A 72,089-nucleotide genomic window follows, 5' to 3' on the forward strand; every position below is an offset into this window, starting at 1 on the left:
CAATAAGAGAGGCATCATGAAGTACTGATCTGGAAGGTAAGAAGCTCTGGACTGTATTCAGTCCAGCCTCTGAGTGGCCTTGGATAGGCCACTTACCTGCTTGGTGCCCCAGCTTACCCTCCAGAACAGTAAGTTGCAGAGAAGATGCTTATTTGCATTGGTAAAGATCCCAAAGGTATTGTGATAGCACTCCAACATCTATTCCTATTGATAAATGGAATATAATCCAAGGGGAGAGGATTTAGGTGCTGAGGGATTCGAAATTATGTCTTAAGGGAAAGGTCGAAGGAATCAAGGATGTTAAGCTTGAAGAAGAGAAAACTAGGCAGTGTTGAAAAGATGGCATTCTGCTTAGACCTGGAGTCCAGGACTAACAACAGATGGTAGAACATGCCAGGATTGACAAGTTAAAAAAAAAAACCAAGACAGGACTTTCTAAGTGGAACTGACTTTCTCCAGGGGATGGGGACCCCTTCACTGGAATGTTCAGGCATATGTCGAGCTTGGGACATCTTGTAGATGATCTTGTGATTCCCTTCCAAACGGAGACTGGGAGCTTTTTAGACTCTTCTCTTCACTTGGGTTTCTTAGCAATCCTTCCCCCAACATGGCTGATCAGAGGACCTTGGATCCAAATCTCACTCTGACGACTTAGGTGACTGTTTACAGCACCCTCAGTCTCAGTTTCTTTGCCCATAAATTGATGACCTTTGAAGTCCCTTCTAGCTTTAGAGCTAGAATCCTATAATTCTGGGGCCACTGCCAACAGGTGTGACTAGCTCCACTACCGCCAAACCACAAGAATTTTTCTGGTTTGGGGACATTCAGATGTCTCCTCTTATTTTGTCCCATAAAGTATTGGATAGTAGAATACCTTTAATACCACATGTGTAGGGAAGGAGAATGAAATGGGCTTGAATTTTGTTCAGGGTGTCAGGTGTCTGTGGCCCTAAGATCCAAGAAAGTCCCAAAGAGTGTGCAAAGGTAGTTAGCTCCCCTATCCCATCATTCTGGGGCCCGAATCTGTCAACAATCATTTATTAAGCATCTACTGTGTGGGGATAGGAAGAAAGATGAACACAATCTTTGCCCTTGGTCAAATGAGGGAGACAACATGCAAGAAACTCATACAAACAGGATCATGACAGGATTAATGGGCAGAAATCTCAGAGGGAAGGTCCTCCCATTAAGGTAGATCAGAAGAAATAGTGGCTCATTTCTTCTTGTTTCCAACCTGCCTGTCAGTGAAATCAGACTCAGTTGAACTCAGATCCCCTGTCCAAACACAGCTCATGTATCTCTGACTCCAAGTGCTCACCAGGTAGAATCCAAAAAACAGGAACAAGAGGGGGAAAAAGAGAAAAGCAGGGGGCCAAGAGTAAGCACTGGGCTTAATACTCAGACAGTTACATGGATTTTTTTAAGTTTTATTGATATTTTTGATTATACTAGTTATTTCCTCCCCACCCCCACATTTAACCCTCCCTTGTAACAACAATTACACAATACAATTGTGTAATATAATAACAATTACACAATTACAATAACACAGTTAGGCAAAACCAACTGACAAAAAAACTGAGCACATGCAACACTGAATGAAATATTCTGCTCCTTTGCTGGCCCAATGTGGGGCTTGAACCCATAACCCTGGGATTGAGTCCCATGCTAGGTGGATAGAGCATTGACCTTGGAGTTAGAAGGACAAGCATTAAAATTCAGCTGCAGACACTTGCCACTTACTAGCTACGTGACCTTGGATAAGACTCTTAACCCTGATTGCCTTGCATCCAGGGCCATCTCTGGTTGTCCAAATCCATATCTGGCCACTGGACCCGGATGACTCCAGAGGAGAAAGGGAGGCTGGTGACTTAGCACAGCTTCCCCTCACTCAATTCCAGTTCATGTGTTTGCCATGGCATCACCTCTGCTGATGTCATGGTCTTCTTTGAGAATGAACAACAAACATCATTCTACTGCTATGGTTCCCTAGCTCTCATGGACAAAGAGGCAGAAATGAGTTCTATTCTCTATTTTCCCAAACTAAGATTGATTGTTACAATCAGTTGGACCTTGGGTGTCTTGTTTTTACATCTCCTCCATCCAAGAGGAGCCATCATGGCTCAGTGACTAATGAGCATGACCTGGTCATGAAACCCTATAAAAGGATCACTGTAGGCTGCATATTGACTTTGATAACTTCTTATGAATATTTTCTAAGTTCTATTGTATTTTTTTCAGATTGCCCAATTATCTTTGAATTTGGTTCTAGCTTCACTCAGGAGTTTTACAGGCTGCCAACCACGTGTATGACGCCTCTACTCCAGGCCAATCCAAGGCTGTAAATCACAGAGAAAATGGCAACCTGTTTTGCTACAGGAGATTTCCTCACTTGGGAGTTCTCTATGGCAATGAAATCCCAATCCTCCCTCCAACCACATCCCACCCACAACAAAACAATGGTGAGTGATTTCATTCCACCCTTGGGGACTTTTTTCATCAAACATGCATTAGAACCAGAGAGCACTCAGATTAACTTAAAGAAATTATAATGGAAACCAACCACAGACACACAGAATTTATGCATATGTATTACACATAAAAACATGAGGTTAACCCTGTCATCTGTGAGATCTGTTTAGTCATGGAGGGGGAAATAGAGGAAAAACAAGACTGTAATATTTCAAATAATTTTGATGTGACTCAAACACCCCAAACTAAACCCATATGTTTTTATGGCTAGGTGATCACCATTTTTTAAAATAGCTTAATTTCAAACAACAAATATGCAAAACTATAGCAAACCATCAATGAGTGAGTAGTATCATAAAGAAACTGTACTTGCGAGCAATTGATCAAACTATATCCCCATTTTTCTGTCACCTTGGAAATATGTTAGGGTGAATATTGCTTGGGAGAGAAGCTTAAGAATCTTATTCTAGAGAGGAACTACCAGCCTTACCCTGAATGGTAGAGGCTGCAGAATCACAAGATACTTGGCAATGTCTAAGGTGTTTTGATTTTGATTTTCATGGTTTACATGTGTGAGTATGCAGTAGGTTTCATGGATTAGGTGTTTTCCAGAGAAAGTGGACACAAGACCAAAAGTACAAAGTGATGAATGGCCTCTGGGCAGGGTGCAGAATTATACTCATAATTGAAGATCCAGGCTGGGGAGCAGGGTCCCTGTCTGTGAAAATAAACATCAAATCTCAGCTGAGACACATAATAATTACCTAGCTGTGTGACTTTGGGCAAGTCACTTAACCTCATTGCCTACAATTGTAATTAATAAATAAAGTTTGTTATTAAAAAACAAAGAAAATAAACAGCAAAGATTCATTGAGAAGGAAGAACCACAAGAGGAACCACCCCTTGCCCTTTTTAAAGGGAAGGACTTGGGGATTTCAGAAGCAGATGCATAAGGATTCTGGACCCTCTATGGGTGAAGGGTAAGGTTAGAAAGTAGTCTCTTTTCTTCACCTTTGAGGTCAAGTCAGCCTTAGTTACGTGACATTGGGCATATCAAGTAACCTCTCTCAGTCTCGTTTTCCTTATCTGAAAAAAAGGGAATAATAATGCATGCGATGCCCACCTTGCAAGGTTATTATTAGCCTCCGGTAAGATAATGTTTGTAAGGAATTCGCAAATCTTGAAAGCGACACTTATTATTTAAAAGATAAAGTCATTAATTTACATTGACTGCCAAAAAGCTGATGGAACCTTGGATTACATCAACAAAAATATAGTGTCTACTATTTCCAAGGATTCTTAACCTGGGCTCTATGAACTTGGTTTTAAAAAATAATTATCTTAATGACTACATTTCAGTCTGATTGGCTTCCTTTGTAATCCCACATAGCTTATTTTGTGCATTCGAAAACAACATTTCGAAAGGTTCTATAGGGCTTATCTCATTGCCATTGGAGTCCATAACCCAGAGAGGGCTCAGAGTTCCTGGGAAAAGGAGACAGTGGTTCCTCTCTCCTCTTCCTTCATCAGACCCCATCTGAGGTCCTGTGTACAGTTCTGAGCACCACATTTTTGGAGTGTATCCCAAAGAGGGTGGCCAGGATTCTAAAGGTACAAGAAACAAAGCCAAAAGAGTATCAGTTGAAAAAGCTGTGCCTCTTTAGTCTGGAGAAAAGAAGGTCTCTAGGGAGCAGGATGGTTGCCTTCAAATATAAGAAGGGCCGTCATGGAAAAGAGGATTAGCCTTGTTTTGCTTGGCTTCAGAGACTAGAACAAGGACCACTAGGGATAAATTACAGAGAGACTGATTTTGGCTCAATGGAAGGGAAACCTTGCTAAGCACTGGTGCTGTCAGAGGGAGGATGAATGGCCTTGTAAGGCTGTCCTTGAGGGCCTTCTTACTGGAAGACTCTAAGCAGAGTCTGGAGGTGAACTTGTTCAAGATGGTGGGGAAGAAGAGGGGGTAGGAACTGGGAAATCACATGTTCTAAGTAGGGACAAGACCACCAGAGACATGTAGTTTAGATGAATGATTCTTCAACACTATTCTGAATGACCTATACCTCTCTAACTCTTTAGTCAGATTCACAGAGGTAAAAGCGATTGATAGGGAGAAAGATCAGCCTATTTTCCTGAAAGGGATTATAGAACCACACACTTTGAACAGGAAAAGTTTGCTAGAGGAGCTCTATTCCAACATCCTTATTTTACAAACAAAGAAACCAAGGGCCAGGGTGGTTAAGAGACTTTCTTGGCCAACTAAGTGTCCCAAAGGATAGAGTGAGCACCAGACCCAGAATCAGGAAAGCAGGAGTCTGCGTCTGTCCTCCGACACTGATCAACCAATTGTGCAATGACAGGCAAATCACCTATTTCCTTTAGTTTCCTTATCTCTAAAATGGGTATTATAATAACGGCAGTTGTAAGCATCAAATGAGCTATGAAGTGCTCGGCAAACCATCATGTTAGCAAGTAGCTATTGTTAATCTTGCCCAAACTCACATGGACAGTAAGTAACAGAGGCAGGATTCAAGCCCACATCCTCTGGATCGTTTCTCAAGGGCTGACTGAGGAAATCCTTTCAGTTCACTGAGCCTAGGCACAGGGGCCATCAGAAGGGCTTGGTGGAGGCAGACAGGGCGCCTAATGTCAGAAGATCTGTATATGAGACATTTCAAGTGGCCCAGAATACATTCTTCTCTCGCCCTGATCCTTGTTCCATTCTCTCACTGGGCAGATGAAGGTTGACAGCTGTGCTTCTTTTTATAGGGGCCAAGTATTTTTTGGGACATGCCAAACACTAGGAGAGTGAGATTCACACATGGAGGTGCCCAGCCACTCTACTATCTTACACAGTAAGGACATTGGCAAAGACCTCCCCAGTCTAACGCACACTCTCAGCTACGGTCACCTCGTGCTTGCCCTACCTGGACTCAGACACACAGCATGTTAAAGTATACAGCTGATATTTAGCTTTCCCTGTGTGCCCTTCTTGGAGGTGAACTTGTCCAAGATGGTGGAGGCAGTGGTGGGGAAGCGGGCGGGGTGGGAGCCGGAAAATCATTCATGTTCTTCTTGCTCTTTATATAATTAGAGATATGAGTTTTTCTGACCCTCATAAAGATCTGACAAGGCAGGGAATTTAGGTATTATTATTATTAACTCCATTTTATAGCTGAGGAAACTGAGGTTCAGTGGGGTTAAGCTACCTGCTCACAAGCGTTAGTCTTAACTTGTGCTTTGGAACCAGATGGCCCCTCCACCACCTGCACTTTTTTCTTTTTGTTTTGTCTTCCTAACACAATGAGATAATGCACAACCTAACACTAATTTTAAAACCACTTATATTTATGTACAGATAGACCCCTATAAAGACACACAAACATAAGCTGAGCACTCTATCTCTACCAGGTGGGGAATTGGTTCAAATGGAGACCCAAAGCCCACCCAAGCAGCTGGTTTCCCCTAAGGCACACAAAGTAAAACAACTGGAGAATTGGAAGAGCGAGCAGGGCTGCCCCTTCCCACTTGGCTAAGCTGACCTCTGTGGTGAGATAGGGTGAACTGAGAAGGTCTCCCTGCTCAGAATGTCGCCCCTGCTTCCCTGCCTGCCTGCCACCTGTTGCAGAGCTGGAAATCCCACCCTTTGAGTCTTTCCTCAGAGTCCCCTATCTTCCTCCTTCCTACTCTTAGTCCAATTAAAATGTAAATAGGTTGTGGGGAGAAAATTATTCCATTTTACTGAAGTTACTCCTATTTCCTTTCTTTGTTTTTTGTTTTTAAACACAGAGAAGTATGGTAGGGAAAGGTGTTAGGAAAAGGAGGGAGTCCTTCATGTACAGGGAATAATTAAAACTGAGCAGCAGGTGAATGAGAGCAGGTAGAAACCAGACATTAGGAAGAGATATTGTTCCCCTATAGAGGATAGTCCAAAAATGGAAGGAGCAAAAACCCTCTTGGATGACTTGTATGGAAAGGGATACTTGTATGTAATTTGGAGTGACTTGTAGAGGACAAAATGATTCTGTCTATGAAGTGACCTGGAAAGTTGTATGCAATTGTTCCTTCCCTTTTTAGGGCAGAGGAAGGAGAGATATCTACTTAACTAAGCTATTAGTTACTGCCCAATACGGCAGAACACTCATCACTCACCAATAAATCATAGGCTTCCTGATTACTGAATAGTGAACCTAAGAGAGTAACTGGTCCCATGGGCTCCATCCAGAGAATACAGATGGGTGAATCTCCAAACTGGGAAGGAGAAGGGGAAGCACTGCTCATATGACATCAGGAGGGCACCAGGTATTCTGGTTTGGGGTTCCTGGTCTGATAAGGATTGTAAACCCAACTGCACTTTGATAGCTATAGGTAAGGATTAAGTTAGCAAGTGTAGGTGCCACCCCGTCTGGAACTGGGTAGTTCCTTTTCATATGCCTTGCTGGTGATTTTAGCCTGGTATTATATTTCTGAATTTGTATATTCTCTTTTTCCTTGTAAATAAACCCAAGAGAATGTATTCCTGTGGTCTAGAGGGACTGAAGGCAGGTGAATGAAAGGGGAAAAAGGGAGAGTGAGTGTTCATAGCAAAACATAGCTGGGGTGGAGAAAAAAGAGTGGGTAATTGGGGAGTGGGTTATTAGGGAATGGGTACAATGGATCTCTGAGCCCCTAAAACTGAGATGGCTCAGAGACTTTGAGTTCAGATTTAATGATTAGGGGAATTCACAAAGTAGCAAAATGGTAAAAGTCTTGAGTCAAAAAGTAAAAGTATCTTAGACCATTTCCTTGAAGAAAAGTAAGGACTGTTTTTAGCAAGACACAGTATCAAGTATACTGGCTCTGGACTCTGAAGGTCCTGGGTTCCAATCCTGCCTCTGAGGCTTATCATCTGTGTTGTCTTGGGTAATCACTTAACCTCTCTGGGCCTCAGTTTCCTTACCCTTAAAAATGAGGGGAAAGGGAGTGGATGGCCTCTAGAGGTTCCTTCCAACTGGAGAGCAGAATCTTGTAACCTTCATGGCAGACTGGTGAAGTCTCCGCACCTCTTTCCATGATTGAATTTTGAAAGAAACCAATTCTAATGAGATATTGCTTCAAAATATTTTTTGAAAGCTTGGACCCTAGATTACAAACCCTTCCTTTAAATCTATGATCCAAGCAGAAGGCCCAAGGTTACACCCTTTAAACAGTTTCCCCTTGTACTCTGGGCTGGTGGGGGTGAGGGGAAAAGCTTAGGCTTTAAATATTTCCTCCAGACTCCCCAGAGTACCAGACCCTCCAGAGAGTTTCTCAATGTAAACCTTTAAGGGCCTCAAAGTTTTCAACAGCACTGTTGGGAGCAGGCCAGCTGGGCAGCTGGGACCTTCTCCATAATCCCAGCCCTTTCCTGGGGCCATGGAGCTGCTGTTACTATTTACTGAAGGTTCCCCCACCTCGGTCTTTACCCCTATTGAGTTTTTGACTAGCAGCATGAAGCCTAAAGCCTATCAGGCATTCCTTACCAAAGTCAGGACTGGATGTTCCAGTTCCTCTGCTTTGTGTTACAAGAACATTTTTCTGATTGCTCTATGCAAATTAACATTTATATTTGGCTGAATAGTCTCATGAGTCAGAAGTGAGTATAGAAAGTTCACTGGCCTGTCCCTACATTGGATATGTCAGATGGGACTTGAAGAAGCAGATAAATCTGCTGTCAGATAAATTGTCATTTCATCCACATCCCCAGTAGTCCCCCAAGTGAACCTTGGCTTGAAATCTCTTTTAGCCCTGGGTTTCAATCTCATCTTTGGTGCCTATTCTTGAGAAGAGTTTATGGCCTCAGTCACTTAACAATTTCCTAGTTGTGAGACCTTGGGCAAGTCAATTAACCTCATTGCCTTGCAAAAATCAGAAGAAAAAAAAAAGAATCAGAGAAGAGCCTGGCTTCTGACTTTACTTGCTTCTAGTTAGCATTTTTTCTTGAATCTCAATATTGACTTCCCCTTTCCCCCCAAAGAGAAGAGGAGTCCTCAGGCTCCATGATTCCTGGGGTCATTTATATGAAATAAAGTCAAGGGAACCCCCTCAATAATAGGAGAGTTGAGAGTGGTAAATTCTCCTCGCACAACTACAGGGAAGATACACAGTTAGGTAATGAAGGGTCTACTACTAGTTCAGGCCAGTCAGGAGATCTTGAGGTTTCCAGGTTGGGGTATCGTATCCTCAAGAAATGGGGGTGAGCTACTACTTTGCAGTTTGACCCAGAACAAACCAAGAAGGGGAAATTACATACAAATGACTAAGCCTAGCATTTTCTGTCTCTGGATTATAGGAACAACCTGGGCAGATGGGGCAACCTTGCAGTTTCAGGGTTTGGGGCCCCCACACTCACCTCCAGAAGGGCTAAGTCATCAATTTCTTCCAATGTCTAAAGGGGAAAAAAGCAAAAGTCAAAAGCCCTAGTGACTGAAAAGATGACCAAGAGCCACAGAGACAGGGTGGTACAGTGAATTCAGGGCCCATTGCTTGGAAATTTCCAATTCAACATCATGAAATCTAATCTCTGAGCCTACCCTGACACATAGTAGGCATTTAATAAATGCTTATTGGTTGAAGACCTGAGCATAAGTCCCAGTTCTACCAGTTTTATTTATCTATGTAAATTTGAGCCAGTTGTGTAACTTCTCTTAAGACTCAATTTCCTCATCTATATAATTAGAAATATAATAATAAAAATGTGTTCTCTATCAATTTCAGGGAATTATAAAGCTCAAGTGAGATATTATATGAGAATTACTTATAAAACTTAGAAATTTGGGATAAATATCAGCTATTTATGGTTATTATTATTATTATTATTAATTATGGATTTAGTTGGGAATTAACTGCTGCACCTGGGTATCCACTTTTCTTAGCCCTCCCCTAGTTTGGGTCTGGCCTTAGAGTTAGCATGTTGTCCCAGTCACCTTCGCTAGAGTCTCCCAGCTTTCACCCTTGGCCTTTGCCGTGGCCATCAGTTCTCCAGTTTCCATGCTCTCTTGGTCCATCCTGCAGGACTCCTCTTGGTTCCTCAAGGTCAGGCTTGCGACACCCACCTTAGTGTTGCTCCAGCCCTGGAAGGGACCCAAGAGGAAAAAAAGTCATCCCTCTGGACTTTCCTCTTGGGCTCTAAGCTACCTTATTTCTTTGAAGAAGAAGGGAAACTTGAAAACAGAAAGAAAACTTTTCCTTCTCTCCTGGCTCAGCCCTTCTTTTGCTTGGTTATAAGATATTCTGGTGAATCCTCTAAAAATCCCAAGACCTACTCTCTTCTCTCCACTCTGCTCCTTCAAATATTCACCAGGTTTTCCTGGAAAGATTTGAGAATTCAAATCCCAGGCCTCATGACTTCAGATTCTATTAATAGGCATGTGTATGTGTGTGTGAGTGAATGAATGAATAATAAATCTACATGTCTCTGTAAATTTATTATGTGTACATATGTCTGAATTTATTGAGTTTGCAGAAGGGTAAGTCTGTGTGTATAGTTGCGGCTATAAATTTGTAGGGTGAATGAGCTGGCTCATCCTGGAAGACCTGGGACAGGAGGTAGTATAGGGAGTTTGCCATCTCAGAAGGACCTAAAATCTACAAATCCAATAATATGGCCATTGATCAGGAATATTTCCTTTCCTTGCTCACAGTTCCCAGTCCACAACCTGGCCCAGTGAACAAACTGGAGCTAGTATTGTTCCTGAGACCATCAATTTGCTGCCTAATGACATTTGGCCCCCACTCGGCATGAGGTCTTTCATTCAGGACACCTGGGGGTAATACACATCATGAAGGAGGCACAATCCCTACCTTCAAGAAGCTTACACTCTACAGGGGAGAAGGAAAAGCTCAATCTGTATGAAAGAAATTTTCAGAGCAATTTGTCAACAACTGAAAAACAAAAAGAGACTGAATTGAGGAAGGAAGGAAGACTGAAGGATGCTGGTGGTTAAAGGAGCCTCCTGGCTCTATCTTGTTCCCTCCTTTTAAAAGGCAATGGCGGGTGGGTATCTCTTCTCTGCATATCACCTATTTCTGAACCCGGAAACTCCAAGCTCACCTGTTTATTAATCCTGTGCAAGCTTAGTAAGTGTTCTGCTAACAACTATCTGTGAGACCATGGCCAAGTCACTGTCCTTTGGGACTCAGTTTCCTTTTCTGCAAAACTATGGGGCTGGACTAGATGACTCTCACATTCTATGATTCAATGAGCTAGCAGAGAGGTCAGGTAGTACAGTGGAAAAAGTGGAGTGCTGGACTGGGGTCAGAGGACTTGAGCACTGAATCTGATCTTCCTGTGCAGCTTTGGAAGGACAATTTATTCCTCTGAGCTTCCTCCCTTCATCTGTCAAATGGAGAAGATAAAATCTGAAAAAAAAAGGAATTTGGTGGCAATCTTTATGTAATTTGAATTAAGTTAATGTGCGTAATGATACCTTGGAGAGGATAAGCAGCTAATACAAATGCAAAGGCACATTTTTCCTATTGTAGTCATTCAGCTTTGAACTGCAAATCAATAATGGGCCCTAAAATGGCCCTAGTAGGTCTGAAGCCCTCTGGGGAAGAGTTTTTTTGGTATAACATCAATAAGTGATCATACCACCATTGCATGAGCCTTTTTAGTGGTGGGGAACTCACTACCTACTTTTTGGATAGCTTTTCTTAAGAATTTTTCCTCAAATATACTCTTCAAAGAGCTTCTCTGTTAGTTATACCAGTTATTCCTAGTTCCTTGGACTCAGAAGACAGATGTCCAAGCCTTCTTCCCTTGGATAGTTTTTTTAAAAACCTAAAGACAGTGGTCACATCCACTCTGTCTTTTTTCTCTAATTTAGACATTCCTTCTTCCTGAACCTGATTCTCAGATGGCAGGGTCTCAAGGCATCTCACCCTCCTCTGGATGTTGTCCATCTTATGAATGTCCTTAATTAAATGGGACACCAAGAACCAGACACAAGATGTCAAGTCTTTTCTGATTAGAGTAGAATATAATAGATCATTTTGTACATCATATTGCCTCAAAACAACTTATTTAAATGTCAAATATAAAGTTAATCCCAAATCTGACATTGGGAAATGTCTCAGAAAACTTATCTAGGTCCCTGTTCTCCCACTCCTGAGGCTGATTGGATTTTAACCTATTTCTAGGTGGACCTGGAATGGACTTCTCACCCTGAGACTTCCTCCAAGGGACTTAGCCCAATATGCACCCCTAACTCTTCAGTCTGGGAGAACAACTTAGCTCAAGTCACATAAATTTCCCTATTCCAAAATTTATGCTCATTCTATTTATTCGTAATTCAATATTCAAAATTTATTCATTCTAACCTGCCCTACCTCTTCTACCTTAACTTTGGCTTCTTGCATGCATGCATTCTAGGTAACAAAGTCATCTCATCAGTCTTGAATACCCCCACATTCGTTTGCATCCCATCTTTTCTGATGCTGCTTCCTACTCCTCTCTGTCTATTCAGATTCTACATACACTTCCCAGTCTATCTGAGGCCTAGTCTTCTTGATGGAATCTATATGCTAAATATGATCTCCTCTTCCTAAGAATAAATCAGAGTACTTAATACAAGAACTATACAATCAAATCATTGAGAATCTGGCTTGGACTATTGCTGTCTTATCGCCTTTGATGAGACTCACCTCTTCTACCATAGATGAGTTTTTTCAGGTCTATAGACTGCTTCTCTTTATCTGATCTGTTCTACTTGTGGCTCAGGGTTTGATGCCCAGAAGGGTTGGACACATTGAATGGTTCAGCTCATCTCTTGGGCAGATTTTGGGATCCTGAGTCAACTTGGGCTGCCAGAGGTAGGAAGTGAAGATTTCTGGATGAAGCTCCCTTCTCTATGGGGATCTTGGAAAGAGCCAGACCCCAGAGTGCTTGTATAGGAAGCTAGCCCAAGGAGCAGCAGGAATACTTACAACTTCGCTCTCAGAACCCAAGGATAGCTGACGCCTCCCTTGAGACTGCCAACTGATGTCAGACGCCTGGCTGGTCACAGTTGAGCGATGGGTGAAGCGGTAACTACTGAAGGATCGAGTACGAGGGTGCTTTATACAAAGCAAGGCCCTAAGGCATGGAAAGTTCTGGGCAATGGCCATTCTGGTGATGAAGAAAAATAATTACTTATACTCTGTGTCTTCATGGATCTTCCTGACTTGAAAAATACTAAAATAGTGAGAAAAAAGATCCCTCTCCCTCCTTTCCCCAACCTTCTATAGGACCAATAAGGCATCTTGGTGTACATGGGGCTCTAGGTTCCAATCCTATCTCTCATACGTGCTAGCCATGTGACTATGGGAAAGTCACTCAAACTATCTGGGCCTTATCTATGAAATAAGGGACTTGGATTAGGTAATCTCTAAGGTCTTTTTTATTTTTTGCTTTAAATCCTATGATATCTATGACCTTGAGATGCCACCTTAGCAGACCTTCCTTTATAATATCACATCTCTTTCCAGGGTAAGAGCAGGGACCTCAGAAACTATCACAGAATATTTGAACTGAAAGAGACCTCAGAAATCCCTTGGACCAATTCCCTCATTTTACAGAAAAAGAATTTAAGGCCAGGCAATTTAACCACATAAACACATAGGTAGTAAGTGACTGGTCTCAAACCCTGATTTGGTGCTCTTTCCACAGTACTGTAGAAGCATCCCTAGAAGAAAGGAATGGATCAATGTCAGGATAAAAAAGAAACAAACCAAAAAATCTCTATGCCACCTGTACAGGACCATCGTTTTGTAGATCCTGCATGACTGAAGATTCCAAGGTGACCTTGGAATGGCAAGAAATAGCCATGATTGGGAGAGCATTTTATTGAGAATGTGTCTAAAATGAAATAAAATGGATAGAAGATTTTTTTATGCCTTCAAAGGGAAAAATAGCATAATAAATAGATGGATTTTCCCAACTCACTATCTCCTACTTTAGTTGATTCAGCAAGCCTTGGCCTTGACATGACAAATAGGTCCACATCCCAAGGAGATAGTTACCAATACCATTAAAACAATTAGTGTAGATGGAGGCAGATAGGTGGCACAGTGGATAGGGTACTGAAGTCAGAAGGAGCTGAGTTCAAATTCAGCCTAGTGGCATAATTACCTAAGCTGTAGGACCTTGGGCAAATCACTTAACTCCATTGTCTTGTTAAAAACAACAACAAAACAAAACACAATAGTGTGAAGGAAGAAAAGTTGGGTCATCCTTGTCAACATGTCCAGGCTGCCCCTCCATCGCCATGTAGAGCACTCATCTGTTCAGAGAATTCCCTCTGCAGATGCTTATCCAGAGGGTTAGGGTCCTATCTCTCTTGGCAGCAAGGATTTCGTACCCACTTCTATAAGCATCCGCGAGAGAATTGGAAAGGGCCTAGGAGACGCTAGCAGGGATGTTGCCGACCCAGTGATAAAGACTGTCTAGTCCATTGGTGCATCCTGGCTCAGGATTTGTAGTACACTATGGCTCAATGCCTAAGACTTTCCTGAAGGATATACCAAACAGAGCAAGATAGATTTATACAAAGAAAGATGTTCAGATCAACCAAATTTCCTAGTGGTTCAAATAGGAAGAAATCTGGATTAGAGCGTCTATGGAACTCTGGAAGGAAGAATTAAGAATAGATTAAGAACAGGGAAGACTTATAAGTGAGTTTTGGAAAGGAGGAGAGGGTGGGGAACTGTTGGGTTTACCTGTACTTGGGGTGGCTGATGGCATAGATGATGGGATTGTGGATGGCGGAGGCCTTGGCAATGATGGCGGGCACTGAGTTCATATAGGGAGTCAGGATGTGAGAATACCTAGGAGGAAGGAGGAGCCAGAGCTATATAGACCCATTTATTCAGATGTAGCTGTCTAGTCCAATATATCCCCTCAAAATTCATCTCTCTGATTTGTCTTACTGGAAGTGCAGGAGAGCAGGAAGCCAAAGCAAGTGGAAGTGTGTCAGGGTTGGAGAGTCAGAGGGGAAGGTAGGTCATCAGCAAGGGAGGCTGGAGGAATGCCAACCCCTTTCCTCTGGTGATTTCCTCTTTCCATTAATGGTTTCTAATGCATACTCATCTGAAACCTGGGATTATTCTAGGTTGTACAATTCATACTCCTTGTAAAACATCCTGGTTGGAAAAATCCATTCTTGTCTTTGGTTATCCATTTCACTGATTAATAACTCTTCCTATGTGAATAGTGGGCAGCTGGGTAGTGCAGGAGATAGAGCACCAGGCTTGGAATTGTTAGCTGTGTGACCCTGGGCAAGTCATTTCACCTTCTTTGCCTCAGTTTCCTCATCTGTAAAATGAGCTGGAGAAGGAAATGGCAAACCATTCCAGGATCTCTGCCAAGAAAACCTCAAATGGGATCACAGAGTCAGATATGCCTAGAAAATGTTTTAACAACAAAAATGTAAATAGTATCTACACTTGGGGCGGCTAGGTGGCTCAGTGGATAGAGCACTGGCCCTGGAGTCAGGAATAGCTGAGTTCAAATCCGGCCTCAGACACTTAATAATGACCAAGCTGTGTGGCCTTGGGCAAGTCACTTAACCTCATTGCCTTGCAAAAACCTAAAAAAATAGTATCTACACAGTGCAATTGTCTTTTTGCTTTGTTTTCTTATTTTCCTTTGCTAACCTCAGAAAAAAACAGACAGTAGAAAGGACTTAAGTGTTAACAGCGCTAACGCTTTTCAGCTCTTGCACAAGTCCCAAGGTTGCTGGGGCAGGCACTCCTACAATTGCCCAAGATCAAGGGCTTCATGAATTGCTGGGGCCAGAAAAATTCATCATCTGGTGGTAATGAGTCTCAGTGCTGAGGTAGACAAGACAGATAATCTGTGATTAGATCTATATGCGCAACTGTACTGCATTGTTAGGAACATAACCTGGGCTCTACGGGCATAACCTTTGGGAGTTCCATAGCAGGCAAGGCATTGGAGGAGAACTTTTGTGGAGAAATAATGATTCCTGGGGAATGTGTTAGCTTCCAGCTGGGCTGTTAATTGCTAATGGCTACATTATTATAAAATATTTATATGTTTATTTTTGTATTATATCATATTTATATAGTACATTAAAGTTTGCATGCTATTTTACAAATATTATCTCATTTTATCTCTAGAGTAAGTCTGGAGACAGATGCTATTATTGTCTTTATTTTCTAGTTGAGAAAACTGAGGCAAACAGAGGTGAAATGACTTGTCCAGGATCCTACAGCTACTAAGTATCAAAGACTTGATTTGAATTCAGGCCTTCCTAACTCCACAGTGTGTTATCCCCTGGCTGTTGCCTTTAATCCAAAGGTGCTCATTCCATTGAGTTCTCTGCTTACTTCAATGACCCAAGTGTCTGCTGTCTACAGGTGCTTGAAAAGAGGTAAGGACCAGGGAAGGAGATACAGTCGCACATTAACCTCAGAATTCCTCCATAATACATCAAAACCTTTTTTTATGTCAGAGGATCGGAGATATAACAGAATTGGACTTTGGAGGCTGTCAAATCCAACTCCTTCACTTTATGGATGAGAAAAGAGCTTAATACTTGCTTAAGGTCACACAACTTACGTATCCAAGCAGAGTTTTGAATCCAGGTCTTGCTAATGCCAGACTAGTCTATTCATTGCATCATGATTAGCATACTACAAGTACTCCCTGCTCATTAATTTTATTTTCTAGAGGAAATAACACTGTGCACTAGCATAGTGATAGAAATACAGAATCCAATTATTTATCTGATCGATACCCTGGTGAACCCAGTATTAGTGGAACAGGGAGGCACTCATATTGAATTAGCAGACTGCCCAATCCTTCCTATTGAGACAACCTAAGCTCTCAGAAAAGGTGGCAAGGTTGACTCTAGGGGACTTTTCTGGCTAGATAATTACCCAGCAAAGGCCACGAGAGCTACTATTGAATAGGGGGCCCAGGACAGGACATAGAGTAGAATGACCACCAGGGCAATCTTTGCCATCTTCCATTCGTTCTTCAACTTTTGACAGTGCCTTGGGGATGCAGTGCTCTCACTATCTCCAATGTTCTGAACAGCCCTAGGAAACAAACATGGGAAAATCATAGTTAACCCAGAACCCCTTGGGATTAGTGCATCAGCCCCAAGGCTGTTATGGGTTTACTGGAGAGGTAGGTAATGATGATAACTGGTCAGCTCTTTGTATGAATGTTAGAATGGAATGGCTCTGAGCATCTGAAAGAAGGCAACCATCCCCAAAAGCTACAAAATGGTTGGACTACTGCTCTTCTGGTTTAATTAGTAAAAGGGTACCTTCATCTGAGAAGCTTAAAACTCAATAGATTTTCATTTTTAGAGAACACCTGTGTCTCCAGTTTTATTTGTCTTCACAACATCCCTATGAAATAGGGCTTGGACTGTTTATTTTTTCAATTTTATAACATGGAAAAATGGTATCAGAAAGGAGCAAAAAATGAATGAATCAATGAACGAAAGCCTTGATCTGTGGTCTTACTGATTACCAATAAGGTCATAATATTTAAAGTTGAAAGGGTGACAGATAGAGACCAGAGAGGCTAAATATAATTTGTTCAAAGTCACATAGATAGGAAAGAACAGGAAGGGGCTTCAAAGACATACCCTTTGACTTCAAATCTATTACCTTTGCTACCCATCCTCCCTCCCACTTTCCCCAGAACATAGGAGGGAGGGGTTGCCCCAGAAAGCTCACTTGTTGGTATCCTGAATGGCCCTGAAGATGAAGATGTAGCAATAGATGATTATAATCAGGGGAATGAAGAAGACAAAACAGAAGAGCAGCATGGTGTAAGCCCGGACAGATGGCGTGAAGGTTGTGTAATCCCAGGAACAAGAAGTGAGCAGCCCCTCAGGAACATAGGCACCTTGGAAGGGGATCCAAAGAAGAGATTGTTTTAAAAACTCCATCTACCTTGAGAACAGGACATCCTATAATTAAGTCTTCCTCAAATAGCTCTGCCTCTGATTCCCCTTTTATCCTTATACTTCATCCACCAGACCCAGTCTCAGCTGCCTTCTTCATGATTCAACCTCTACCAAAAGCCTATCCAATTTCTGACAAAGCCACAAAGGTCATTCCCTTTACTAAGGGCCCATTCAATGTTTTCATCTTACCCACTGGCTATACAGCTTTAAGGTTCATCAGTAGGAAACAAAGGCAATCATGCTGACATCTTTCCCTTTCTCTTAGCTGACCCACCCTGCATATATTTTCTTGTTGCTCTTCTACCAATCCTTCTTTTCATGTCTCATCAGCTTCTAACATTGAGGAAGAAAAAGATTAGGCAAACACACTCAACTCCATCCAAAGAAAGGTGGGAGGCTCCAGGTCAGAGAGTACAGCCAGACTCCAAGGAGGATGAGTGCAGTCTTCTTTTTTGATATCATACCAATAGAGGCCAGAGGTCGGGTGATCACAAAGTACCGGTCCAGAGCGATCACCATCAGCGTTATCATGGAAGTGATACCAAAAAGAGCCCCACAGAAAGCATAAAATTCACATCCTACATGTAAATGCATAGAGAAAATCCATTCCCAAACAATTAATCAATAGCATTGATCAAACATCTATTATTACATAACCTTTGCTTGACAGTAGGGGAATCAGGGGAAGAGCATAACCTCAAAGGATCATATATTTAGAGCTGGAAGAGATCTTTGGAGTTCACCCTTTTGATTTTAGCAATGGGGAAACTGAGGTTCAGAGAGGTTCAAGACCTGCCCAAGATAACAGAAGTGGCAGGGGAAGAATTGAAATCTGGATTCTTTGACTCCAAAGCCAATTCTCTTTCTATGGTACTACTCTAATGACCCCCGAATGCAAGAAATATAGTATAGTCTAAAAAAAATAAATCATGCTTAAGTAAAATAGTAAAGTTTGTTTTCCCCATCTTTGGCTCCTTTGTTTCTCCTCCATCACCCTCTCAGCCACTTTTCTTAGTGATAAAAATACTTCATGTTTGCTTCCACTTCCTGTCCCATTTGATCCTCACATACTCTGTGAAGTAGGAGGTGTGAGAGTAGGAAAAATAATTTCCATTTTACAGATAATGAAACTTAGACTCAGAGAACTTCAGTCACTTATTCCAGGTCATGTGGCTAGGAAGGTGTGGAGGAAAGGATTGATCTCAAGGTTTTGATTCTTATTCAGATGTTCTTTCCACTCAACCTGCCTCTTTATTGAACACTTATTCTGGGTCCTGCCGGCTAAAAGATACTGTAAGGATGCTGGGCCTCGAGGAATTTACAATCTACAGCAGTCAACAACCTGAGGCACAATATAATTAGGGGTGTCTGTGATATGTGTGTGTGTGTGTGTGTGTGTGTGTGTGTGTGTGTGTGTGTGTTAGTGTTAAAGATTCCAAGTGCTTCAGAGATGTAGAGATGAGTTTGGAGCAACTACAAAAGCCTTCCTAGAGGAGGTGGTACTTGATCTGGGTCTGAGAGATAGGTAGGATTTGAACAGATGGGTACAAAAGGGGGAAAGGATTCTAGGAAGTTCTAGGAGTGGGAAATAACCATGATAGTGTATTTGTGGAGCAGTGGGGAGAATGGTTAGGTAGGAGAGTGAAGATTGTTGAGATGATCAAATGGCATCAATATATGTGTGTAGACATATATGTATATATATGAGTTCTACTCATAGAAGAATTCAACTCATAGCCACCTAATTGTCCTAGGCTACAGTTTCTCATATGTAAAATGAGAGCACCATCCCCTTCCATCTCCAGTTCTGTGTCCTCTCTGGTACTGGGTTTCCTCCTTTGGAAAACGAGAGGGTTGAACTAGGGTGATTCTGATGACCCTTCTGGTCTCCATGATCAATGACGCCATGGTGCTGTGAGGGCCGGAGAAATGAGGTAGAGGAGTCTGGAAAGTGATGTCAGAAGCAGTAGAGCTGTACATTTCAGATTGGAGGACAAGACACTCAAAGGATCCTCAGGTTGTTCTGTATCTCTTTCCTAACATGTACATGACAATACCACCCACTCCACAGACACTTAATGGTGGCTAATCAGAACTTGTACCTAACTCATTGAGACAAAAGAAGCTTGAAAAGCCCACCATCTTCTAGTTACTGATCTCTCCTACCTTTCTCTCCAAAGATCCAGCGTTTGTAAAGGCTGTTGGCGAAAAACACCGGGGCTTGGGTAAACGACATGAAGAAGTCACTGATGGCGAGATTGATAATGAACATGTTGGCCGGTGTGCGAAGGCTGCGGCTCCTGCAGAGGCCAAGTTATTGAGAGGCAGATTATTGGAGCCTGTGTAGAAAATTGGTCTTTTACCCTAACTTGGGCAAAGATTATTCCCTTTTTTTTTTTTTGAGATGGGGGATAGGCCAGTTTTAGACACCCTCTAAATGGCCAGGCCTGTGAACCTCATCTCAGAATGACATTTTTAAATGCATAGCATAAAACACATACAATTTACAAAGGAAACTGTTGATGATGTTAGAATATACTTTTTTAAACTCAAAATATTTCTAAAAACCCAAATTAATAGACCTTGAGTTAATGAATCCTCAGAGGGAGGAAGTGAAGAAACTCACCATTCAATGTATATTTATCATTATATTAAAGTTACCTAGGGAAGTAGAGGCAACTAAATGGTGAAATGGATAGAGTACTGGATCTGGAGTCAGAAAGACCTGAGTTCATCCAACTGCAAACACCTATTTTTAGCTTTGTGACCCTAAGCATATCACTTAACCTTGATCTGCCTCAATTTTCTCATCTGTAAATGAGGGTAAAAAATAATAGCTTTCTCACAAGATTGTTGAGATGATTAAATGACATCAATATATGTGTGTGGACATGTATGTATATATACACATATGTATGTATGTGCATACATAAAATTTATGAAGTAAGCTTTTAAGTACTATGCAAATGCTAACAATTACTGTTTCACTTATTCTTACTAAGTGTGGAAATCATTCTTTCTCCCCAGGGATGACTAGTGACCTATCAACCTCCTGAGAAGAAGAAACACAATAACTGGTAAAGTCAATGTCCTAGCATTGAATTGTGGGGATTTTTGATCAGTCCCTAAAAATTATCAGTTGAGTCAATCTGTGATTAGATTCTACTTCCTTTAGTGATAGAATATAAAAGCTTGAGAGACCAGGGACTGTTTCATTTACATCCCCAGCACCTGATCCATGGACAATTAGTAAATACTGCTGATTGATTAAGAGAAGAAATCTGTATTCCTGGAAACAAAGTAGCTGCTCATAAATTGGGGAATGGCTAAACAAACTGTGATATGTGAACCTAAAGGGATTTTATTACATTGGGAGAAACAATGTCTCTGCTGAATACAGAGAAGCCTAGAAAGATCTATATAAACAGATGCAAAGGCACATATGCAGAACTAGGAAAATAATATGCACAATAACTAATAAGAGGAAAGTAGAAAAACGACAGCAAAATAGCTAACCTAAATGTTGTGAAATCCTAATGGCCCAACTTGGTCCCAAAGATGAGACACGAGATAACTCCTCCTCCACTTCTTTACAGATAGCTGAGAGACCATGGGTATGGAATACTGTATACATCAGACTTTTTTGATCTGCTGATTGGTTTACTGAACTTTTTTCCTTTCTTATTATATAAGATAGCTCTCTGGACTCATAGTCTGAGATAGTAGAATAAATGTTTATTGATTGATCGGGTAGGGGTAGAGTAAAAAAGAGATATCTAGTATGGAACTATGTTAAACATGATTGCACCTGTACAGTTTATATCTGATGTTTGAGGGAAGGAGATAGAAAAATGTGGCACTCAAAAAAAAAAAAAAAAGAAGCAAAATGTGGAATTCAAAAGCTTACAAAAAGGATGAATGTTAAAAACTACTTTTGCATGTAATTGGAAAACTTAATTTTAATTAAAAACAAACAACAGCAATAAAAGCATTTTCAAAAAGAGACTTGTTTTCTATAAAATTGTCTGTTTCCATGTTTTCAGGTTTTATTTTTTCCTTCCTTAGATTTCTTTTTAAAAAATTTCAACTGGGGGGGCGGCTAGGTGGCGTAGTGGATAAAGCATTGGCCTTGGAATCAGGAGTACCTGGGTTCAAATCCGGTCTCAGACACTTAATAATTACCTAGCTGTGTGGCCTTGGGCAAGCCACTTAAAAAAAAAAACCTAAAAAAAAATTTCAGCTGGGAGCAGCTGGGTGGCACAGTGGATGGGGCACTGGCTCTGGAGTCAGGAGTACCTGAGTTCAAATCCAACCTCAGACACTTAATAATAATTACCTAGCTGTGTGGCCTTGGGCAAGCCACTTAACTGCATTGCCTTAGAAAAAAAATTTCAACCTTAAGTTGGTAAGATGGGCAACAGGAGGTACTGCTTCGGGATGTGGGAAAGGATTCCCTCTGCTGTTCTTCCTGGTATGGGGTCATCAGATTTGGGGAGCAGCTCATTATATTGCCCCTTCTTCTTGGGTACTGGATAATCCCAGATATTCAAAAAAAAAGGTGCTATCAATTATACCAGTGATTTAATGGCAGTGAGTTTATATTTTTAATATACTCATATATGTTCATATCTCTCCCAGTAGAATATGCCAGGCCTATGAAGGGACCAACTACTCTGCTACTGGGAATTTAAAGAAAAAAATTAAAGTTCCTCTTCAATGAACTTTTGTTCTATAGGAAGAAACACTGTATATAACACAGATTCATGTAAGTCTATACAAAATCAACACATGACATTTCTAACTCAAAACATTTATTAAAGGGCAGATCATAAAGTCAGCTTCTCTTTCACACTAGAAGACTTGGTCACAGTGGTGCCAAACTTTGGAGAATGATTTCAGAAGCCATAGGAGGAGATCAAGAGGGTTGGGGCTTAGCCCTATGTCTATTAAGTTAACTGGCTATCCCCTGCTGCCTGCTCGGCAGGAGCTTATGGTGATTTCCTTCACTACTTCTGAGGGACAGCAGGAGATGTGAGACGTCCTTAGGAAGTGCCAAGTCAATGGTTTCTCAGACCATTAGGCATGATTGGGCCTGCTTTTGGGGAGGTTGGAAGGAGTTGTCCTTGATTGGGCAGTGCCTTTGATGGAGGAGGGAATAATAGTAATGATAATGATAATAATCAGCATTTTCATAGTGTTTTAAGATTTATAAATCATTTTTATATATTTTCCTATTTGGTATTTACAATAGTCCCAAAAAGAAGGAGCTATTGAGATTGCTATTTTATAGATGATAGAAAAGGTGTAAAGGAGCATCTGGGTAGCACAATGAGCAGAGTGTTGGACTTGAGTTTGGGAAGACTTGAGTTCAACTGAAGCCACATATACTTACTACTGTATAACTCTGGGCAAGTCACTACCTTTTTCAACCTAAATTTCCTCTGTAAATCTGTAACATGGGGGTGACACAGTAGTGCCTACTTCCCAGGATTATTGTGAGGGTCAAATGAAATAACATATGCAAAGTTCCTTGCAAACCTTAAATTCCTATTTGAATGTTATTACAGATGAAGAAACTGAGGCACACAGTGTGTGGGGTCACATAGCTTGTTTCAAGACACAGTAGTTAAACCTAAAGTCCCCCAGACTCCAAATCAGTTCTCCATCCACTTATGATACTTAGTTTCCTGTCTCCAGAAAATCTCAAGGTTTAGAGGTAGAGGAGACAGTGATGCTCCAGTTAACCACAGACATGTTATCAGTTCTACAATGTCAGTGTTAGGCATGAACAGGTTAAGAGATTAGTGGTGGTAAACCGGAAAGAATCCTGCCAGCTAACAGGAAGAGATGGTAATGGAAATGTTTCAGCAAGGTTTGACTAAAGAGCTTCAAGAGCCCACTCCAGATAAGCTGACAGGTTTGATGGGCATCCTCACCAACCTTACTGATAAAACTGGCACATGAAAGAGGGGCTGAGGGGCATCTAGGTGGCACAGTGGATAGAGCACCGGCCCTGGAGTCAGGAGTACCTGAGTTCAAATCCAGCCTCAGACACTTAATAATTACCTAGCTGTGTGGCCTTGGGCAAGCCACTTAACCCCATTGCCTTGCAAAAAAAAAAAAAAAAGGAGGGGCTGGGCATGACACCAAGTGGAGTATCAATGGATAGATAAGATAAGAGAGACCTTGTTGGGTCTGGGAGCCAGCTGGCCATGGTAGGCATCAGTGACATCCCATTCAAGTGTGTTTTCAATCAATAAGTATTTCTTAGCCAAATACAGGGGACACAAAGACAAACACAAAACAATCCCTGCCCTTCAGGAGCTTCCATTCCATCGGGGGAGATAACATGCATACACATGTTGGTATCGTTCAGCTGTTTTTCAGTCATGTCCAATATAATGGTTTCCAGTTGGCATTTTCTTGGTAAAGATACCAGAGTGGTTTGTCTTTTCCTTCTCCAGCTCATTTTACAGCTGAGAAAACTGAGGCAAATAAGATTAAGGGTCACATAGCTTAGCAGTGTCTGAGGCCACATTTTAAGTCATGAATATGAGTCTTTCTAATTCCAGACCTGGCTCTCTACCCACTGGGTCACTGGCTGATAGGGAGTTGCTCTGTGAGTTTATTGAGTAGGGAATTCCAGAATGAGGAAAATCCCTCTACCAATGCAGATCAACTTTTTCTCTCAACTTATTATCAGAGAGTTTCCTAGAACCCAGAGAGGTTGAAGGATTTCGGTATGTGTCAAGGTTGACTTGAACTAAGGAAATGAGTTCTGCCAGATGGAAAGAAGAGGTTCTAAGAGAAATTTTAAAGAAAGAATACATCAAACAATTGCCCCATGATTCTTATCTCCATCTTGGTGACTTCTCTGTAACTTCCTTTTACCCTTCCCCTCTCTATATTTCCCTTATTAGATATTATTGTATCCCCACAACTTAATCCTGTATCTGATACATAGGAAATGTTTAATTAGTATTTTTTCATTCATTCCTTCATTTTTCATCTACAAAGCCAACTCTCAATCTCTCGTTCAATGGTGTTTCTTAAAGGGAGATTCTTTGCCTTTGTTCAGGATAAGGGCAAGAGCATACTAGACATCCCTGCCTCTAGAGATGATTTCAGATGGTGGAGATCAGAAACTTCAATCTATCATGTTATTTATAACAGAAACACTTGAGACAGAAAGATAGATATATACAGATTTAAAAGACTGGAGCTGAATCTAATATGTTTCAGCTGAACTAAAAAGAAACAAAACAAATATGAAGAGGTAGCATTCATGATCTCAGACAAAGCAAAAGCAAAACTATTAAATTAAAAGCGATGATTCTCAGTAAGATGGTACCATGTATAATGACAGGTCTGGAGTCAAGAAGGCACATCTTTCCAGGTTCAAATGTGGCGTCAGACACTTAATAATTGTGTGACTCTGGGAAAGTCATTTAACCCTATTTGCCTCAGGTTCCTTATCTGTAAAATGAGCTAGAGAAGAAAATAGCAAACTCCTTTGGGACCTTTGCTATGAAAATTCCAAATGGCATCACAAAGAGTCAAATATGTCTGAAATGAATGAATAACATAAAAAAAGGATAATCAGGGAAACCACAGTTTACTAAAAGGTAATATAGATAATTCAATAGCAACAAAAAATTTTACAGAAAGTTTATCTAATAAAAGACCTCATTTCTCAAATATACATTATGGATCTAAATTAAATTTATAAAAATGAAAACAATTCTACAATTGATAAACTGTCAAAGGATATAAACAGACATTTTTCAGAAGAAGAAATTAAAGTTATCTAGAGTCATATAAAAATGTTCTAAATCACAGTTGATTAGAGAAAGGTAAATTAAAACAACTTTGGAGGGGATGAGGGAAAATAGTAATATTAATGAACTGATGGTGGAGTAGTATGTGGTCTAACCATTCTGGAGAACAATTTGGAATTAGGTCCAATAGAACATAAAGGTGTCCATTCCCTTTGACCCAGCAATATCATTTCTAGATCAGTATCCCAAAGTGATTAAAGAAAACAGAAAAGAACCTGGTTATAAAAAAAATTAAAATATTTATAGCAGATCTTTTAGTTGTGGCAAAGAATTGAAAATGGAGGGGCTACTCATTAATTAGGGAATGACTGAGCAAGCAATAGGATATGATTGTGATGGATCACTATTTTGCCACAAGAAATGACAAGGTGGGTGCTTTCAGAAAAATATGGCAAGATATATATGAACTAATGTAAAGTGAAGTGAGAAAAATCAGATTATTGTGCACAATAATAGACATGCTGCATTGATGATCACCTATGAAAGACTCAGCTATTGTGATCAACACAACGATCCAAGACAATTCCAGAGGACTCATGATGAAAAAATGCTATCTACTTCCATAGAGAGGACTAATGAATTCTTTTTTATTTTCATTTTTTAAATTACATGTAAATATAGTTTTCAGCATTTAATTCTTAAAAGATTTTCAATTTCACATTTTTCTCCCTCCCTCCCTTCCCTCTCTCCTCCCCATGATAATGAGTAATCTGATATAGATTATACATTTATAATCACATTAAGCATATTTCCATATTAATCATGTTATAAAAGAAGAATCAGAATAAAAGGGGAAAAAAGAGTAATAAAGGAAAAACATACAACAAATTTTTAAAAGTGAAAATAGTATACTTTGGTCTGCCTGCAGGTTCCATAGTTCTTTCTCTGGATGTGGAGGGCATTTTCCATCACAAGTCTTTTAGAATTATCTTTGATCCCTGTATTGCTGAGCAATCTATCATAATTGATCATTATGTAATATTGCTGTTAAGGTATATAATGTTTTCTTAGTTCTGCTGACTTCACTCAGCAGAGAACTAATGAATTCTGAGTGCAAATTAAAATATAACTTTTCTCACTTTTCTTTTTTCCCTTTCTTTCTTAAAAATATGGCTTACATGGAAATGTTTTGCATGATTTCACCTGTATAATTGGTATCATATTGCTTGTCTTCTCAATGGGTGGGGTGAGGTGAGAAAGAGGAAAGGAGAGAATTTGGAACTCAAAATTTAAAAAGAAAAATGTTAAAAATGAACAACTAAGAAGGTAAAAATAAAAGGATTAAAAATTTTTTTAATTTAAAAAATAAATAAAAATTAAAAGATTGCTGATTTAGACCTAGAAGAATCTTAAATGTCATCTCCTTCGATCTCCTTTACAGATGAGAAAAATGAGTCTCCAAGAGGTGTGAACAAAGGTCACATAGGAAACAGTAAGAGATGTGAGATTCACACTTGGGCCCTGGGACTCCCAAGTTCACCCCTCTTTCCCCAGGACCTTTCTAAAACAATGTTTTCACTTCCCCACACCCTTCCCCAGAACGCTGATGTTTCAGTGTAGGAATGGATTCCCATGAGAAAAGGCCATGGGAGGTCTTGGCTCCAATAGGTTATCCAGAAAATGGAGGTCTAATGAAGGCCAACCAGAACAGTGAGTTCTGAGAGTTCAGTTCATTGGGATATCACTAGAACAGCTGTCCAACCTTGGAAGAAGATCAGCTTAAAGACCTTTCTTAGAATAGTTGGGCCTGACCTTGGGGAAATTTAGCATAAAGCAATTTGATTCAGTCACCAATGGGATGAGAAAGAATTTGATTCATTCTCAAGTTCAGGTCAGAGCTGGCCTTCAGCAGCTTTGGGGGTCAGAGAATTGTTTTTGATCTTTCTTGTATTCTCATTTCAGCCCCCTTCCCATTCAGGATGTCCTGCCTAAGACCCCTTCAGTTTTTTAATGATTCTCTGCCTCTTAGGTAAGGGAGGCAAATGACTGAGAGATTTGTTCTTCACAGAATGATGAGGGGATGACTGAAAGGGTTCTGCAGAGGGTGTGTGCATGTATGTGTATTTGGAGTAAATTACAATGCAAGGGGAAAAGTTGAGAAAGGCAACAAAGATTCCCCAGCTACCAAAGGAAGATATACAGCCACTCCTGCTCTAAGCCAGAGGAATCTAAGATACCCCACAGAATTTCCAAAGTGGAAGGGAACTCAGTGGCCATCTAGTAAACTCATGCCTAGGAAATAATTCCCATCACAATACACTCCATGAGTGGACATCTAGTCTTTGTTGGAGACATAGCACCAGAGAGAGATGTCATTTCACCTCTGTTAGGATTTCTCATAGTATCAAGTCTGAATTTGCTTCTGTATAGCTTTCCCCAAGCTCTCTGCCCCCCCCCCCTCCAGTTCTGTTGGCCCTACCAACTGTTGGCCAGTTTTATTCATTGCTTTTAGTGAGTCTTCTTCACACCCCGGTTTGAGAATTCCACAAGTTTTCTTTCCACTCTTCCTGATAAATATGAACCCAAGTCCCGGGTACCCAGGGTCAAAGTACCTGCAGAATGTGTAGATGACCAGCAGGTTCCCCAGCACTCCTGTGAAACCCACAACCAGGATGGTAGCACCAATGGCATAGTGGGCATGGTCTGGGACATCTGCCGTGGGGAAGATATTCTGGGAGTGCGGTGACAACGCCTCTGCCTATGGTGAGAGACAAGAAGGACAGAAGTTCATAGACCTAGAGGAGGAAGAGAGCTCAGAGGCCTAATCCACTCATTTTACAGGCAAGGAAACTAAGTCATTCTCATTAAAATGAGAATGTGATGAGACTTGTCAGAGGAGGAGAGATGACCCAAGCAGGGGCAGACAAAGAAGACTCTATTGAAAGGGCAATAGGACAGAAATCTCTTCTGCACACTTCTCTCACCAGCTCATCTCCACAAGGTGCCCTGTACCCCAGTCACTCCTCCTGGAGGTAGAGTATCCTATGACTTCATATTTTAGCTATACTAGATGTAAGTATAAGGTGATGGGCTATTGTAGAAGGATGCATATATCCACGCAAATTTTCATGTATCCATGCAAATATTTCCAAGTAAGACTGACTATATTTTCTATTAAATGTTCTTTTTTTCTCAGATTTATATTCTCTTCCCCCCATCTCTCCTTTCCGTCCTTTTCCATTGAGAAAGCAACCAACCACTTGCTTCTAATCAAGCCCCTGGCACTTCATTTCAATTACTACAGAGCCAGTAATCATGGAAAACCACTAGCTCATAAGGAAGTCTTGAGTATCCTGGGCAAACAGGATCCTGTCTATTTAAGTCCCAAGCATACCTAATCTTAGATTCCTTTCCTAGGGCTTTGTAGGAAAAATTCTCATAGGCCTGACCCAAAGTAAGAATGACCTGAGGAAACTAAGCCTCTTGAAAATCTCAGATTAGGGAAGACCCAAAACTGGTCTTGAATGATCAGACCTCAAAGGAGGAAAGGTAATCTGCAAATTGCAATTAGAAAAATAATTCAGACTACCCAAGATTTTCTAAGACCTGAGAAAACATCCTACTTACCTTCCCAAATAATAACTCACATTCCAATGAGGCTTTAAGGTTAATAGATGCTATCACCAGCCAACAAACCAGGGAGGTGGAGCAAGTGGGCTTTTTAAAAATCATTTTTGACTACTCTTATGATTTCATCAGGAGGCAATGTGATCTAATGGGCAGAAAGCTAGCCTCACAGTCAGGATGACATGTACTGATTGAGAGATCCTGGACAAGTCACTTAACCCATAAATTGCAGAGCAGGTACCTACTTGCTTTGATAAAGAGTTCTTTGAATCAGAGTTCTCTATTGGGATGAAATCACAATGAAAGTCTTAATTCTGATTTTGTAGTTAAATGACTTGTCCAGGGTCACCTAGCTAGAGTTAGGATTAGAATTCAGGTTTTTGTTTTTCTTTTTCTTTTTAATAATTAACTTTTGTTTTTCAAATGAAACCCCATCTTCTCTCTCTCCTCTCTCCCTTCTCCCTCCAATACCAGTGAATTTCAGTTAGTTTGACTCAAGATTCAGTTCTTGATACTCTCTTCAGTCCATTTCTCATCCCTAATAAGGAGGTAATTGCCTCAAGGTCATTAGTAGAGTTGGGGTCATTTTTTAAATAGGCCTATGAGAGAATTTAAGACAATTTCCAGGCCTCCTCCATTTCCTTCCTGTATTATCCAGATAATAAAGCTCAAAAGTTGGCTTCTTTTTCCATTTGGGTGTAGGAAGGGGGACGTCATCTGAGGCAATATTAAGAAAAATTTACAGTCTAATGGAGATGTAAAGAACTAAATAGAAGATCTATCTAAAGTAGACTAAAAAGCCCTCTGAAAGAAGAGAGCATCCCCCTCTTTACAGGGGACCTGAAGCCATTCCCCCCTTCAAGTAAGGGAAGCAACATTACGATAGGGACCTGGTCCCTACGATGCCCCCCACCCAAGTGATCTTGGGTAAGGTATCCCCTCAGGTTCCTCAGTCATATGATGAGATAAGGACCCTCATAAGGGTCCTTACACCTCCAGACCTCTGAGCTATGATCTGATGACAACCTGGACCTGTGCCTGAAGACGGGTCTGGCCTCTTCCTTCTCCTGGTGAAACCAGCACAACCCATCCCATGTTCTTTCTCCACTGGTGAAAATCTTTTATACCTGGATACTACTTTTGCACATTCCAAAATATATTTCTATTCTGGCCTTGGATTCCAATCCACCTCTTCAGGAGTGGTTCAGGGTAGGGATTCTTACTCTTATTGGTTGAAGGAGGAAATAGGATAAGACAAGTCAAATGACCTGCTTAAATAGCCCTTAGTACTGTGAATTCACAATGGAGCTGAGAAAGGGTCTTGTGCATAAAACCTCTAAACCTTACTCTCCAGCCAGTCTCCAGAATCACAGGGGAACATGGGCCAGCAACAGAAGGGAATGATCTAGGGAGTAGGAGGGGGACCTTCCCCTGGCAGAAATTTGTGACTGTGTGATTGAGCCTCATCTGGCTTGAAGCCACAATATGGAGATGACTGAATTTAAAACCAAATCATTATCCAGCTCTCATTGCAAAGGAAGAACTTTCATCAGCCAGGTTAGGAGAGGTTCAGTGTTCATCAGCCAGGCCTATAAAGGATAAGAATTCAGGGCAACCCTGCCTCATGATTATCCAGGTAATGGGGCCCCCAGAATATTTTCTTTTCTAGTCCCTTGCACAAAGTAGGCATTTAATAATCATTTGTTAAAATGAATTGAATTTCTTGTGTTACCCATTCTTCACTGAGTAGCCCAGACCTGGGGCCTCTGGGAGTCAGAGAAAGCTCAGGGAGAGAGTATGAGAGCAAGGGAATCCCACTGGGAGCTTGTGAGGATCGAATGATGCTATGCCACTCAGGTATTTGGCAAACCCTGGCAGGCTACATAAATGTCAGTTATTCTTATCATCATTTCCTTCTTGCTGGGAAGGAACGTGCCTGCATGAGATGGAAGTTGTATATTCAGAGCTCCCCTTTAAGCTGCCCCAGGCCCCCTCCCACCCCCCAGGTCCAGGGAGAGGATGTTCTGAGTCACTCCCCTCATCCTTCTTTTGTTTTTAAGGGATGACCATAATTTTGATAACATGGCCATCCTTTTCACTCTATGCTTTAGTCACTTCACTTGCACCAGAGGCCAAATATTAGTTAAGGCAGAGATGCCACAAAGTGTTGTGGGGAGGATCTTTCCTGAACTGGTGGCTTCTTCCTTTCCTCATTAAGTGATCTAGTCCTCTGCTCCCTACTCCCCACCACCAAAATTAGTTCCTAAGATTGTAGATTGGAAAGGAACCTTGGAGGTCCTCTTATACAACCCCCTTATCTTACAGACCAGGAAACTGAGACCTGAACTGAGGTTAACCTGTTGGCCTTAAGTCAAACAAGTAAGAAGTGGCAAAATCAGCACACCTGATATACATATATATATATAATATATTATATATATATATATTATAATATATATTATATATATATTGCAAGGGGTTAAGTGGCTTGCCCCAGGCCTCACAGCTAGGTAATTAAGTGTCTGAAGTCAAGTTTGAACCCAGGTCCTCCTGACTCCAGTGCTGGGGCTCTATCCACTGCACCACCTAGCTGCCCAGCACCTGATATATTTTTGTTTTTCTTTGCATTCTCTGTGCCTCGCACAGAGCAAGGGCTTGCTAAAGGTTTGGTGATTGACTGAGAGCTTGTCCACATGACCCAGTTATGAAATGACCGAGGAGGGACTGGAGAACAAATCTTCAGACTCCCAGACTAGCCCACCATCTGCTACTAGTCTAGCTATATCTGGTCAAGCTACCAATAGCCACCTTCCAACCTCTCTCCATCCTCATTATCCGGGTTCTGAACCTATCTCAAATCTCCTGTCTTCTCCCCCACCTGCCCTTTCTCTTTTCTGGGGAAGGACTGATTGAATTTCAACACCAATTCCTCATTCCTCCTTTCTGCCTCTACCCTCCCCCCCAAGCTAAAAGGAGATTTACCTTCTGGAAATATCCACCCCTCCCATGGTGAGCTCTAGGAAAATCTGATCATGCAGCATGGAAAACTTGACTCATTCTTTCAAGGCTTATTTTGTAGTGCTCCCAACCCCAGCAAAGATGAGTATCTTTCCTTGTTTCCCACCAAAAATAAATAAACAAAACATACCTCAGTAAACTCCAGTGACTTCCTGCTACCTTCAAATAGTAAGAAATCTGTTATTTGACTTTGACAATCCAGTACAATCTTCTCTCACTTTCCTCCCCTCAATGTACTTTACATTCCAATTATACTGACTCTTCCTAGTCCAGGACACATCTCCCAACAACATAGACCTTTTCACTAGCTATCCCTCATGCCTGGAACCTTCTCCCTCCTCTTCTCCCTCCTCTTTCTCCTCATTCTCTATCTGTCTCTCTGTCTCTCTGTGTCTTTCTCTGTCTCTCTGTCTCTGTCTCTCTCTCTCTCTCTCTCTCTCTCTGTCTCCCCCCCCCCACCCCATGGCTTCTCATCTCTTTCTGTCAATCTGATTGTTGTCTCATTGATTCTCTGGCTCTCTCTGTCTCTGTCTCCCTTCTCTGTCTCTCCATTTGTCTGTCTCTCTTTTTCTCTATCTGTCTCTCTCTCTGTGTCTGTCTCTTTCTCTTTCAATCTCTCTCTCTCTCTCTCTCTCTCTCTCTCTCTCTCTCTCTCTCTCCCTCCCTCTCTGTCTCTTTTCTGTATCTGTTTCTGTCTGTCTCTGTCTCCTAATCTTTCTCTGTCTCTCTGTGTCTGTCTGATTGTCTCAGTCTCTCTCCAGTTGCTAGCACCCTCCCCTCTGAAATCCCTTCCTATGGGTCCCCTCTGTAGCTTTCTCAGTCACAGTTATTTGCATGCTGTTTCCCTCACTAGCATGCGGGTCTCTCCAGTTCAGGGACTGTGTTTTTGCCTGTCTCTGGACTCCCAGCATTTCCTTAGCAGAGTGTCTGACAACATGAGAAAAGCTTATTACCAGGGTCATTGATGGGGAATGTGTTTTCCTGCCTCTGCCTTTTTTTTTGCATTTTTTCCTATACCTGGAATGCCTTACATTCCCCTCTGTACCTACTGAGGCAATAGGAAAAGTTAGGGACTTGGGTTCAAATGCTGCTTATATGAACTTAGAGAAGTTGCTTAACTTCCATGGACCTCAATTTCCTCATCTGATAAATGTGGAGGTTGGATTATTTTATAATAGTCTGAAGTTCTTTCCAAGGCTCTAATCTGTGATTCTATGCGGACAGGTTACAGGAATTTAGGATTAATTGACTTATATAATTTAATTATAAATAAAGTTGAGTGACTTGCATAGTGTAACACAAGTAATGGGTGGAGGAGCTAGGACTGGAGCCTCTGTATACTGTGTCCCAAAAGTCTCAGTGCAATTCCAACTGTGAGACTTCTGCAGCATCAGAGCTTATTTACTCCCCACTGGTTAAAGTGTTTTGGTGATAATCCTCTTGGTCTCTTTCCCTTAACAAAGTGTTGAAAAGATTCCAGAAAGAGAGTGTAACATGCTTTTGTCCCTTCTGAAGAGGAAGATGCTTCACACAGTCATACCAATAAAACTGAATGATCGCTGAAGCTGGGGTCCTAGCTCTGGGCTAGCAAACTAGGAATCCGATTAGAATTCTGGGGTTCTCTCTTCCTCAAAAATTTCATAATCTTATTTCCTCAAAGATGCCATGGGGGGAGCAGGGAGCCAATCCACTATTCCCCTGCTTGACTCTTTTTCTGAATGGCTAATTTGAAAGAGTGGTTCTCCAGATGCTTCACTGAACTTTAATGACCATCTTTTCTCACCCTGATCTGTCTTCTTGAGCAATTGTTCCTCTGACAAGTTAAGGTGTAGGATGGGCTGGGGAGAGTTATGAAAGATGTGAGTGCTGTCTGCCTCTCCAGATAGCTATGGACTAACAAGACCAAAAAAAATGATTCCATGACCTGACTTACCGAGGGGGTGATGGGAGGAAGGTCGACCAGATGGTAGGCATCCCCTTCTGTGTTGTTCCACTCACTGACAGAGGACATGATTTTGGTGAAGTTGGCGTCCTGATCTGGGTAGGAGAGACCCCTTAGCATGGGAGAAAGATTCATGTGGAGAGAGTAACAGTCATTGCAGATGTCCTTTGGGAAGATACTCTGTCTTGGCTCAAAGCATCCACTTTCAGTCCTGGTTCATTTGATGACTCCTTGCCTCTCTTCTCTTTATCCCCAGTAGACTTCAGGGCTCTCTCTTCCTGGGAAGTGAGCAAGACCCTGCCTCAGACTGCTCAGTGGTATTCTGTTATTATATCACATCATCAGTCCAGAGGATACAGCATCCAGGATCTGCCCCCTTTATATATCAAAGCCTGGGGGACTGGCACATGCCCAATCAGGAGCTTGGTCAACTACATCAAAACTGTTCATGTTATCCTTAACTAACAGCCTGGTTTGTGCTAACATCAGATGAAGGAAGGTGTGTGTGTGCTTTGTGAGTGGGCAGAGAGGGAGCTGGGATGGGGGAGCTCCACAGCTGGTCCAAGAATTAGTCCTTGATGGTCCATTTGTAGCTGACATCACCCTCCTTAATCTTCAGAGAAGGGGGGGCAACTCAGGCTTAGAGGCATAGGGGAAATTCAGGGCAACTCAGTTTCTAAACTAGAACCCAATGAGGCCATTTAGTCAGGAACTAGAGTAAGGGGCAGTGATGGTGAGCATGGATCCAGAAAAATCAATTCTAGCTCTCAGTGAAGAAAAATAAGTGATCATCAGAAAATTATGATCCCAGGTGAATTCCTGAGCACATTCCCCAAAACCTGGGGTTAAAGGTTTCTTTTTATTTGAAAAGGTTTTTTCCAGAACCACATCTTCAGCTTTCCAAGTCTCCCCAGGATAGTAATTGTTTCTGGCTCAATAGCCAGGGCTAGAGTTCCATTCGATGCTGAATTCTTTCCGAGCTGAGTTTAAGAGAAACTCTTCCTCTGATCAGGTCAATCTTCTCATGTCACTGGCTAGATTAAATTATTTTTAAAAATAGCCTCTGGGGAGAAATGACTGAATGGCCACACACACTCAGTAGATAAGAGCCTGGGTTTCTATTGACAGGAGATCAATTCCATAATTGATCTCACTAGAGACCTTCACATGATGGATCAATCACAGATCTCAAGGTGTAAGAGATATCAGATGTCCCATCTCATCCAAACGCCTTGCTTTCCAAACGGGGCTACTGATGTTCAGAGAGGTGCCCCAGCCACAGAAGAAAGTATAGGATTTGAACTCAGGACCTCAGATTCAGTGCTCTTTCTACTGCCAAGCTGATGTCCTCCTAAGCCTCTGATTCTGGGACTTGTTCTGCTCTGTCTCAGGGGCAGAATTAGGTAAATTGGTAAAATGGAAGCTCCCACTAAGCCAAGAAAAAAATAAGCAAGTCTCCCTCACAATGAGAGTTTTTGTACCACAGCAGATGGATGGCTGTAGAAGGAAAGAGGTTTCTAGATATCTTCAAAAGAGAGATTGGAGGGGAATGAGACTTTTATTCAATTGCATGTTCCTCTGGGGTCCCAGCTAACTCTGATATTCTGTTATTTTTAAAAAGTTCAAGAAGACATTAGCTTTGAAGAATTCTAGATAAGACTGTTCATACACATACATACATATATATCACACATACATGCATACATACACATCTGATTTCCTGGTCAATGACAAATACCTGTGATCTGTGCAATGTCCTGGCTTTCTGCCCACCTACAAACACTTCACACCCTCTCAGACTACAGGCAGGCATATGGTTATTGTTTTGCCTTCCCATCTATGAGGAAGGGGTCAGTAAAGATTAATGGTCCATTAACAGATGGGAGAGAGTCAACAAACCCTTAGAAATGGGGGCAGATGTGTTCAGTTTCAGAGGCGGATAAAAACCAGTCCAAAGGTCAAAACTAGACATCCTAGGGGTAAGGTATTCCAGAAAACAAACTCTGAGTTTGAGAACATCCAGTCTCAAATAAGCAGCAGGGTCAGTGTAAGTGGACTTGAATTATAGAGGAGAGAACAATCCCAGAATCTCAGAAGTCCAAGGATTGAATCTCAGAGGTAGTCTAGTCCAACCCACACCTGGCTATGGATGGTTCTCTGGATTAAAATTACACAAAGAATCTACCATTTGACATTTACCTTATATCTGCTTTCTATCTATCTATCTATCTATCTATCTATCTATCTATCTATCTATCTATCTCTTATCCTATCTCTGTCTCTGACTCTGTGTCTATCTCTGCCTCTGTCTATCTATCTATCTATCTATCTATCTATCTATCTATCTATCTATCTCTTGTCTATCTCTGTCTCTGACTCTGTCTATCTCTCTGTCTTTTTCTGTCTTTCTCTATAATATAAATATATATAAAACATATATACAAGTAAATAAATTTATATATAAGCAAAATATATAATTTTTAAGTTTACTTATTTATATCTAAATACATTTTAGATATAAATAAATTATATATATATATATTTACTTATTATGTAGTCTCACCCTAAAAGCTATGATGGAGACATGAAAGAGCTAAAGCTAGACAGATGGATAAGAAGGGATATGGCTCTAGAGACAGATGTGAGCAATATATAAAGGCTATAGCTAAAAACTAGCTAGGCGAGATATTCTATATAGGGTTAGACAACTATGATAGAGACGTAATGTGATAGATGGATGTCATAGATAAATTGATAAGAGATATGAGGGAGAACATTTATTAAGTGATGGCAATGGGCTACATTCTGGAGATTGACTATAGCTGAGACAGTTCCAGCCCCTGCTCCCAGGGAGCTTCCCTTTTAATGGGATAGTTAAAACATGAAAGGGGAGGGGTATCGTGTGGAGGTGGTCTAGATGTGGCTTGAAGTCCTGGTTCTGGGTGAGATGAGGGAACCTAGCCCAGAACTTGGAGTCCAAAACTGGGGGAAGAAGATGAAGGTGAGAAGGATGATGATGGAGGAGGCAGTATGGTATGAAGACAGTGCATTAGTTAGGCAAGGTGAGGTAAGAACTCACCCATTATAACAGAAAGTCTGTTATAATTTTCTTGAGGGCAAAGACTGGTTCAGGTTATCATTTGTTTGTTTGTCTTGTCTTTGCATTTCTGGTCACATTTGAACTCCCAGCACAATGCTTTCATTGTTCCAGTCATTGTGACCTCAAACACATATTTTCTCTTTGAGCATATTAACCTCAGTTTTCTTATCTGTGAAATGGGGATACTTCACAGGGTTATTGTTAGGATCAAATGAGATAATATTTATGAAGTATTTTACACACCTTACAGTATTATATAAATACTAGCTTTATTATTATTTATAATATTTTTTACAGATCATTTAATTCAAAGTTTAAGGAAAAACTCAGGAGATTCAAAAACATCTTTTTGCAGAAATTACCAGAGTTGTCCTATCCACTCTAACCTGATTTCCTGAAGTTTTTCTTGTAATGATATACCTACTCTAGGGGTGGCAAGATGGTGCAGTGCGTAGAGCACCAGCCCTGGAGTCAGGGGTACCTGAGTTCAAATCCAGCCTCAGACACTTATTACCTAGCTGTGTGGCCTTGGACAAGCCATTTAACCCCATTGTCTTGCAAAAAACCTAAAAACAAAATGATATACCCACTCTGTTTCCACCTGGGACTGGTGTTTCTCTGACTTAGCCTTCCCTACTAGGTTGTTCACCCACAAATCCCCTTTCATTTAATGATGCCTCCCCAGACCTTGAGGTGGTCATTCAATGGAATGCTTACAGAAGACCCCTATGATTTGTAGAGTATGCACATTACCTGCTGATTCCATAGGTAGTCTCCCCAGGTCCATGTCTTGAATAATTCTCTAGGTACTGGTAGCAGCTTCATCATATTTGTGAATCAAGGAAATGGTGATGGATGGGGATTTGGAGAAAAAGTAGTCTGTGGTTGGGGTGAGACCATCAGAGCAGAGTGGACATGGACTGGGCAATTTCATTTTTTCTGGAAGGTCACTAGATAATTTGAGAACTATGAAGAAGATGCCCACTGTATTCTCATCCCCTCTGGATAGTTTCAGTAGGTGTAATGGTAATGAGAGAATAATCAGAGTTGATCTTCTATATTTAACCATAGCTTGTAGAGAAGGGTACTCTTTAGTTTCAGTTATAGCTTAAGTGGTAACAGAATTCTGTGGTCAGCAATAAGGTGGGTGGCCTAGTCATCCTGATGGGAGATGGTAGTACTGGAGAAGTTGGTTCCAGGGTATTTTCTCATTAGTCAAAGAATGATATGCATTGGAAACATGAATCTTTATCCTAAAGGCAGTGTAATAGAGTTGTGCAAAAACTAAGCACCTGGTAAGAGAGACTATGAGAACACTGGTGATGGTTCTGGATGATTTCTTTCAGGAAAAAGTGGTCTTGGCCTAGGTAAGAGATTTAGTACATGGGAAGGAGTGATACTTCTAGCTGAGTATCCTTCTTCCTAACAAGATGGCATCATACTTAAGAAAAGGGGAAATTTCTGATGACATAGGGATCATGGGAAGTTGAAAAACTTGCCGGTCGACCCCATTGGCTCTCTGGCTCAGGTACATATTTTCAATGCACAGATTTGCCAGTTGACGCTGTTAAAGTTGTGATTACAAAACACGGGTAACCGTGTGTAAAGTCTTGAATAAGCCTCCATGGTCTGCAATGAAACTGTCAAGACAGAGATGGACTACTGATAACAAATAGTAATAAAATCAGAGAGGTTATACATATGAAAACATATCAAACAATATACAAAATGAATAAAATCTTCCCCTGGGAGAATGAGATAGTGAAAGAGACACTCAGAGGCAAAGAATCAGTGTTGGGAATTAGGAATATGATGGAGGCATTGAATCCTCTCCATGTTTGCTTCTTCCCCAGGGCTCTCCCTACAAGGAATCTAGAACCTCATGAGTCCTTTCATGAATTCCACCCCTTTTCCTTCATTCAGACCCAGATATATACAGAGAGAGAGAGAGAGAGAGAGAGAGAGAGAAGAGAGATAGAGATAGTAGATAGAGATAAATAGATACACATATACTTATATATATATTTCATTATATATTATATATGCAATTATGTGTGAAATGAATAAAAAATAAATTTCATTATACAAGATAATGGCAAGTCTTAGGGAAGCATTAGCAGTTGAGAGATGCTGGAATTGAACTTTTAAGGCATTCCAAGAGTTAAGAAAAAGTAATAGGATATAAGGCTGCCAAGGTAGGTGAGAACCATATTATTGGGGGCCTTGAGTGTTTGGCTGAAGAGTCTGTTTTATCTTAGATACTGATTTTCTCCCTTCTCTCAAAATCTGAACAGCATTTGCACATCTTCAGTCTTCTAACACCTCTCTCATTTTCCCTGAATGCTTAAAGGTCACAAGTAGCAGTTCAGTTATCACATCTCCTAAATCTTTGGTACCTGAAATATAATTCACCTAGGAAAGGAAACAAACTTATTTAAAGTTACTCCGAGTCCACCACACCCCATCATCCCATGCTGTACCTATTTCCACAGGGATTTCAGCAGTGAAATGCCCATAGACCTATTCTACTTGTCTTAGGCTTCATTTTCTTCATAATCAAGTTCAATCTTTTCCAACCTGAAGGTAATTATTCTGAACTAAGGAGGTATATGTTTAACTTTTTCTATCCTATCTAAGCAATGGACCTTTCCAACTGTCATTCTTCATACCCTAAAATGAAGTCATTTTTTTAAAGATTATTTTTTGTTGCCCTTAAAAGTTTTTTAAGTCTTCTACATTCTGGATTTGGGGTTTTCTGAACACCACCCTCAAAGTTACAGGTCACCTTCACATTTTTGTTCTTCTTCCTTTTATCTTTTATCCTGCTCCATTTAAAATAAGAACTCTCTGGAGAGTTCCCTATGCAGTCACATCAGCCTCCATTATCTCCTCCTTTTCTTCTTCATTAGAATGATTTGAAATGATCCCAATCTCATTGTGTTCTTGAGTATTGCTCATCATCTGAAAACAGTAATTTTTTTTTAAAAAAAAGCACTTTCCTTTTGGGGTCTTAGGTCACTAGGTTGCATTATACAGTTTCTGACTGTTTTCTGATTGCCTGCTCTGGCCCAGCTGGTCTGGATAGTTTCTGGATTGTTGCCATCCTTCTCATTCTGTTTTTCTTCTAATTCTGTTTATAACATTATTATTCTCCAATGGCTATCCTGGGGGAATGGCACCCCGAAACTGGTAATTGGCATGTGCTGTTTTTAATTACTGCTGTTTGGTTTTCAGTGAATGTTTTCATTTTGAACTTATATCCTAAGGCATTCAAATGATCAAGAACATGGTATTTTGAATTAAAAAAATTAATGCTAAAAGAAAATAAACACATGACTTTCATGTTTTTCTCCAAGGATATTCTGTACTCATGGGTATGTGTAATGGGGATGGGGTGGGGAAATGGTAGTGGTGGTAGAAAGAGAATAATGTATTTTTTCCATGGAGAGAGTTTTCCTCTCTCTGTTTCAATTGTTCCTGAATTGTGAGTTTGCTCTGGCTTCCCCAGAGTACTATGTGTTACTTTTACACAAGCCTGCAAGCATGTCGGATGTCCAGCTTCTCCAAAGTTTGACCATTACTTGTGCCTAGAAATTTCTCTTTGAAAAAGTGAAAACCTTCTTAATTCTGTATATAGAGGTAGCTATACGATCCTATCACTGATAGGTAGAAAAATTTCTTTATTTTACTGCCAGAGAGCCTCACCCTAACCCTACAGACAAGAGTAGCTCCACTTCCCCATTCTTTCCTGGTTTGCTTTTCCAGATCTCTAGAAGTCTCTCCTTCCATAACCACTAGCTGACTTTGTTTCCTGGATATTCCAGCATACCTCTTCCCCCAGGCTGACCAGGAGGAAAACTCTTGATCTTCTAGGGGTCCTGGGCCCTTACCCTGGACTATGCCCTTCATGCCAATCCAATGAAACAATAAAGAATAATTTTAATGACTAGGCATTGTCTTAAAGGCACCTACTCCATACTGTGCTAGGCCCTGGGAACATAAATACAAAGAATAAAACAATCCCTTCCTTCTGATGAGGGGAGACAACAAGGGCTTATGTAAATATATTCAGAATAAATATGAAGAAAATAAATGCAAAGTGGTTAAATATCAGTTAGAGTGAGGAGGGAGAACTAGCTGCTGGGGGAATCAGGAAAGGCTTCACATTGAAGGAAAAGAGAGATTCTCTGGATGGTATTCCAGGAGTGAAAAGCACAGAAGTAGGACATGGACTCCAGAAAAGAGAGATAGGTAGTTTAACTGGATTACAGAGCATGAGGGAAATACTTTCCAATAAGGTGGAAAAATAGATTGGAGCAATGTTAGAAAGGACATTAAGAGTTAAACAAGGGAATGTCTATTTTAACCTATAGTCCATAGAAAGCCATTGGATTTTGTTGAGTAAGGAAGTGACGTGGTTATATCTGTGCATAAGGAAAATCATTTTGACAGCGGGATATGGGATAGGCTGGAGAGAGGTTGGGAGACCACTAATGAGGTGGTTATTGCTTTTGGGGTCAGATGCAAGAAATGCGAGGAGATCAAAGTAGTAAGATTTTAAAAATGGATGTATAGCCATGGCAAGGGAAGATGAGGAGTCACAAACTTTAAAGACTAGAAGAAAGGGGGAATTTTTTGACAGAAAGGCAAATTTGGAAGACAGTGATTTTAGAGGAAAGATACTAAGTTTGATTTTGTCCATGTTCAGTTTGAGATTTCTCTAGGATATCCAATTTGAAAGGTCCGAAAGGCAATGGGTAATTAGGAACTGAAACTCAGGGGAAAGACTGGAGGTGGACATGTAGAACATATATAAACAAATGTTGTGGGGCAGCTAGGTGGCGTAGTGGATAAAGCACCGGCCTTGGAGTCAGGAGTACCTGGGTTCAAATCTGGTCTCAGACACTTAATAATGACCTAGCTGTGTGGCCTTGGGCAAGCCACTTAACGCCGTTTGCCTTGCAAAAACCTAAAAAAAAATAATAATAAAAAAATAAACAAATGTTGTTTATGTTGCTGGTATTGCCCAAGTTGGATATAGAGTTGCATGTGTCATTGGGATAAAAATTGTAATTAAACCAATGAGGCCACCGAATGAGAGGGAATAGAGAAAAGAGGGCCCAGGACAGAGTACTGGGGAGCACCAGGAGTTAGGAGATGGAAAAATGAATGATGAACCATCAATGGCACTCAGAAGTAGCAGTCCAAGAGATGAATTGGAGAACTAGGAAAGAGGTATATTGGAAAAGCCCAGGGAGGAGAAAGCATTCAAGAAGACAAACTGGTCAATGGTATCAGATACCATGGAGAAGCTAAGAAAGAAGGTAGATTGTTCATCAATGTCAAAGATACCCAGAATCTTACCTGTAGCATAAATGTGAGAATAGCATTAAACTTCAAAAAGTTAATTCAGTTTGATAAATATTTAATAATGTGTAGGATTCTCATAAGTTAGTGCCAAATATACAGAAAAATCAACAATGTATCTATCCTTTGCGCTCATGAAGGGGGTCATGATGGGTGAAATAGAATATGATAAGTACATATGTGATATTAGAAAGTCCATTTGAGATCCAAAAGGAAAAGATAATCTCCAACTGAAATATATAATCAAAGACTTTTTGGAGATAAGAGGATTCTAGATGTAGTAAGGAAAGGTTTAAATCTTAGACCTGGAACTCATCTATCCACAGTTTCCATTTTCTTTGGTGGTTTCTTTTTCCCCACTTAATAGTATTTTTTTCAAATTACATGTAAAGATAGTTTTCAATATTCATTTTTATAAGATTTTGAGTTATAAATTTTACTTCCTCTTTGCCTCCCTCCCCAAGAAAGCAAGTAATCTAATATAGGTTATACATGTATAATCATGCTAAACCTATTTCAACATTAACCATGTTATCAAAGAAGAATTAAAAGAAATGGGAAAACTTTTCAATGTTCCCATTTTCTAGATGAGGAAAACTGAGACCTAGAAAGAATAAGTGAATTGCCCAACGTAAACCAGGCAGCAAATGGCAGTGTTGGAATTTGAACTCTGAGTTCCACAGGGGCAGCTTTTGTTCTACAAAGGAAAGGTGATTAAATAATCTAGTTTCAATGAGACATCAAGTGCATGGAGGAAAATGAGCAAAGATTGGGAAGGAGCTCATTTCTAAGATAAGAAGGTTAGATTTTCTTTTTCAAGAGCAATTGAGAGACCCTGAAGGTTCTGAACAGAGGAAATGACATGACCAAGTCTGTGCAGAAGGCAGCAAAACTTCCCTGAAATGAAATGAATCCAGGGGTCTATGGATAGAACCATTCACATGGCTTTCCTAGATGTCTAAGACATCAGTTCCAGGGAGTCTGAGTTCTTCAGTGACATCTCACCATTCTACAGATGGTGCCTACCTGAACCAATACCATATCCATGCAGTGTAATATATTGGATACAACTCCAGACCCAAAGAGAAAAAGACTGGATTTGAATCTTGCCTTAAGAAATTTACCTGCATGACTTAGGTAAGTCACATCACCTCAGTGTGCCTCAGTTTCCTCATCTATGTGAAGATTTCTACTTCCTACTCTAAATCTGTCATTCTTTGAATATCCTTTCCATGATATTGAGAAAAAAAATCTGTTAAATGTTATAAGGTGTAATAGCATGTCATTTCATTCTACTTTCAAGTCTGAAACCACTGGACCAGACTGAGGTAGTCCTGGACCAGAATACATGTGAAGTTTGAAGGTTAATAGAGAAAGAATATAGTTAAGAAAAGCTGAGAGTCTGCAGTAGGACTGTGGCAGTGAAACCTAGAAAGGAGGGGACACATAAAAGAGCTTTGCCAAAGACAGGGATGGTTCCACAGGCCATGCCTGGGAAGGATGCCATTGTGCTCATAAATCAAGCAGAGACTGTCACACCTGGCTCCATAACAAGATATGGGGGTAGTGGGGCCAGGGGGAACAGAACCATTTCAAGGACTCATAGAGTCTCAGCTTCTAAAAGGCTCCCCACCAGCGAATAGCCTATGCTTTTCCTAAGCAGGCTTCTCCTCTCCAACATGACTGACATGGTCATCATTCCACACGTAGAGACACTGGGGTCAGGAGAAGGAGGAAGGGCCTTTCTCTGGAGTCAATGTCCACTTCTGGATAGCTCCCATGGCTTAGAGGACTTTGATCGTATAACTGTCTGAAACTTCCACCAACTAATCCTAATTGGGGCCACGCAGAACAAAACAAATCTCTTTTCCACATGACAGTCCTATCAAATAACTGTCTTCAAGTCGTCAGCCTAAGCTACAAGGGTTAGCATTTAATTGTTCCCATTTTAGGTCCTCCAATTGCTTTTGCCCTAATTAATAATGATGATGATAATAATAATGATAACTCACTTTAAAGTTTGCCTAGTTCTTCGCATACATTATTTCATTTGAATGCCACAACCATCCTGTAAAATAGGTGCTTTTATTATCCTCATTTTATAGAAGAGGCTTAAAGAGATTCAGTGACTCCGTCAAAGTCACATAGCTAGTAGTTGTGTACACAGTTAGCAAGGCACAGCTCAAACTCACTTCTTCTGGATGTCAGGTCATGGAGACCTGTCTTGTTCCTGATGACACAGCCTCCTAACCTGCCCTTTCCAGCACTTCTGGTTCTTTCACTCCTTCCTTTACTCATTGATTAAAATGATGGACTTAGAACACTCATTGTTCCATTATGGTCCCTTCTAAGCTCTCCCTCTACCACCAGCACTCAATAGTAATCTCTCCTTCTTTGAGATTCATTCAGTCTTTATTTACCATCCAATCAAGATGCCTACCTCCAGGACATTCCTTTTCTTTCCTTAATGAAATCAGTGCCTACTTCATAGTTTACTTCTCAGCTGTTGCCTTCATACTAATGGAATTCAATATATGTGTTAATGTATGTCCCTCAAACACCCATTAGGGTATTTCCAGTCCCTCAACTTATTCATTTTCCATGGCCTCTTCCTCCAGACCCCCCCCCCCCAGATACCCACAGACATGGCCATACCCTTGATCTTGTCAGCACTCACAAATCCCATTTGCATGATCATGAGCTTAAGAATTCTCTGATCTGATCACATCCTATTTGCATTCCACCTCTTCCTCTGCCTGGCAGTTCTGCACTGTGACCTCTAAACTCCTGATCTCCCTCGCACTGGCCACACTTTCTTTTCTGTTGACACCTTCCTGCCTTATAAACTAGTGCAACTTGACTTTGTGCATTTCTCCTGAACTCCATGTCCTTACCCTGTTGCTGGTTTTGCCTTGCCAAACTTCAGCCTTGGATTCTACCCACTTGCTGCTTGATGAAGTTGAAGACAATCATGAAACTGGGTTGATTGGGTCCATTACCAATTTATGTCACATAATTTCAACCGGGATCTTACTGTGGTAAGGCAATCCTTGAACATCTCCTTAATTAGCTCACTATTTCATGGACCACCACTAAAAGGGGGTGTCCTCCAGGGCTCTGACCTGGACCCTTTTCTCTTCTCCTATGTTATTTCATGTGATGATCTTATCTCTCATGGATTCAACTTATTCCAGACCTAATCTTGCCCATAATTTCCAGATTTTCATCTCTAACGGCCTATTGAATATCTTGAACTGGACCCCAATATCACAAAACCCTATCCAACTTCTAAATTTCCCTATTTCTGTCAAGATTTCAATCTTCTCTTCTTACTCAGGCCCCCAACTTAGAGGTCATCCTTGACTCCTCACTCCCTCTCACCACCATTCTACTGACCAATCTATAGCCAAAGTCTGCCAAAATTACCTTTGTAATATTTCTGCATGCTCCCTTCTCCCTCTGGATGTCCTGGAAGTGGGCTCTGTCTCCCCATCACAATTATATTCTACTCAGCTATAAAATCCACTGCTTAGCATTCAAAGCCCTTTACAACCTTCTCCTTTTTCAGTCTTCTTATACCTCTTGTATCTTTGATCACTGCTCTGGCTTCTTTGCTCTTCCTCAAACGATATACTCCATCTGCCATCTCTAGGCATTTTCACTGGTCCCTCCCTCATGTCTGGAATTCTCTCCATCCTCATCTTGGCTTTCTGACTTCCTTCAAGTCTCAGTTAAAACTTGACCCTCTTTTTCTGATCTCCCAGAATTCTGGTCCCTTTCCTCTGAAGATTACCTTCACATAGATTATTTTCAATTGATGCTAAATGTAGTTTACATAGTATGTCTTACGGTAGAGCTCCTAGAGAGCAGCGCCTGTTTTTTGTCTTTCTTTGTATCTCCAGCTCTTAGCCCAAGCCTAGCCCATAACTGCTTAGTAATTGCCAATTTCCAGTGCAGGCCACCTGGCTGCCTAATTGTCATATTGCACTTTAAGATCTGCAAAAAACATGATTCTACACGCACAATTTATATCAGATTGTTCACTGCCCTGGAGAGGATGAAGGGAATGGAGGGTAGTAGACAAATGTAGAACTCAAAAGCTTACAAAGATATGAATGGTGAAACTATCTTTACATGAAATTGGAAAAAAGTTTGCAAAACTAATTTTTTATGTGTTTTTCCTCTCATGGTTTTCTTTCTTCTTTATTATAAAATACTTTTTTAAATTTGCAGAACTATTTTTTTCACTTTCTCGTGGTTTTTTTCTCCTTTAGTTCTGATTCTTCTTTCACAACATGACTAATATGGAAATATGCTCAACTTGATTGTAACACTCAAACTATATCAGATTACTTACTGCCATGGGGAGGGGGAGGGAAGGGAGGAAGGTAGAAAAATGTGGAACTTAAAAGTTTACAAAAAGTTGAATGGTGACAACTATCTTTTCTGTAATTGGAAAAAATAAAATAATATTCAAAACCTGCAAAGCTTTTTACTTATTTGGGATTTATGACAATCCAGTGAGGCAGATATTACTATTACCCACATTTACATATGGGGAAACTGAGGCAAGCAGAGATTAATAGGCTTGCTCAGAAACACATAGCTAGTAAATGAGAATAGAATTGAAATCAAATCTACTCTGTCTCCCTCTCTCTCCAGGGTGCCACCTAACTTAATTAATTAATTAATAACAACAGTCAACATTTATATAGCCATCTACCCTGCAACATGCTAAGATTTGATCCTCACAGCAATTCTAAGGAGGCAGGAGCTATTATTATCTCCATTTTATAGATGAGGAAACTGAGGCAGGCAGAGGTTAAACTGACTTTCCCAAAATCACACAACTAGTAAATGCATGAGGACAAATTCCAATTCAAGGCTTTCTGACTTCAGGCTCAGTCTTTTAATGACTACCCTACCTGGCCTGCCTCAGGTATAATTAAGAGTGCAGGTTCCTTATGCCCAGTGATATCAATACTAGGCCTAAATCCAAAAGAAATTATAAAAATGTAAAAAGTCTCATATATTCAAAAATATTTCTAGCAGCTCTTTTTGTAGTGGCAAAGAATTGGAAATTGAGCAAATACCCATCAATTGAGGAATGGCTGAACAAAATGTGATATATGAATGTAAAGGAGCTCTCCTGTTCTGTAAGAAATCATGAGTGGCAATTTGAATCGATGTAGAACATGGAAACAGTATGAAGACTGGCAAATGGCCCTCTGTGGGGGGGGGAGTAAGATTGGGGGGGGAAAACTGTGAAACTCAAAATAAATAAAATCTTTAATAAAAAATATTAAAGTAAAAAGAAATCATGAGTGGGCAGACTTTAGAGAAGCATGGGGAAAATTACATTAACTGTAATTTAATTTAATTATGTTATTTTTTTTAAAAAGCCTGTAAGTTCTTAATGACAACAATTGTCCTGTCTGTATGAAACCAGTGCACCTGAGGCAGGGACAGGGTCACCAGAGGGATAGATACTCATCAGTCTGAGATGGGGAAGAAGGGACATTGAACTTTCTGTTGCTCTCTCTCTCTCTCTCTCTCTCACTGACTCTGTCTCTGCCTCTCGCTATCTCTGTCTCTGTCTCTCTCTTCTGGGGGACCAGAGTGAGTGTCTTCTCTTCTCATTGGGGGGTGAGGCACTCTGTAATTGTCCGACTCAGGGAAGCAGGATGCCCCATCCCCAGCCCAGGTACCAGTCCTGCCGGAAGCTCTTAGGAAATATTTGTTTTACTGAATTTACACACTTTGATAGCAGGGCTCCCTATGAAAGCCTCCTTTTCTAGGCACTGCCAGCTTCCTCCTCAATGACTCCAGAGTTCCCAGAAGTCTCCCAGTCCATATCCTGTCCGGGAAGTGGCTTTTCCCATTTTCCCTCTACTCCCCTCGGACAGATGGCCAGCTGAATGGGTGAGATCTTCACTTGTTTATTGTACTTAGTGGGACCCAGGAGATATAGTCTCTGTTACCTTCCCTGATAACCAGCATTTTACCCTTCAGTGGCTCCAACACTTTGCCTGAGGCCCCAGGGCCAGAGGTGGGAAAAGCTTTTCCATCAATGGACCCAAGAGGACATAGAAACCTTTCTCCTCTGTCCCCAGAACCCAGCCCTGGCTGCAAGGAGCTCAGAGTAGGGCATGGTGGCTTGGAGTGGACACGCCTGTGACTGACCACTGATCTAGCTGACAATGACTTCCTAGCTGACCCTGGTCTCCCTTCCTCAGAGGCTGATTCTGCTCTCCCATTTACCCAGTTGCCAAAGTGATTTTCTAAAGCCCATGTATGACGGTTACTCTTTCACTCAGTAAACTCAAAGTGTCTTGTATTGGCATCAGTTTTTTGTATAGGCGTCTATGTAGAGATAATAGATATGTAAGGCAGCATGGTGTTATGGGTAGAGAGTTGATTTTAGAGCTTCACATCCTGTTTCTGACACACCAGTTGTGTGACCCTGGACAAGTCATCTGACTTCTTAGTAATTTAGATAACTCTAAGACTATAAATTACAAGAAGGTGCCAAGCTGCATTGGTGGGTGGAATTAACTTTATCAAGAAAATCAGAGTCTAGACTGTAACTCTATATTGAGTATATAATTATCTGGGTACATATGTCTCTCCCCATAAAATATAGGCTCCTCTCAGAAAGCCAATCAATAAACATTTTTCAAGCTCAGTATGCTAAAGTCCCTTGCTAAACGTTGACTGTACTAAGATCAATCCCTGCTCTCAAGGAGCTCTCATTAAAAGTCTTTGTTGGGGCAGCTAGGTGGTGCAGTGGATAGAGCACCGGCCTGGCCTCAGACACTTAATAATTACCTAGCTGTGTAGCCTGGGGCAAGCCACTTAACTCCATGTGCCTTGCAAAAACCTAAAAAAATTAAAATTAAGAAAAAAGTCTTTGTCTTTCCAGGGACCAACACAATATGGGCACTCAATAAAATTCTTGGTGATTGATTGATTGACCTCTGATCCAGCCTTCAAGATCTGCATCATTCTGGCTCCTGATCTAGTCCCCGGGATCATTTTTGATAGAGGAGTTAACCAGATTATATACAGATACAAGTATGTTTGTGAGTGTGTATGTGTGTATATATACATATATATATATATATATTTCTATGTATGCATATATACACATATCTGTTTATATAAATATATATAATTTATTACATGTATGTGCATAAATAATATATTTTGTTAAATATTTCTCAATTACATGTAAAATTTCTTACATTCTTTTTAAAATTCTGAGTTCCAAACTCTCCCTTCCTCTGGTCTCTTCCCTTTCAAAAAGCAATATATCAATTATACATATGAAGTCATACAAAACATATTTCCATTTTAGCATTTTGTAAAAGAAAAGATATACACATACACATACAAGAAAAATTTAAAAAAAAATTTTTTAAGTATGGTTCAAAAGCCCAAAGACTATTACCTTCAAATTAGAAAACAAAGTTCTTATTATGTAATTTTTCTATCTCATATTTTATTTTTCTTCCTTAAGAATATGATTTCTCTCTCATCACATTCAACTGAGATCAATGTATACCTTGGAAACGATGTAAAGACTAACAGAATGCCTGTGGGGGTGGGGGAAGGGAAGCAAGAATGGGGGGAAAATTGTAAAACTCAAAATAAAATATTTCTTAAAAAAAAAGGATGGTTCAATCTGCACTCAGAATTTATTAGTTCTCTCTGTGAAGGTGGATTTATTTTATCCTGGATCCTTTAGAATTATCTTGGAAGTCTTTTACAGAAGATCATCATTACAGCATTGCTGTTATTATGTACAGTATTCTTCTGGTACAATTAACTTTGTACTAATTCATATAAGTCTTCTAAAGATTTTCTGAAACCATGTTCTTTATTATGTCTTATAGCACAATAGTATTTTCTCTTGCTGCTTGCAGCAGGAAGTTCTTTTCCTCAGTCAGTTTTGGTACCTTTCTTTCCATTTGCCCAATTCTTTTTAGTGAATTTTTTGTGCTTCTTTGGTTTATTTGGTTTATTCTGGTTTTTTAAGGAGTGATTATCTTCACTATTTTTCTTTGTACCTTCTTACCAGTTTGTTGACTCTTTTTTTAGTATTTTTTTTTTTGCATCTCATCATTTCTTTTCCCAATTTTCCCTGTACCTTCTCTTATTTGGTTTTTAAAATGTTTTTTGAGCTCTTCCAGGAATTCTCCCCCCCCACCCCATCTGAGACAGTTTGCATTTTTCCTTATGGCTTTATATGTAAATGTTTTGACTTTGCTGTCTTCTTCTGAGTTGTGTTCTTATCTTCCCTGCCGCCAAAGTAACTTTCAATGAGCAAGTCCTTTTTTTTGTTGTTGTTTGCTCATTTTTCTAACCCTTTTCTTATCTTTTAACTTTACATTAAAGCTGTCTTCTACTCTCAGGGTGGATGTGGCACAATCCCAAGCTTCGGTTTTTTCAAGTTTCTATTTCCAGAACTAGTTCTGGGGGATCTGAAAGTTTTCAGTTCTTCTAAGAGGATATGAGCTAAGATGTATGAGAATAACTGCTCTTCTGTCCTGTGTTCTGATTTGTGAGTAACTATAAATGACTCTTTTCCACCCAGATCAGAGATCAGGGACCCAGCTTCTGGTTTACTAAACGACAATTCACTCTCATCCTAGTGAGTCAGGGCTTTCCTATTAACCTTCCAAGTTGTCTTGGTCTAAAAAATTCTTTTACCCCCTCCTTTTGTTGGTGATACCATCCAGAATTCATTCTAGGACATTTTAAAGTTATTTGGAGGAGATCTTTACTCCACCAACGTGGCTCTACCCTATAGCCCAACCAGTATTTCATCATAATCATAAACCACAACTTGTTCAGTCATTCCCTAACTGATAAGCATCCCCTCAATTTCCATTTTCTTCACCACCACCAAAAGAAGTGGGCCAAATTTTAAAGTTGCCCAAGTGCTTTATGAATTCGCACACTTATTCTCATTGGTCAGGTGAGGAAACAGTGGTGTTACATGATTTGATCATAATCATGCAAAGTGTCAGAGGCAGGACTTGAATCCTATGGATTCTGACAAGTTAAGAATAGATTAGAGAGATGGCTTGAGCAAAGGTACAGTATGAGATGGAAGATTAAGATCAGAGAAGAGCTGCCTGTCTAGTTTGGTTGGATTATAGAGTAATTGATGGAGAGCATTTTAGAATAAAGCTAGAAAAGTTGGTTAGAGCCAGCTTGTGGATGAGCTTATATGGTAGCCTAAAGAATCTCTATTTTGTCCTAGAGATGATAGGGAGCCACAGAGGGCTGTTGATAATGAGGTCAGACCTGTTCCTTTGGGAAATTATTTTGGCATCTCTTTGAAGACTAACTTGGCGAAGATTCAGAGAGACAAGGCAAGGAAACCAGGTCTATTGTGTAACAGATCAGGTGAGAGGTGATGGGGTTCTAAACTAATATGCTGTTTGTATAAGTGGAGAAGAAGGGAAAAAAATGTACTTTTAGAACTGGAAGGGACTTTAAGGATCAATGAGTGTACCCCAACCACACTCTTCTCCTTATGTTACAGAAGACAAGGGTTAAGTCAGGTCATTACAGCTAGGAAGGTTTTGAGGTAGAACTAAAACCCAGTTTCTCTTGGCTCTGAAGTCAGTGTTCTATGCACTCTACTACCTAGTCTTTCTGGAAATGAAAGGAGTTGACAGCTGGAGGTGGGCAATGAAGGTGAGGGAAGAACTTCTGATGACTCTGAACTCATGAACCTGGGTGATAGTTTTTATCCCTTGCTGACCAGCGGACCTACAACAGGGCCTTAATAAATGCTAATGGTTGTTTCAAATGATGAGAAAGATTATGACTCTGGAGGAGGGCAATGCTTCTACAGAAATAGGGAGGTCCTGACAAGGTAATCCATTAGAAAATAAGCTCAATGAGGGGAGGGACTGTGTTTGCCTTTTATTCTATCACCAGCTTGATTTTCTTTTTTGATGAATAAATGAACATTGATTGACTAAAGAGGCAAGTGCCCATACCTGATGCTATAGGTGCTGAGATGAGCCAGGACCAGAGGGAGATCAGAGCCTGTCAAGCCTTGATTCAGTAGTTTCCATCTCTGGGAAGAGGGAAGGCAGGCCTGGCTAAGATACTAGAGATTTCTCAACTCCATATTTCTACAAAACACTTTCAACAAGTAGCTTCTCCACTCTCCTGCTGTGGCAAAAACTACAGGGTCTCTCTTAGCTGTTCTCCTGCCTCGTTGCTTCCCAGGATGGAACATCCCAAGGACATAATGGACATCTGCTGGGCTGCCTCCCTTTCTCTCTTTCTCCTTCCCAGGTCTCAGAAGTCATTCTTCAGTGGAAGATTGCTTGTATAGGGTGTGAGCCTCAGTCCCTGAGACCCAGCAAAGAGATTAGCTTCTCCACTGACCTGGGGCTGATAGGAATGAATCCACATTTTCAAATCAGTGGACACAGTCTGGCTCATTTATTTTAGCCCCAGGAAGTTGTAAAGGTGAGGGCAGGACTTCTGATCATAGACAGGAGGAATGTGATCTCTGGCGCTAACAGAGACAAGAGATGATCAGAGACAGGGAGGGTTAATGACCAGTAGTCACATGTTTTACAATAAATGTAGGGTTTAATCTCTAGATGCTGAGTACCAGTGACTATTAGAGGGAGTGTGCCAATAATCGTCTGGGCAGGGCAATGTGGCAGATGTGAATCTATATGGCATGGCAAAGCATCCTTCAAACTCCCCCATTTTCCATAGTCTTCTTCTAAAGTCCAAGCAGGACCAGAGAAGTAAGAAACTGAGAGAAAGAGATGCACTGTCCAACATTATAGAAGGAGCTAAAGGAGATGCCCCAACAACCCTGAGGGGCCTCTCCCCCCCCCCCCCAGCTTGACCTTGCCCAGGGCTGTGAGGTCTTGCTGGCTCTTTCCCATTTTCATGGTCATTCTTTTTTTTTTTTGATGATTTATTTATTTATTTTCACATATTATAATAATCTTTTTGTATATATAATATTTATTTTACATATTATAATAATAATGATAGAAAAATAAAATGAGAGAAATTAAGTGCACTTCATTCTGGGTTAGGTACCATTGGCTCTATCTCTGGGATGGATTGCATTCTTTATAATTTATAATTTCTCTGATGGCAGAGAAATTGCTTCAATATTTTTCACCCTCAGTTGCTAACTTTTTTTCCTTCCAGTCTATTCCTCCCTACTCTATTCTCTCTCTTTTACCCTGACCCTCCTCAAAAGTATGTTGTATCTGACTACCCTCTCCCATGATCTTCCCTTTCCTCTATAATAGGTGCTCCGGTCCCCCTTCTCCCATCCCTGTTCTCTCTTTTTCCCCCTAAGATAAGATAGATTTCTATACCTATTTGAGTGTGTATTTCATGGCAATTCTTAGTGCTCCCTAGGTTTTTTGGGGGGGAATCAGCTTGGTTATGTCATGAATGCAGACTCCTTGAGACCAGGGACTGGTTTTTCCTTTTTTTATCCTCCCTGGTGTGGCCCAGTTTGTTAGTCTGGGCAGTTAGGTGGTTCCATAATGTCTACAATGCCAGGCCTGGAGTCAGGTAGACTCATTTTAGTGAGATCAGATCCAGTCTCAAACACTTACTTGCTGTGTGACCTTAGACAACTCACTTAACCCATTTACCTCAGTTTCCACCTCTGTAAAATGAGCTGGAATAGGAAACCACTCTATTACCTTTGCCAAGAAAATCCTAAATGGGGCATCAAGAGTCAGACCCTACTTAATGATTTGAGTCAGTTAGGTGGTACAGTGGATGGGCTGGAAGACAGAAAGAATCATCATTCTGGGTTCAAATCCCACTTCAAATACCTACTAATTGTATGACTTTGGTCAAGTCACTTAATCCCATTAGCCTCAGTTTCCTCATCTGTAAAATGAACTGGGATAGGAAATGGCACACCACTCTAATAGCTTTGTCAAGAAAATCCTAAATGGGGCCATCTAAAGTTAGACACTGCTTAATGATTTGAGTCAATTAGGTGGCACAGTGGATAGAAAACTGGGCTAGGGGGTCAGAAAGACTCATCATTCTGTGTTCAAACCCCACCTCAACCATTTACTAGTTAGATGACCTTAGACTAGTCACTCAACCCTGTTTGCCTCAATTTCCTCATCTGTACAATGAGCTGGAGAAGGAAATAGCAAACTCTAATAACTCTACTAGACAATCTTAAAAAGGAGTCAGGCACAACCGAACAGCAATAATAGATCACTCAGAACCCAAAGGTTTAAATCAGCAATTTTTTACTAAGATCGTTATTTCTTATTTTCTGTTATTTTCTCTTCGCCATATTTTATATTATATTCATGCTGTAGCAAATTCTGCTCATTATTTTGTATATATGTAAAGGTTCTTAATCAAGCTGTATTTATCCAGACCTACCGATCGTGCTGCTAGTGAAGGGAGCTAGCTTTGTCTCCTTTGTCAGCCTTGCTTTGTTTTGTTCATGATTGTTATGTTACTATGGATATTCATGTACTTTTGAAATATTCATGGGTTTTGTCCAGTATCTTGTTAGGCCTGTGGTCACCTCAGTACCCTCTTTGGGGAAGAGGCCATTCTAATGCAGTTACTTTTGTTTATCTGGAATGCCAGAAAAATTGCCCGTGTTGTTTTAGAAGTGCTGATGTTTGTGTTTGTACTGTGGGGTTACAGGTTTCAAGGTTACACATTGGCTGATTTTTGCAAAGGACTGAAAAGTTTTGACTCAGAAGGTTCAATTGAATTAGGCTTTCCTTGAATTTGGCTCTCCTAACTGGTGAAGATCAATTATTCAAACTCTAAAGGTCTATGAAAGTATTAGCTATCATCATCATTAATAATGTCCATGCCTGTGTGAAGGGTAGAATTGGTGCGAGCCTGGGAGAAGAGATATCCTGTTCCTCTGACTTCTTCTAGCTTCAAGAGGAGGTATCTAGAGTTCTTGATTCTCTTTAAAGAGAGGTCTCTGAAAGGAGAAAAAAAATTCTGGGACTAAGCCAATATATGGAAGTGCTGATATGTCAATCATATCCCTCTTTCCCAGCTCACTATACTGGAGGCTCTGGGGAATTTCCCCTTGGATGAACCTCCCTTGGTTGAACTGAGATCTATCACTTCTGTTGGGAGAGCTCATTAATTCTGTGTAATATCTCAGAGAATCTGACCTATATAATTTCTCTGATTGCTGTTTGCACCAGCTTAGATAAGAGGTTTATTTGCTATTTGATAATATGTGGTTTTTTGGTAACAGGTACTTGGTGGGAAGGTGGTCAAACCTTGAGTGCAGCACTTCAAACACTTTTCCCATTAAGGAATAGTGATAAGAAGCATAGCTTGAACCTAATAAAAATTTCCACTTGACTAACAATATTTAGGGGGATGAAGAGAGTAAAAATTCTAACCCAGGATGCCCAGCTCTGGTGGTCCCAATCTCCAGTTCTCCTGGGAGGAATTAAAAGTCTCCCTTGATGAAGGTTGAGTCAATGCTAGAGGTCAGCTATGTGGTAAAGTGGATAGACCGCTGTACCTGGGGACAGGAAGACATGAGTTCAAATCTAATCACTGGTATTTACTAGCTGTGCAATCCTGGGCAAATCATTTAGCCACTGTCCATTTTAGTTTCAGCATCTGTAAAATGGAAATAATAATAATATAATAATAATACCCATCTCTCAGGATTGTTGTGAGGAAAAAGAGAATATTTGTAAAGTATTTTGCAGAGTTTAAAGGACTATATAAATACTGACAATCATCATCATTAATAATATCCATGCCTGTGTGAAGGGCAGAATTGGTGAGAGCCTGGGAGGAGAGACATCCTGTTCTTTTGGCTTCTAGTTTCAAGAGAAGGAATCTGGGGTTCTTGATTCTCTTCAAAGAGAAGTGAGTCACATCTTGACAGACCCATGTGGATACACATAACTTATATGGGTACCACCCATACCCTACACTAAAAACATATTTCAATACTGTTAGATGTAGTTCAGAAAGGTTTGGTTTTTGGTGGGGTTTTTTAGTCATATATAAAAAGATCTCTCCAGAGTGACAGGAACCACCTACCAAAGTACTAAAAAATGTTCTCTTATTCAAATTGCCCCAAAGCTCTTCAGGTGCTCCATGCACCTGAGGGCAAAGTTGACTCAGACTGGCCTGGCCTGCACCATCCCCTCTTCACACATAACAGCCTTTCTGGAGTTATGGGAATTTGTGACTCACTCTCCTTCAGCCCACCAATATCCTGACCTACAGTCCCAGCCAAAAGCAAGTGATTAATAAATATTTGCTGACTGATTGACCGGAATCCACGTGACCTGGTATAATGGCTTCACCGAAGTCTCTGCTTTTGCTCACCGGCTTTTGGCTCATACGCTGAACTTCAGGGACTAGATCCCTAGGGATGCTCCACTTGGAAAAGAGAAGACAAGGCTGACATGATTGCTGTCTTCAAGTATTTGTGGAAAAAGGATTTAACTGGTTCTGCTAACCCCAGGAAACAGAGCTGGGAGCACCTGGAGGAAGCAACAGGCTCGAATGTAGATTTGATTCAAGGAAAATCTTCTATTGATATTAGAGCAAGTCAAAAAAGCAAGTCAGCTAGCATTTATTCAATGTCTATTATATGCTATGACTGTGCTAAGGGCTAGAGATACAAATGCAGGCAGTTCTGTTATTTTTTTTCAAAAGACTTTATAAAATCTCAAAATAAAAATCACATGTTTTGATATGAAAAAAATGGTGAAAACAATACAAAATGCAAATACTTCATCAATGGCAGCCCCCCCCCCCCCAAAGATAGGAAGCTAAGAAGAAATGGGCAAGAAATATAAAGTTACAATAAAAAGTGGCAACTTCCTAAATTTTGGGCTAAAGTTCAGACTATACCCCAGTTCCCAATGGCTATGTTAACAAAGTCTCATGAAAGTTGGGCTGATCAGAACTTCCGGCAGAGTTGGGGGCCATATTGGAAGGGGGTAGGATATGTGAACCAACCTTTCTCTTTCCTAGTCACAGCCTCTTCTGTAGCAGAAAATTATATAAGAAACACAGTTTCTTGAAAGTTTGAGGGGTGGTTAGGTGGCACAGTGGATAGAGCACCAGCTCTGGAGTCAGGAGTACCTGAGTTCAAATGCAGCCTCAGACACTTAATAATTACCTAACTGTGTGACCTTGGGCAAGACACTTAACCCCATTGCCTTGCAAAAACTAAAAAAGAAAAAAGAAAGTTTGAGGAAGAGGGTGTTAGAATGGTGGCAGCTTGTGAGTTATGATGAAGTGGTGCAGTTTTCTGAATTCTCAAAGTTTCTTGAAAAGAAATCATGCATATGACCAAAGAAGAGATAGAGATCATAATAAATGGTAAAATGAATAATTTTGACTTCATTAAATTAAAAAGTTTTACACAAATATAATCAATGCAACCAAGATTTGAAGGAATACAGAAGGATGAGAAATAATTTTCACAGCTAGCATTCCTGATAAAGTACTCATTTCTAAAATATACAGAAAACTGAGATAAATTTATAAGAATAAAGGTCATTCTCCAGTTGATAAATGAACAGGTAGTTTTCAGTTGAAATAATTTACTATAGTCTTATGAAAAAATGTTCCAAATCATTATTGATTAGAGAAATATACAGATTAAAACAACTCTGAAATATTACCTCATACCTATCAGATTGGCTAAAAGGACAAAAAAAGGAAAATAATCAATGTTGGAGAGAATGTGGGAAAACTGGGAAACTAATGCAGTGTTGGTGGAGTTGTGAACCTATCCAACCTTTCCAAAGAGCTATTTGGAATCACATCCAAAGAGCAATAAACCTGTACATACCCTTTGAACCAGTAATTCCACTACTAGGTCTCTACACCAAAGAAATCATTAAAAAGAGGGGAAAGGACCCACATGAACCAAAAATATTTATAGCAGTTCTTTTGGTAGTGTCAAAGAACTGGAGATTGAGGGGCTGTCAATCAGTTGGAGAATGACTATTTAAATTATGGTATATGAATATAATGGAATATTATTTTACTGTAAGAACTCATGAACAGCCTAACTTCAGACAAGTATGGATAGACTTACATGAACCCATGTTGAGTGAAATGAGCAGAACCAGAATATTATTCCCACTAATAGCAACGTTGTGAGATGATCAGCTATGATGTACACATCTCTTCCCAGCAGGTCAGCGATCAAGGACTGTCCTGAGAAACTTGTTATGGAAAATGTCATTCAAATCCAGAGAAAAAAATTATGGAAACTGAATGCAAAGAATAGTATGTTCACTTTTAAAAGCTTTTATGTTTTTCTTTCTTTCTCATTGATTTTTCTTCCAAGTTCTTGTTCTTTCTCAGCTTGACTAATATAAAAATATATTAAATTCTAATTTTACATGTAGAAGCTATATCAGATTGCTTCCATGGGAAGGGGGTAGGAAGGGAAGGGAGTAGAAAAAATATGGAACTCAAAAAGCTTGATCTCAAAAGAATAAATATAGAAGACTATCTTTGCATATAATTGGAAAATAGATAAATAAACAAACAAACAAATAAATAAAGGGAGAAAAAAGAAAGACATATGCATAAGAAAACTTGAAATTTGTGTATGTTAAAAAATTTCCATTATATATCGATTGTATCAGAACAAATTCACATTTTTAGAAATGTTATGTATTTCTTGCCCTCAAGAAGCTTAAAATCTTATGAGAAAGATGACACACGCAAAAAAAAAGGAAATGAAAGTGAGGAGGGGGTATATAGTTGAAATCCAGAAAAGCAGAAGAATATCTAAGAGGGGAACAAAGTTTGACTATCTTGGGTCCCTCTGGAAAGAGGGCTGGGGAGCAGAGGGATATTCCAGGATGAGTAATGTACTAGGGTAAGATTAGAGCTGAGGCAAGGTGTCAAACTCCAGAAAATCAGAAACACAGAAATTATCAAAAAAATTAGAAGGTTTGTCTAAAAGAGGACCTGGCTGCTTCTGGAGATTTCACTGAAAGTCTTTGAGCAGAGGCTTTATGGACTCCAGTTGAGATTTATCAAAGGGATTCCTGTTTTGTTATGGTTTGGACTAGATCATCATTGAGGTTCCTTTCATCTCTAGGATTCTGGGACCACATGGGATAAAAGCATAAAGAAACCAAGAGACTAGCAATTTTTTTTTTTTGCAATGGAGACAACTTTGAAGCTGTAAATAGTATCAAAAGGTTTGGTCCAGGGCCAAGTGGTATAGGAGGAAGGACCAGTTTTTACTGCATAGTCTTGGTATCTCTGATGAAAGCCAGAACAGTATCCAGGGCAAGGTTGCTAAATTGTGAGGTCTGACCACACCCAAGCATCATTTTCATTTTATTTCATTATTTCATCTATGTGGTTACCCTTCATTTGCTTAGGGTCAAATGAATGGTATACAGGATAAATGCTCTAGGAATTTTGAGTAGAGGAAGGTTAGGATGGTCAAGGAAAGACCGGACTGGCAAGACAAACAGAATACTGATCAATGGACACCATCTCTGTAGTATGACTTTGTAACACCAGAGTCAAAATGGGCATTATCCTGAAACAGTTGGGTTAGTCTTATTCTTGAGGCTGATGATGCAGAATTTAAGCCCAGGTCTCAATTCTAGGTTCCCAGTAGATGGTCCCCTCCTTTCTTTGGGTGAAGGATATTATGTGGAGAGAGATCTACTTGGAACCTGGGGTGAGTTGTGTTGCCTGGATTGTTTGTCTTTCTCATCTTCCCTCCTGGTTTCCTGGCTTCCTTCAAGTCCCAGCTAAAGACCTTACCAGCTGCAAGAAATCTTTCCCAGTCTGCTTCCCACTGAGATTACTTCCATCTTCCCCTACATATATCTTGTTTACATATTGTCTCCCCTATGTCCTCCCTCCCCCCATTTGGTGCTGCTCTCCAGTAGGGACTGGTTTTGCCTTTGTATTCTCAGCACATAGTAGGTATTTAATAAATGCTAGCTGTTGTTGAGTCATCACCAAAAACCTGCCGGGTATCAGGAAACTTCCTGATTGGCTGAAGGTGAGTCTGGGATCACAAGCCGGGATCAGTTCTGGATGCCCGACAGTAAGAATTCCAAATCCTGGGGAAGGTCAAAACAGAAGGTTCCTTTCTCAGTACTGGATATCTGTTTTCTGAGCTGAACTTATCACTGCAACAATTAATTGTGTTACACCCTGGGTAAGTCACTTGACTCCTACCTTCCCCAGGTAACTCCTGACTGCCTATCTATTGAGGTGAGATCTGCTTCTGGGGAGGACCCAATCACAGAACCTTCCCATTTGGGTACATTCTTGGATTAATTAATAATGATGATGATGATAATTACATTTGTTTAGCAGCTTACTTATCTCATTTGTTCCTTACCAAACACTGTGATATGTGATATAACATTAACTATTATAACAATAATATAATAATTCCCATATTACAGATGGGAAAACTGAGTCAGATAGATGTTAAGGTGATTTGTCCAGGGTCACACAGCTAGGAAGTGCCCAAGAAAAGATTCCAGTTCAGGTCTTTCTGATTCCAACAGTCCCACTTAGTCACCTACCTATTAAATTTTTGTTTTGTTTTGTTTTTGTTTTTTTGTTTTTTAGGTTTTTACAAGGCAATGGGTTAAGTGACTTGCCCAAGGCCACACAGCTAGGTAATTAATATGTGTCTGAGGCTGAATTTACTCCTGGGCAGGTGCTCTATCCACTGCACCACCTAGCCACCCCCCTACCCCACCTATTAAATTTTAACACTAAAGAGACTAATTTAGAAACTAGAGTCAAAGATTAGCCAGTGACCAATTTAGTATTAAAATACCAAAAAATATTTTAAGAGGCTAATAATCAACTGGATGTTTTTTCCCCTTAGTTCTGATTCCTCTTTCAAACATGACTAATATGGATGTGTGTTAAATATGATTGTACCTGGATAACTATACTGCATTATTTGCTACCATGGGGAGGGGAAGGGAAGAGACCAGAAAACTGTGGAACTATAGTTACAAAAGGATACATTTGGAAGGTCATATTTGCATGTCGTTGGAAAAAAATTTAATTTAATGTAAAAAATTAATCAACTGGGGGCAGCTAGGTGGCACAGTGGACAGAGTGGCCCTGGAGTCAGGAGGACCTGAGTTCAAATTAGGTTTCAGATACTTGACCTAGCTGTGTGACCTTGGACAAGTCACTTAATCCCATTGCCTTGCAAAAACTAAAAAAAAATTAATCAATTAGAATAATGAGGACCTATAATTATATGTGTGTATACATATATATATATATACATATATATATGTATATATACATATATTGTCACTTATAATTAGGGGGTAAAGGTAGAATGACCTTATGGATACAGAACCAGTCTCAAGCCCTGTCTCTGATACCTCCTGACTATATGATCCTGGACAAGTCACTTAATGTCTCAGTACCCCAGGCTATCAGACTGTAAATTGAAAAGTAGGGGTTTATCTACACTGGTAAAGGAAATTCTTCACTAGGAATTTCCTACACCAAGGATGTCATGGGTTTGCCTTCCCTCCTTCCCTTCATCCCCCCCACCCCTTCCCACACCAATAAAAAGAATAAAATAGGAGTAATGGCATCAGAGAAGGGGGAAAGATCAAAAGAGGCCATGGAGGGGCTCAATAAGACATGGTAACTGGATATGAGAGGAGAAGATATGAGAGAAAGAGAACCTTGGGATTCCAAGGATGGAGACTGGAATGAATAGTGGTGTCACCCTCAGAAACAATAAAATCAGAAGAAACAGAGTTAGGCAGGGAAGTTCAGTTTAGGTTAAGCTGAATTTTCTAACATGTTGGAAGAGGTTCTCTAATGATAATTTGGAATGTATGGCAACAGAAAAAGGAGAGTGGATGTTAAATCTGGAGGCCTGAGACATAGTATCATTATGGATGAGATGCAAATCTCCAGATTCAGGGAGCCAAGTAGCTTCAGGGATTGAACAACTCAAGAGGATCTCTTGCCTTGAGTTGGAGTTTAATGGTCGGTGAGACTTAGAAAGCAGCAAAGGAAAAAGCCTTGGTGTCAGGGTAAGGGACCCTGGACCAGCTCTGAGATCAGGTTTGGTGCCCTTGAACCATAGCAAAGCCTATGAGCAGAGGGCAGAGACCTAGAGGAAGAGGAAGTCCCAGCAATCCCATCCCAATTGGAGACTGATGCCCCGACCTCAACTCAGAAGGTAAAGGTATCAGGACTAACAAAGCCCTTGGTAGAGGAATTCTCTTGACAGACAGTGTCCAGAGAGTCTGTGCATACACTCACTAAATATTTGCCAAGCTCTCATTGGATGCAATGCACTAGTCTGTTTGCTATGGGAGATGAAAACTCACAGACCCTGTTCTCAAGGGTCTTATAGTTCAGAAATAGACAAATCATTACAATTAGGAAGACATTCCCCTTGGCTCCCATCTTTACCCTCTCCACCAGTCGTGGCCCATCCCAGTCAAGGGACAGTTTCCTTGGATTACCTAGTGGGATAGAAGCCAAGCTTTGGAGGATGGGATATTGATAGGCCCAATGAGAGTAAAGGGAATTCTAGGAGGAAGTCATTGTGATTAAAAGCAAAAACCATCAATCACTAAATATTTACTAAGTCTCTAATGCATTAGTGCTTAAAGACAAAGGAACAGGCTCTGATTCCAAGGAGGTGACATTCTTTGAGAAAAACATGTATGCATATATATGAATATTTATAAAATAAAAATGAGAAATAGCAAAAGTATCTTGTAGAAGGCATTTTGAAGGAAACAATTTGGAAGATTGGAATGGACACGGATCATGAAATACCCTGAAGTGCAGTCTTAGAATTTGAAGTTCACTTTCTTGGTTGTTGATGATGTTTGGGGGATTGTTCTGCTGGGTGATGGATTTGTGGAAAGGGTGAGATTAAAGCAAAAAGGAAAATTCAAGGGAAAGTAGAGAGAGTCCAGAGAATTGGCTGAAAAGAGAGTGGTAGTGTAAAGAGGGTGATAATGGATGGAAAGAAGGAAGAGTGAGACCCAGGGAGAGGCAGGGGAAAACTAAGAGAGTCTCATGAGTGAGTGTTTTGGGGGAGGTGGGAGTTGGTGGGGGAGGGGTAACATTTAGAAGAAGGTAGGATGCTGAGGGAGGGCTGGGGCAGGTTTATTTTAGTTCTCTTGGTTGGGCTCAGCTTAGGTCCTCTTCAGTATGTAATAGGAATGATCCTGAGCTGGGAGGAAGGAGACCTGGGTTCCAGGCCTGGTTCCACTACTATGTCATTGCCAAAGCTGATTCATCCACCTGGACCCCATTGCCTCCCAAATTTCCTCTGGAAATTTGCTCTGCTGATCAAAGACTCTCTTAATTGTCTTTTATTTCTCTCTCTATCCCTCCTGACTCCTCTCTTACTACCTACCAATATGCATAGATCTTTTCTTTTCCAAAGACAAACTAGAAAACCTTCTTCCTCAAATTATTGTCTTCTCTTTCTTGCTCCCTGTTAAGTTAAAGGAAGAATAATCAACCCTCTCAGGCTCCTCTTCTTCACTGCTCTCTCATTGCTCACCAGATTCCCCAAGCAGGCTCTCTTCCATTCCAACTAGTAAGCTCCTCTCACCAAGGTCATTTGGTCATCTCTCAATCAACCCCTCCTAGAGTGTCTTCCTAACAACCCTCTTCTTTGACCAATCTGAGGCACAAAAAAGACAATGAAATGTTGGACAATTAACTTTGGGGTTCCTTCCCGGCTTAATCCTCTCTCTTCTTCTGGGTTCTAAGAGGCCTCAGCATTCTGAACCTGTTTACTCCTATCATCCTTTTTCCACCTCACTAAAGTGGAGGTGATTCCCCTAAGGCTCAATTCTCAAGTTTATCTGCTTCCTATTGTCTCCTGCAGCTTTGACTCCCAGGCTTCTAATTATCACCTCCCTGGGGTTGGTTCCCAGATCTACATCTCTCATTTTGACTTCTCCCCTGGGCTCTGTTCTTATAATTCCAACTTCCCATGAGACATCCCCACCTAGATGTCCTGAGAAACCTTTAATTCAACATGAAATGAACTCCTCTTCACTCCAAAAGCTGCCCTTTCTTCTATGTCCTTCATTTCTGGTGATGGTATTGTCCTTCCTGGCATCCATGCTTGGAATAATATCACCCATTTTTCTTTTTTTTTTTTTTTTAATCCTCAATTCAATTAGTTGCCAAGTCCCAATTATTCTGCCTCCTAAACATTTCTTGTATCTCTCCCCTCAGTCTTCCTTTTTCACAACCACCCTATTTCAAACCATCATCTCTTTCCTATATTAATGGAAGAGTCAAGCTTTCTTTTGTACTATTGCCAAGATCATCTTTCTTTTTTTTCTTTTTTTTTAGAAGGCATTTTGAAGGAAACAATTTGGAAGACTGGAATGCACACGGATCATGAAATACCCTGAAGTGCAGTCTTAGAATATGAAGTTCACTTTCCTTACAGTCTCCCCCTTTCCCCAAGCTTTCTTTCATACTATTGCCAAGATCATCTTTCTTTTTTTTCTTTTTTTTCTGACTTTTTTTTTTTAGATTTTTCAAGGCAATGGGGTTAAGTGGCTTGCCCAAGGCCACACAGCTAGGTAATTATTAAGTGTCTGAGGCTGGATTTGAACCCAGGTACTCCTGACTCCAGGGCCGGTGCTTTATCCACTATGCCACCTAGCCGCCCCCTAAGATCATCTTTCTAAAGCACAGGTCTGACTGGTCAAAAACTTTCAACTGTTCCCCTTTTGCCTACGTGATCAAACTACAGATTCCTTAGTATGGTGTTCAAGGTCTCTCTCTATTCAGACTTCAACGTACCTTTCTAGACTTTGATCTCATCTTGCACTTTTGTATCTTGGTGTATTTGCTCAGTTTCCCCCTAAACTCCCTCCAAATGCTTACCACACACACACACACACACACACACACACACACACACACACACACACACACACAGACCTATTTATGTCCTTCCTTTCCTTCTAGGTCCAACTCAGTAACACCCAACTCAGTGACACCTTCTCTGATTCCCTTTTCCCTCAAATCGTATAGGCTTCACCTCCATCCCCTAATAAATTCAAACAGACTCTAGTTTTTAGCTCATTTTGCAGAGGCCAAAGAACATCTCACACCTGGCTCAGCTTTCCTCCTTCCCCACTTACAAGTTAATGAATCATTTTTCTTCAGGGCACCCATCCAAAGCCAACCTATAGCTTTACAAATGCACAAAGAATTCACACAGAGACTAACAATAACCCACAGTTTGTCTTGTTAGGAAGTACAGTATGTGCTTAGAGTGTGGTCAAGTCCAGGCTAGGCTATTTTGCTACCTGTATATAACTTTTGATTTGCTTAAATTTTCAGGATCTTGATTTCCTCTTCTGCCAATCTGAGGCTGAGAAACTATAATCTCTAAGGTCCCTTCCATCTCTACTGTTCTGGGACACATTGTTCTTCAGTTGTGTTAGACTCTTTATGACCTCTTTGGGATCTTTGTAGCCAAGGTACTGGAATAATTTGTCATTTCCTTCTCCATCTCATTTTACAGAGGCAAACAAGGTTAAGTGACTTGTCCAGGGTCATATACCTAATAAGGCTCTAGGCCAGATTTGAACTTTGAGCTAGAGCAGATGAGTTTTCCCAACTCCAAGCCCACTACATTATCCACCGTACCACCTGGGGTGCCCTGGTTACATATACCAAAGTTGTGACCTGGGGAAGCAGGGAGAAGCTTGTTGGGTCCTGCCTCAGCACCCTCTCATGTTGCTGCTGTAGAAATGGCTCACATTCCAACCCAGTGGGGTCTCTGGCAAAGGGCAGCTCTGCCAGTATACAGCCCCCATCTTCGCTTCCAAGCTTTCAAAGCAAAGCATGAGGCTGGATCTAAAGTGGATAGATCTCTGGGGAGGGAACAATAAAGCCGTAACATAACTTCCCAACAATTCAGCCTTTGTCCTAGGGAACTACTCTCCAAGGCATGCCCAAGTGCCAAGAAACATAGACTATTTTGTCTATAATAACAATAGTCATATTCTGAAAGATTTTTCATTTCACTGGTGTGGGTATTCCCCCAGCTGACACAGATTGCCACGAGATCTCACATGAACATCCAATAAATATTTGTTTATTTATTGAATGAATGAATGAATGGAAGTAGATCTCATTGTTCAAAAGACCAAAGTTATGGGTGAAATCCACCTTCAGATTTGTGTTAGTTCACACTGCTAGTACAGCAACCCCTCCCTTAAATCCAACTCACATGTCATGGTATCACATGGTGTTCTGATGTCATGGGTTTCTTGGAGAACCAAAGGACAGGCAACAACAAACAACACTAACATATTCAGTCAATAGGCAAGAAATAAACATTTATTAAGTTCCTACTATTTCCAGGCACTGTGACAAGCATTTGGAGATGCGAATAAAAAGCAAAAATAGTCCCTGCTCTCAAAGAGCAACCATCTAATGAAGAGGGGTTTGACATTAGAGGTCCGGGCAAGGATACTGGTGAGAGCATCCCAGAGGCAGCATCATCCTGTCTGTGCTTAAACACATTCAGCATTTGAAAAGCAACATGGAATTGTATCAAAAACACTGGATTTAAGAGGCAGAATCCAGGAATTCTGCCTTTTAGTAGCTACACAGTCACTTTATTGCCTGAATCTTAATTTCCAAATCTGAAAAGGGAGACAATAACATTTCTATGATTTACTTCCTATGGAAGGACACTCATTTATTTCTTAAGCAGCCATTATGGGTCAGACATTGTTCTAAGGGCTTTACAAAAGTTCTCATTTAATCATCAAAACAATCCTGGGAAACAGGATTGTTATTATCAGGAAACAGGATTATTATTATCTCCCTTTTACAGTTGGGGGTATAGAGGCAGTCGAAAGTTAAATGACTTGCTCAGGATCACACAGTAAGTGTCTGAGGTCAGATTTGGACCCAAGTCTTTCTGACTGGAACTGCTTCACTGGGGTTTGGTGCTTTGTTTCTTTGGTCTAGACTTGTCATTCCATTGATAGAATCACTCCCAGTGAGATAGTTCAGTAACTCTTCTGCATTTTGTAGTACTGGAGAGTTGGCTGCCATGGGGGCAGAGAGAGGTTAACTGACCCGTCCCAGCAGAGGAAGCAGCTGGTGACAGCCAGCATGTGTCTGAAGAGGGCCATGAACCTAGCTTTTCCCAGCTCTGATCCAGGCTGTTTACCACATCACTCTGCCACTCTGGAGCTTGTTATGATGATAAAATGAGAGAAAGTCCTTTGTAATCAAATAAAAAGTCAGGTCAGCTACTAAATCTGCCTCTTTGTAACTCACACCCATTCTGCTTAGTTCTCCTCTGAGCCAAACAAAACAAGTCTAAGCTCTTTTCCCCATGGCAGCCCTTCAAATATCTAAAGACTGTGATCCCATCACTGCCCACCCAAATCTTCTCTAAGCTAAATACCCGGAATCCCTTTCAACCTTTCATTTGAAGGTCCCTCACTAGCCCCATTATCTCACCCCAGTCTCTCCTTCTAGTGGGTCAGTGTCTCTGAGAAAGATATAGAACCCACCACTGATCCCATAATCCGGATGTGGAATGAGCCCCCATAGAATACCAAGAGATTCTCATCTCCCTTGATTTGAATATCCTCCTTTGTTATACACAAGAGGATTACATTATTTTTAGCCGTTAACTCATGCTAACCTTGCAGTGTACTTTGAAAACCTCTGGAGGCTGGGCTTCCCCCCGACCATGTAAAACGCTGTCAAATAGGGTTCTCAACCCCCTTCCCCCCATTCATCTTGGATCTGAGTGATCGAGAGCTGTTCCTTGGCCACATTTCTAGTAAATTGCCAGTTTGATTCCATTTAACAAACATTTCTTTAGCACCTACTATGGGCAAAGAACACTGAGTGGTGTTTGGATGAGTGGGGTACACAGCCTGTCTCTATCAATTCTGCTCCGGTGATATCATCTTTAAAGATATCTACCTTCTAAAAAGCCTCCTGAGAAGGTGACAACTCAACAAGGAAACCTGCTTCAAGGATAGCTTTAAGGTCATGTCTTTAGCGCCTTATTTTTCAGGGGACAAGGCTGGGGAAGATCATGTGATAGAATGGCCTACCCTTTGGACCTGGGGTCTGCCACTTGCTACCCTAGGCTTCAGTTTCTTTATCTGAACAATGCTGATTTGGAGCTTCTGTACTTCAGTCATTTTCAGTGATGTCCAACTCTTTGTGACCCTATTTTGAGGTTTTCTAGGCAGAGATACTGGAAAGAGTTGTCATTTCTTTCTCCAGCTCATTATACAGATGGGGAAATTGAGGAAGAATGAAGTGATTTATCCAGGGTCACACAGCTGCTAAGTATCTGAGGCCAGATTTGAATTCAAGAAGATGAATTTTCCTGATTCTTGTTCCTAGTACCTAGACTCTGGGCACCATGACACCACCTAGTTGTCCTGATATGAAGTTAAGATAGTCTCTAAGGTATACCTTCAGGCTCTGTCTTCTGGGCTTCTGTAGATTCTGACTTCTTAGAAGATTCATAGTGGATCGTCTTCCCTGAGCATTTCCTAGAAGGAGAAATCTCATAGTAGGGGCAGAATCTCTAGTAGAATTCCCTTGTCCTTGTCTTTGTGTGAAATCCATTGCCCTTCTCTAGAAGGTTCACAACATCCTATACTGAGAACTAGTAGGAATCCTCAGAGGGCATCTAAGCCATCCTCTGAATTTATATGAAGAAATAGGAACAGCAAAGTGAAATGACTTGACCAAAGTCACAAATTGGGGTGAGATTTTGCACACTAGTCTTTAGACTCCAGAGCTAATGTTCTTCCCATTTAAGGGAAACTAGAAGCTAGGTGGTGCTGCAGTGGATAGCATACTTAAGTCTGAAGTCAGAAATACCTCAGCTTAAATCTGTCCCTGAGCAAGTCATTTAACTCTTGTTTGCCTCAGTTTCCCCCAAAATGAGGGTAATAATAATATCCACCTAGCCGGATTGCTATAAGAGATAATTTGTAATATGCTTATCATAGTACCTATAATGTAAGAATTATATAAATGTTAACTATTAATTATTAGCTATTATTTGTTAAGACTACGTAAATTTGAGTAAGAATTCTCAAAATTCTGCTCTGGTGGCCTCTGTCTCTTGTGGACACAGCTTAGTGGCTCGGTGTTATTTCCACCCCACCTCTCCTACAATCTCTCCAGCTCCTTCTGCTCCAGCCCCCCGCCTCTACCCTTGCTTCAGGCATGTTGCTGCTGTCAATCCCAAAGCAGAACTATTCTGAGAGACCTTAGAGAGGTCCTGCAACACTCCACCAATGGGAAAATTGGCTATATTTGAATAGAGGACTCTGGTCTTTGGCTCAGGTAGTGATTGATGCCTGAGGAAGACTGGTCTTTGGCCTCCCTACTCCAGGAACACGGCCAAGGTCCTGCTCCTACGACCTCACCTTGTCCACTAATTCTCTATGTGAAAGGAAGCATGCTATATAGCGGAACCCAGAGAACTAGACCAGAATCCTGTCTGTAATGCTGACATCGATGCAAACATGATCAGGTCCACCCTTCTGAGCTCCAACTTCCTCATCTACAAAATGGGAACAGCAACATCTCCACCATAGTCTTCCAGGACTGTTTGTAAGGAAAGTGCTTTGTAAACCTTGAGGCTTTTTGCTAATGGGATTGCCTTTCGCTCAGGGACTTAAAATATTTTTAAAAATTTTTTTCTGTTATTGCTAAGTTGCCAAACATCAACAAATATAAACATTACCTTATACAAAGACTAGAAAAAGAAGACTGTAATATGAAATCATAAATCTCTGTCTTTTTTAGACCTATTTTATATTTAACATAGCAGTTCTAATACCGTCCAGCTTATTTGTGTTTACTTCTGAATTTCTGTCATTTCTCTTCCTTCACTAACACTTTTTTCTTGGTTTTCTCTAGTGGTGGTGGGGAATCATTATAATTTTCCCTCTCTTCCTCCTATCACTACCCTCCCCTCCAAAGCCCTCCCTTATCCCATATGAGCCAAGGCAAACAAAATAAATCCACACAGTGACCATGTCCTCAACCTAGAGTCCATCACTTCTCTGCCAAGAGATGCAAGAAACCCTTCACCATCAGTCTTCGTTATATTAATCAAGTCTTTCGAAGTTGTTTTCCTTTATAATATTGTAGTCATTTTATAAATTGTTCAACTGGTTCTGCTCACTTTTCTCTACCCCAGTTTTTACAAATCTTCTTAGATTTCTCTGAATCCATCCCTGTTGCCATTTCTTATAATGGAGTCTTATTTCATAACATTCAGTTACCCTCATTTGTTCAAGTAATCCCCAACTGATGGTACCATCTTTGAATCCAGTTGTTGCCACAAAAACTTCTACTATAAATATTTGTGTACATATGAGACTTTCCCCTCCTTTTTTCCTCCTCTCTTTGGAGGAGTATATGCCTTTTAGTAGTATTACTGAATTAAAAAATATGCAGAGTTTATTGGCTGTTTTGAATATAGTTCCAAATACTTTTTTTTTTTTAGGTTTTTGCAAGGCAAACAGGGTTAAGTGGCTTGCCCAGGGCCACACAGCTAGGTAATTATTAAGTGTCTGAGACCGAGTTCCAAATACTTTTAAGGCTGGTTAGATCAGTTCCATAAATAGGGTCTGACATGCCTGATTTCTGACAGTTCAGACAAAAATTGTCATTTCCTTTTTTTCATCTTTCCCAATCTAATGGGTGAGAAGTAGAATCTCAGAATTGTTTTAACTTGAATTTTGCTTATTATTGGTGATTTGGAGCATTCTTATATAGTTGTCAACTTTCATTTCTTCTTTTGAGAACTACCATTCACATTCCTTCCCCATTTAGCTATTGGCAAATGGCTCTAGTTCTTATATATTTACATCAATTGCTTACCTGTTTTATCAGACTTTTATAAGAGAAATTTGGGGCAGCTTTTTTTCCCCAAAATTAATCATCTTGCCATTGTACTTCAAGGACCAGTTAAACTGAAGCAGTAACATTGACCTGGGTCCTGGGGCCACTGGGAGAAAAAGTGGCTGTCTGGAGCTTGGAGAATGTGAAGTGTTGTCCCAGCTATGACACCCTCCATCTGAAACTCAGCAACACGTACAGTCACAGGCCCAGGCAGACTCCATCTGCAAGATCACACCACCTATAAAAGCTAACACTTCCAGGCTGTGACTCAGGTAGGGATTTAGGGAAATATCCGAGCTCAAAACTATCCTAATCCTAACGTCCTGAACGAACAGGGAGTTTGCTTTCTTGGTGTCCATCTGAACAATAGCATGAATGAGGCAGCTGCCATTTAATTGATTCTGACCATCTCCCCATATCTCTAGAGACTCAGGACTACTGGGATGCTGGATTTCGCCCAACCTGCTCTGCAGTTATGTGAAAACATCCCACATCAGGACAATGGCCATAAAAGTAATCAAAAAATGGCTGACCATGCTTCTGTGCTAGTAGTCAAATAAAATACAAAGCAATATAAGAAATGAAAGAACCGGTATTTGAGTTTGGGAGACAAGACCTACACAGAGAAAGGCAGTATGTGCTAGCACAACGGCAGGCAGGAAATCTGCATTCTAGTCTTGGATGACTTTCTAATTTGCCAGGTAACCATGGATAGGCCACTTCCTACCCAGGATGCAGTTTCTTCAGTTATAAAATGAGGGGTTGGATTAAATGGTTTCTCATGTACTTTCCAGATTTAATACTTCATTGGATCCCACTCCTTGGTGCAGGTGGGAAATTCTAATATTAATTGTTATGGGAGTACAGAGGAAGGA

General features: G+C 40.6%; 1 protein-coding gene across 1 annotated transcript; it reads right to left on the reverse strand.

Annotated features, from left to right (window-relative positions):
- Nucleotides 1-7,703: 7,703 nt before the first annotated feature.
- OPN4 (opsin 4) lies at nt 7,704-33,947 on the reverse strand. Its single transcript, XM_074236168.1, has 11 exons — nt 33,774-33,947; nt 27,808-27,953; nt 19,584-19,717; nt 17,792-17,995; nt 17,185-17,356; nt 16,372-16,533; nt 14,188-14,295; nt 12,418-12,598; nt 9,417-9,563; nt 8,843-8,878; nt 7,704-7,955 (listed from the first exon to the last, which is right to left on the reverse strand). Exons 1-11 carry the CDS (start codon nt 33,915-33,917, stop codon nt 7,704-7,706), a joined length of 1,686 nt encoding a protein of 561 aa, XP_074092269.1. The 5' UTR covers nt 33,918-33,947.
- Nucleotides 33,948-72,089: the final 38,142 nt, after the last annotated feature.

This window comes from Macrotis lagotis, chromosome 4 (assembly GCF_037893015.1).
Source record: "Macrotis lagotis isolate mMagLag1 chromosome 4, bilby.v1.9.chrom.fasta, whole genome shotgun sequence".
Lineage (NCBI taxonomy): Eukaryota > Metazoa > Chordata > Mammalia > Peramelemorphia > Peramelidae > Macrotis > Macrotis lagotis.

Excerpts from the sequence above, each read along its gene's own strand:
- OPN4 (XM_074236168.1), bottom strand. The coding sequence starts at position 33,917 with ATGAATCTTTCTCCCATGCTAAGGGGTCTCTCCTACCCAGATCAGGAC. Across the intron at positions 17,996-19,583 it reads CTGGATCTTTGGAGAGAAAG|GATGTGAATTTTATGCTTTC; the intron begins GTAGGAGAGATC and ends ATTTACATGTAG. Across the intron at positions 8,879-9,416 it reads GCTGGGAGACTCTAGCGAAG|ACATTGGAAGAAATTGATGA; the intron begins GTGACTGGGACA and ends TTTCCCCTTTAG.